Source organism: Saccostrea echinata, unplaced genomic scaffold, assembly GCF_033153115.1.
Source record: "Saccostrea echinata isolate AGI-Se365-2 ecotype Australia unplaced genomic scaffold, CSIRO_AGI_Sech_v1 ptg000012l, whole genome shotgun sequence".
In the NCBI taxonomy this organism is placed as follows: Eukaryota; Metazoa; Mollusca; class Bivalvia; order Ostreida; family Ostreidae; genus Saccostrea; species Saccostrea echinata.
The window spans coordinates 20,212,990-20,281,570 of record NW_026889761.1 but is presented as its reverse complement, the minus strand read 5'-3'; the positions used below and the strand labels follow the sequence as shown (position 1 = coordinate 20,281,570).

Sequence of the window (68,581 nt, the reverse complement as noted above, 5' to 3'; positions counted from 1 at the left end):
GGAATAGCTAGGTGAATAAGTGATTTAAAATCTTCAAAAAACTTCACTTATTCTTGCCCAAAATTTTCAAACTTAAATTTCTCAACAAATTCTAGTACAAACAGATCAACAAAAGTGTTCTTCATAATGTTCCAGACATAAAAAAAAATATGTAAAACTGAGCTTTCAAGAATAAATAATTGATCATTGTATATAATTCAGAGAGTTCACAAAATGAATATAATATGAGCACTTAGTGATTATTTACCAAACTCCACTGTGCAAAATGAAGTGAATGTAAATTAAAAATGATGACAACTCTCACATCTCGTAAACGTGTGTATTCTTTTTTGGAGCTTTCTCAAATAAAACTAAAAGGTTCATAAAAAATCAATCTAAGAATGTAATTTAATGAGGTAAAATATTATTGAATTTTCTGAACTATATTCAGGGTTATTCAAATAATTATCTGAGAACTCCAAAATTCATTTACAAGTATTTGTCGTCGGTTGTCTTAATATGCTCCATATGCTGAAACTGAACCTGTATGTTCCTGATGTCTGCAGAACCGTAGAAAAATTTGCAGCATACTTTGTCCATTTCCTTTATAAGCTGCTTCATACGTTCGATTGTAGCTAGCGGGCCTTCTAACACAACATTTGGAAACTTTATGGATTTGCCATAAATGTCTTGTAACTGTTTAACTGGTAGCTCATTGCACAGTTCTTTCAGAACACCCCTCCACATATCCACAACAAATCTTGGATCCTATGAAAGTACCTTTTATTTTTCAGACAAAAAGTTTTTAAATTTTCCTTGAGAGCGCCCCACCCCACCCCAAAAACCAGAACCCTTGACCCTGGAGCAACAGATTTCATAATTTTAGAAGAAACATACTTGTTCAGCATACTTGTGCACTACATTCATCTACTTTATACCAAGGAGCAAAGAAGATTTTCAATTAATACATTTTTACAATATAATTAATAGAGCCTCACTCCAATACCAGAGCCCCTGATCCACTTTCACTTTATTTGTTTGCTTTACCCAGGAGCAAAGATTAACAAGAAATTAATCATTTTCACTATATACATGTAAGCTATATCCCCCCTCCTACCACCGCCATCACCATCAGAACCCCTGCCACTTGGGCCACAATTATCACAATTTTGGAAGAAACATTCTTGCTTATCATATAAATGATAATATTTATCTACTTAATATCCAGGAGCAGAGAAGAAGATTTTCTGGTGAAAGGGGGGGGGGGTTGATTATATAGTGTAAAAATTGCTTTAATTTTTGAAAATCTTCCTCTCTGCTCTTGGGTATTCAGGAGGATCAGAAACCTGGACTGGTACTATGAAGCATACTAAAAGTATTGTCCATGCATATCTGATCAATACAGGGAATAAAAATAATGCATATTGACTTTGGCAAGGTCAGGTCAAGGTCAGTACCTTTTCCCTGGACATTAAGAATAAAAAATTACTGTTGCCAATCATGCCATGCCTACTTCTATTTCAATAAATTAAATGTTTTTCTTTTTGCATAAAGAGATATTACCACATAGGGTCTATAAGATGATACTACCAAATTGACATAAATAATTTAACTAAAATGGATATTGGTTAATCCGAATTTTCTCTATTTTTCTTAAAATTTTAAGATATTTTAGTTATATTTATATGCTTCCTATATTTAAATTTTTCTTATTTTCACATATGGTAAAGTTGTCACATAAAGATACAAAATGATATAAAAACAAAAAGTTTTGACCGTTTACTAAGAGAGAAAAAACACTTTTTACGGATTTTTGGCTCAAATCTGAACTTAGATTTGAAGCTTTTAAAAGCTAACATAATTGTAGTTTGTTTGGAAAATCATATTTATTTGATATATTTTAAAACTTTAGTCCCTTATTATTAATTTAACTTACATTTAAAAAATTTTCCAGGTCTTTGATTGTGTAAAAATTATAATTAAATTCATTGTTCTATACTTATTTTGAGAGGCAGAAAAGAAGATATTTTCATACGCCGCCATTCCGCCGAAAATATAGTCCCTGCTAGATTTCAAACTTAGTTTACCATTTCTATTTAAAGTTGTACAATTGTGATGAGGAAAGAAAAATATGATCTTTTAAATCTCTTAAATCTAAATATATAAAACATATAAGCATATATACTTTGAATATTTCATCTAGTCAGAACCCAGACAAGAATCCTTCCTTATGTTAGCAGACCAGACATTTTTGTTTTTACCGTTTGCCAAAAGAACGATTGTCAATGACATTGGTACATTAATTTGACATGATACCATACCACCTGAAGACATCTTGATGAATTTGTTCTTAAGCTTGATATTGTTCTAGCTTACCTGTAGCTACCTGAACATCTTGTTATTCCTTATCAGAACAATTATCCCAAATATCAGCATATTCTTAGACAGGTCTCACAAATAAAAGGGAACAATGTATATATGTTTTGAAGGGAATCTCAGCAAAGTGTAAATTTTACGAGTCTCTAAAGTTTAACCTGTTACAACCTTTTTTATGAATGGAATGAACATGTGGTTTCCGACCCTCATTATTCTGGAGTTCTACACCTATATCAGTATGGCTAACTATTGTTTTAATTAATGGTCCATGAGCCCCAATGTTTCCTGAGTGCAATTTAGTATCCAAATCTAGCAAAAGACCTGAAGCTTACTAATTTTACCTTTTTCATTTTCCAACTTGTTTAAGGTTTCCTCTGGAACATTTCTTTCAGAAAGTTACTTACTTTTACACTTCTTCAGTACACGATTATAACCTGCAACAAATTTGAAATGAAAGAAATTTACCTAGTTGAGACATACTGATATAGGTGTGCATGTTTACGGGTATTCATTTATTTGCCAATTCGACTACAACTGACGAGTATTGCACACATTAAAATTGCAATTACATACGACTTCTAAAAGTGTGTCTTAGCAAAAAACTCACTTTTAAAACAAATTCTTATTGACTCAATTAAACACAATGGTATTTTTCTTGTCTTCTTTAAAGGTACATGTAAGGGTGAATTCACCATGCTTCAGACACATGCTATGGATCTCACATTCTTGGGTCATCAAGTAAAATCAATTATATTTTTTTTACAAGAATGTAATTTTGAAGATAAAATATATAGCCTATAAATCGGACTGAAAGTTTTGGTTGATCTTATTGAAGGTAATCCTGACAGAAGAAATGTAATAACATATGACATTTTGAAATTATAGTACAGGACATACTTTATTTGAAACTCTGAGAGAGATACTTCATATTCATATATCGTCTACTTATTTTGGCATTTATCATATATGTCTGCTAATTCAAGTACACACTAATCTCTGATTAAAAACATATGCATATACACATGAAAATGTATTGCAATTCATGTAAGAACATTTATTGACTTCATAAGAATGAAAATGACCTAAAATTTGCTCTTAGACTATAAAATAAAATTTTAAAGAACAATGTCATATACATCCGTAAAACATAATCTTAAATGAATTTGTAAAATATATGATAAATAGAATACTACATACTAAAATTCATAACATATATCATATCAAACCTCTGTCTCCGTATCAGCCATTGAGCCTTCGGCTCTTGGGCTACTATAGACCCACCTGGGCTGATATGATATGGGTTTAAGTAAATAATATTCTCTATATATACATCACTTTTGCAAATGAAACCTTTTGAACACCTCTAACTGTGATAGCATAGTTTTCACAGTTTGCAAATGAAACCTTTTGAACACCTCTAATTGTGATAGCATAGTTTTCATTCATATCCTCTGTAAAAATTGCTGTAAATATTTTTTTTAAATTGATATGATCTAAATAGTCTGTGATTATTTAATTGAATTTGCTCAAGTAGATTTGGTCTAAATATGTTATTACTAAGTGTGTAATAAATACAATGTTTATATTATTGATTTTAGAGAATAATTTATTTCTAAGAAAAAGGTTTTGTTGATAGTCAAGGAAAAAGTATATTCATCGTCCAATTTATTACAAATTTTAAAAAGTTTTTGATCTCTTGCAATATTTTTGTGTCTACGTTTTCAATTTCTAAAGGTCAATTACTCTGAAATTTGAAATTATCTGTGTAGTTGTAATTTTTTCCTAATAAGTATTCTTCCATTTTAATTTCATTTTTGATAAATATTCTAGATCCTCTGATGTTGATTTTTTTTTTTTTTTTTTTTTTTTTTTTTTTTTTTCATTTTTTGAGAAATTGTCAAACTGACATCATAATTTGCTCTCTTTAACCTTCATTCGTCAGGCGGATAAATGAGTGTGGGAGGGGTTTCTAAAACAAGAAGCACGTTGGCAACACCGATCACCTGAGTAACTTTAGCCTTTCTCTTCATAAGATTTTTAAAAGATTGTTTTATTTCCATGAAAACTTGTGAACGCAAATTATGTCAAAAAGATTTCTGAATCCACACAATATAGGAATGCTTCATTACGACTAACAGTTATGGAGAACAAATTTTTTTTCCTATATACATGCATTATTTTAAATCTATTCCAATTAAAGTAAACTCTAAACGGAACCAAAATTAAATTTAAAAAATTGAATCCACATATTTTGGAAATGTATCTATTGCGGTTCTTAAGAAGATTTTCAAAAGAATTCTTATAACGCCGTGTAAAACTGCGATACTCTATTGTTGCACCCACTCCCCAGTGGTTTGAAAAACTTAGAATCTACATTATATTAAGAAGATTTCGCATACGTTTCATCTTTATAAGTACATTGGTGCTTGCGAAGAGTATTTTTAAAGATTTTTCTCTATATATTGCAATGTAAAACTTATGATCCCCTATTGTGGCCCCACCCTAACCTTGAGGGCCATGATTTGAACAATTTACAATCTGTACTACATCAGGATACTTTCACTTAAGTTTCATTTTTCTGATCCAACTGTTCTTGAGAAGATTTTTCAAGATATTTCCTCTGTATTTCAATGTAAGACTTTGATCCCTGTGGCCCCACTCTACCCAGGGCCATGATTTGATCAATCTACAATCTTCACTAACTTGAAAAGCTTTCCAAAAAATCGTGTTTTTTTTTCTGACTCAGTGATTCTTGAAAAAAAGATTTTTTAATGACCCAACCCTATTTTTACCATTTCCCTTTATCTCTAATTAGCTTGCCCTTTGTTTGAAAAATTCAGAATCCCCTTTACTCAAGGATGCATTGCGCCAGCTTTGGTTAAAATTGGCCCAGTGGTTCTTGAGAAGAAGTCAAAAATGTGAAGAGTTTACAGATGGGTGGACAGACAGGCAGATTGGCGCTGGCCAGTGGTTGATTAGAGCAAAAATTCAACTCAATTAAGTGAACTTAAAAGGGTAAAGTTCTCTAAAGATCTCAACTGTTTCAATATAATATTGTAAGAATTGCATGTTCATTCGCATATTAATATATATCTTTATTTTAAAATGCAAAATATATCTTTATTTTGAAAAGCAAAATATAAGTCATAGAAAGCACTGCAGGAGACACACACGCAAGTGTTGGTAAAATGGGTAGTAAAACCTGTGCTGGGTAATGTTTTTGCTTTATTTCAAAAATAGTTTAAAGTTTGACTTGAAACTTACAGATATGATTCCATACAATATAACTCAAAATATTAAAAAATGCATTTAATTCTTTTAAACTGTAATATATTTTTACAATAATTGTAATTCTTTTACTTTTGAAAGTATAGAACATTATTCCAACACAGACAATTTCATTGTTCTTAATGGTATTGGCTATAAAACATTAAAAAAGGTCTAACATGGGTTGGCTACCCATCTTTATAAACCATCAAAGAACAGTGATAATGATAAATATACAATTTGCTTTCAGCAGAAGATATATTTTTTCTTTCGAATCACTTTTGAATCTGATAAAAAAAAATACAAGAGAATTTTTGAAGCAACTACCAAAAACCTGACTGGGCAGTCGCCTGGCCTAAGTTTTACATCTCATTTCACAACCACACACACATAGAGAAGGATTTTAAATATTTAAAATCAACAAATCAAAATAGATCTACTTGGTCAAATTTTAAAAGTGTCACATATAGATATACAATGTAACGGGAAGTTCAACCCCTCCAACGATTCGTGCCGAGACCAGTTGCCCAGAGATGTATGGATGAAAATTTAATGTGCAACAGAAAGAAACATGGTTATTTAAATTGTCTTGACGTGATTAATGTACTTTTGGATTATATACTTTTTTCACCAGTCATTCCTTCAGTTTGGCTAATTTACCATTTTAGGCACTATTGCTGATATTTTTATAATTATGTTCAATCAGAATTAGAGAGTCCCACTGCAATTAATAAGTGGGTACACTAGACTAGTGCTTACTATAAGAACAAATATTTACAGAACGGTACAGAACGGAACATTTAAATAAGTAAATACAACATTTCAAAAAATAAATAAATAAAAAAAAAAAATAACGCATATCTAAAAGTCACAATTTGGAAATTAATCCTTGATTTAGGGAAATCATTGACGTTTTGGTACGAAACGTCTTGGGGCGGAAAGTCTCGGAGGGGAAGGTCCCAATTAACCATGTACAGCTACATGTATATGGAGAGTGATATCCCCTATGTTCTGCACTTAAGCATGCATGGATATTTCCTCTCAGTGTGTGCTGTAGTTAACAGAACACTTGATCTAGACTTTTTTTTAAAATCCACCCTAGGCCTAGTGTATGGAATTTCATTTAACATAACCCTAAAATGACAGGTGAGTAGCCTAATTCCGAAGTCAACGCTTTAACAGAAAGTGGCATATTTTCCTTTTAAGCATAATATATCGATAATCAAATACGAATTATTAATGTTTCTCATGAGGTTTAATGTTTTATAGGCACTTACTTTCATCCATACATGAACGCTGAGTAGACTTTTTCAGACGGTCAGAATTCAATCGTACAACAGTTGAAACAATACACATTTATTAAATCTAAATAAGTTGAAACGATTTCTGAAATTCTTTAAACTAAATTGTACAAATGAATTTCTAAATCGTACAAACGATTTTAAAGATCGTAAAAAAAAATCTAAATCGTACATGTACAAACTATTTTTTAAATCGTTCGAACGAATTTAAGAAAAAAAACATACAAACAATTTTTCAAATCATTCAAATGAATTTCGAAATCGTACGAAAGTTTTTTGAAAATTTACGAACGAATTTCTAAATCCTGCAAATGAATTCTAAATCGAATTAACGAATTTCTTAATAGTACAAACGATACGAATTTCTAGATCGGACAAGCAAATTTCTAAATCGTTCAAACGATTTATCAAATTTAACAAACGATTTAACAAGTCCTTCAAATGAACTTCTAAATCGCTCAAACGAATCCTAAATCGTACAAACGAATTTCTGAATCGTACAATCGATTTTTTTAAATCTTCAAACGATTTTCTAAATCTTTTAAACGTTTTTTTTATAAATCGATTAAACGTTTTCTTTATAAATCGATTAAACGATTTTCTAAATCTTACATCCACGTGTCATAGCAGTGCCATTAGATATGTCTGGTCTTTATTTAACTGATTGTCGAATGTGAACATTATAAATTTATTGCCCATGTGAATTTTGAAATCTTTATTACTTTATCTATATGATTATGTATTCTTTTTCTGAAGCTGAAGAATTTGTGTTATCTATATTCAACTGATTAAAAGATGATTTTTTTTTTAATTTATTCCCTCATTATTATTATTATTATTATTCATTGTAGCAATGAAGCAATGAATGATTTTTTAATTCAGTAGTTATAAGAAATGCTAAGTTGCTTTTATTAGGTCATCTGAGTCACCTAGGTCACCTATTGCTATCTGTTTTCGTCCGTCGTCGTCCATTAACATTTGAGCATTTGCAGTTTCTTCTATGGAACAAAGTTTGTGAATTTCATGGTCCCTACCCCCTGGGGCCTTAGGGGTGGGGATTAAATCATCACAATTAGTGCTATCTTTAAACTTTCTTCTTTACTCCTGGACATCACGCTGCTAAACTGTTGCCATGATTGTCATAAGCATTGAGTCCTCTAACAAAATTGTGAATTTCATGGTCAAGATTTCTGATGTTCGGGTAGGGCACTATTGATAATATAGTGAAAATGCATTAATTCTTTAAAAATCGTCTGTGCTCATGGGTATCAAAAAGACTAATTAAGTACATAGTTATGATGAGCAAGGGTGCTTCTTTCAAAATTGTGAATTTCATGGCCCCTGGGTCAGGGATTCTGGTGTTAGGACAGGGCCCTCTTGATTATACAGGGAAAATGCATCTATTATTTGAAAGTCTTCTTTTCTGCTCATAGGTATAAAAAAATCTTAATAATAGTTATGATGAGTAAAGATACCTCAGACAAAATTGTGAATTTCATGGCCTCTGGGTCAGGGATTTGGTATTACAATGGGGCTCTATTTATGACATATTGAAAATGCATTATTTTTTTAAAAATCTTCTTCTTTAGATCTGCGCCTAAGTATTATTTAACCGAACTAAGTGCATGGTTATAATGAGCAAGGGTGTCTCTTTTAAAATTGTTAAATTTCATTGCCCCTGGGTCAGGGGTTCTGGTTTTATAGCGGGGCTTTATTGATTATATAGTAAAAATGCATTAATTCCTTGAATTTTTTTTTCTCTGCTCCTGGGTATTATTTCAACAAACTAAGTGCATGATTATGAAAAGTAAGGATGCCTCTTCCAATATTGCTAATTTTATGGCCCCAGGGTCGAAGATTCTGGTGAAAGGTGAGTGTACTGATTATATTATGAAAAAAAAACAATTTCTTTGAAAATATTCTTTTCTGCTCCTGGTTATAAAACCAAAAAAATCCTAAGTGTATAGTCATGATGAACAAGAGTGCTTCTTCCAGAATTACAGGTTTCATGGCCCCTGGATCAGCTTTTCTGGTTTATGGATGGGGCTCTTTTGATAATATAGGGGAAATGTATAATCTGTCTGCGCCTTGGTGTTCAGCAGATACACAAAGTGCATAGTTATGATAAGCAAAGGTGCTTCTTACAAAATTATCAAAACTTGTGGTCCCTGGGTGAGGGGTTATGGTGTTTCTCTGGGGGGGTCTCTCTGTTGATATTATGTGAAAATGTGTTAATTCTGTGAGAATTTTCAACTTAGTTAACTTAAATCACTGTAAATAATGTATTTGAAAGGTTAATAGAATAAGAGAATTTTGCAAGAATTTTTATTATATAATACAAAAAATACTTTCTTAGTTTTAATGATCAGGTAGACTTGTAAATAATAGATAAATTTAAAAAATTGACGAAAATAATTTATCTTATTTTAATTGTTCTTCAAAGACCAATAGAGACCAATGTGAAAGGTCATGTTGTTGGGTTAAAATAGTACAGTAGCACTAATAGTTTAATAATCTTCATGGTGATAGTGATAAATGGGTAACAGATTAAATCTTAATTTACGAGTTGTAACTGAATACTAGACTACATGTATTTAGTTGACCCTGATCATCCTATTTCTCTAGCTATTGCGCAACAAAGCTTCATTTTTCTGTTTATTTAATACTCTATGGATCCACTGAATTGTTGTATAAACCAGGTGACCATTAAGACCCTTGGGCCTCTTGTATAAGATAAGTGAGATTTAAATAATTTCTGTTTCAGTGATCGTGGGATTTGCGTTTCTTTTCCTTTTTGTCGTCATCTTGGCGATCTGCTTATTGAGGTTTGTATTCATTTTTAGGTCACGTGAGTCACTCAGACGACCTGTTGCTATCTGTTTTCGTCTGTCGTCGTGTTAACACATGAACATTTTCAGCTCCTTCCGGAAGGTTAATAGCTAAAACAATCAAAATTGATGCTATCTTACAAAATATTCTTCTTTATTCATGGACATCGAACAGTTAAACTGTTGTCATGATTGAATAAGCATTGAATCCTTTATTAGAATTGTGAAAATCATGGCCCCTAGCTCAGTGGTTCTGGAGTTAGGGTGGGGTTGTAATACTCATATAGTAAAAATAAAAAAAAAAATCTTTAAAAATCTTTTTCTCTGTTCCTGGGTATTAAGCGATCAAAGTAAGTGCATTTTTATGTCAAGCAAGGATGCCTCTTCCAAAATTGTGATATTCATGGCCCCATGGTCAGGAGTTTTTGTCGGGGTGGGTAATTGATAATATATGCATTATTTCTGTGAAAATCTTCCACTCTAGTGCATGGTTATAATAAGCACAGATGCCTCTTCAAAAATTATTAAATTAGTGGCCATAGGGTCGGGGTTCTGATGATAGGGCAGGGCTCTATTCATTATATACTGAAAATGCATAAATTCTTTGAAAATCTTCTTCTCTGATCCTGGGTATTAAGCTATCAAAGTATTGCATGATTATGATGAGCAAGCGAGTCCCTTTATAAAATTGTGAAACTCATGGCCCGAGGTGAAACGTTCTGGTCGGCGTGGAGGGGTATGAGAATTTAGTGAAAATGCATTATTTCTTTGAAAATTTTCTTCTCTGCTCTTTGATATTAATTCATTGCCCCAGGGATTCTGGGGGGGGGGGGGGGGAGGGGGTTATTGAGTATATAGTGAAAATGCATAAATTCCTTGAAAATCTTTTTTGTCATGAGTAATGGAGATTTTACCAAATTTGTGAAATTCTTGACCACTGGGTCAAGAGTGGTGATGCTGTGTACTGATACTGTAGGGAAATCCTTACTCTTCTAGGAGAAGTTATTCCCTATTGCTGTTTACTAATGATCATTAATTGCTGTTAAGTAATGTAATAGATAGGTCAAAATGAATAAAGAATTTTTAATACATTATATAGAAAGTACTTTCATATTTTTAATGGTAGACTTGTAAACAATAGGTACAGTTGTATAAAAATGAAACTAAAATGCATTATCTTCATGCATAATATACTCTTCAAATAGCAAGAGAGGCCAATGTGTGATGGAATGTGTAGGGTTTACAACATGTTCTCAAGCACTATTGAAATGTTTTGACTGCATGATAACATTAACAGAAAGGGGTGTATAAATACTGGCAAGTAAATAGATTTACTTCATGATGCATTATATAGTGAGAACTTAGACTACAGTGTAACTATTTTGTCGATCCCTGCTATTCCTCTTTCTATTGCTTTTGGGTAGCATATCTTCATCTCTCAGTATATTTTGTTTTATTTCATATTTCATACATCCTTTACTGTGTAATTTTATACTCAGGTGACCAGTAAGGCCCTGAGCTTCTTGTTATATCGCAACAATTAAAGCTAAACAGTGATAGTATTTTTTCCGGTGACCTTTAGAAGAACTGAGTCTCAATGTTGTCAATTAGTGTATCTGAAAACATTTTTTCTCTATTCAAAAGACGCATTCATTTTGCTTTACATTGCTAATTGTGTAATTCGCTTACAACAATTAACTGAAATTTTCACTTTTATTTATCTTTTTGACTCGTTCATTTGTGTATTTGATTAAGATTTCTTTCCTGGATACCGGTATTTATAAATTTTATCTTTGTGGACAGAGAAAGGCTTGTAATTTCTATGAAGGACATCTATCTCAGGAGGGAAAGCATTTCGAAATATATAAGAATCTGGGAAAGAAAGAGGCCACCTCTATTCATTTCTTAGGGTATCACTTAAATAACTCTCCGACATTCTGTCAGGAATAGAGCATATTCTCTTACATGAAGAGCACTGTCTTCCATGAATTACCTCCAATCCCATTATCCCATTACCATTAGTCAAATTATAGACGTATATTGAGCTTATGTCCTTCAAAGTATCTGTAAAGTTTTTTTTTTTTTTTTTTTTTTTTTTTTTTTTTTTTTTTTTTTTTTTTTTTTTTGTCTACTGTTTATATACTTTTAGTAATTTCAATGTTTCAATTTTATAACGAATCGGTATTTGCAGTCTTGAAAACATTCACTCAGTTCTTACGTTTTATATGATAGAGCAACGTTATTAAAGAAAAGAAGGAAAGACTTAATGCGGCTTCCCAGTGTTCCAAAGACAGAGAGTCCTCAGTATGAAACCTCCTTTGTCATATCAGAGGGCCCGTACCTTGATCCCGATTATGAGGTCATAGAAGAGATGTACAAGGATTATGAACGCTTGGCCGGACCAGAAGAAGAGAGCATAACACGGAATTTTTCAGAAGAGAGAGATTCCAATACTGAAGAAGGACCATATATTGAACCAAACAATTCAGGTGGATCCTATATAGATGCAGTGCATGTTAAGAACGATGTTATTGATTACACAAATGTTCATCCATACCTGGATCTGCTGGATGATGCAGTTGGTGACATGTCTACTGCAAATGACCAGCATACATTTAATGGCAAGAATCAAGAAAATCTGGAAAGTTTAGAAAGCTTAAAAGGATTAGATGATAAAAACATATAACAAATGAACTTCTAAAGAACAAATTGAATGAAACTTCTTTGGAATAGCAACACTTTGTACGGATTTCTACTTACAAAGATCTATGATTACTGGTATAAACTGTAAAAAAAAAAATCGCAGTTATACATTTTGTATTTTAATAAAACAGTAAATATTCTTTGCGTATAGTGACTGCAAATTGTTACTATCATGAGTATCATTCATACTTGAGCTTGATGTAATGAACATAAAAGGTACATTCCCACAAACTTGCTATGAAGAAATTCAAGAATGAAATCGTTCAGGGGACGGATGGATATGTAAATTTATAATGTAACGCAAAACTGATTTATCTGGTCACTTTTCGAGTAAAATATCTCATTTCTTCCACATACATTCCGTATACGATTTACATACATGTAGTTATATACAGTGTATATCAGTTCAGAGGTCCATGTTTGCTTTGCTCATAATTCGTATTGTTTGATTGGAATTTGAGCATGATTACTGATCGTTATTGTCATATAAATTGAAACAACAAACATTTTAATCTTTCAATTTTCAAATTAGGTTAGGATTGATCCATTTATGTTTTTGCAAAAAAAAAAAATATTAACATTTAGGTAATATATTTTTCTTTTATTGACTTTCAAAGTATGGAATTCATTTTTAATTTTGATATCCTATGCATAAAACAATAAACGATATGGAAAACGTACAGATAACTTGTAGTACTAAATACAGTTTTAAAGTTTTTCTTCTTTAATCACTTTTGGTAATTCTAATGAAATGATATATGTGGAGATAACGAACAGTATTCGAGCTCAAAAGTGCATTAAACATTACAAAATAGGAGCAGAGCAAACACGGACCTCTAAGACATCAGAGGTGAGATCAGGTGCCATGGAGGAGTGAGCATCCCCTGCCGACCGGACACATCCGCCATGTGGTCCTTGTCATGATCGGGAAATAACGGAAAAAATCGTCGACAATTCAGTGTGTAAAAAATGGCCTAACAATTAGTATGAAATAGGTCAGTCAGCATTTGACTTGATAGATTGTATTTGCTGACAAGGTCATTGTATCGACCATAGAACTTACGAAATGATTACTTTAAACGAAACTGCTGATATTCTTGTTTCATCAACTTATTTGTCAATAATTTACCTCGTTTTAGGAATTGTTCATACGTAGAGCATGCTTCTGGCGTATCGCATCAACTGAGAGATATAAACCCCGTATGCAGGTGATAAGGGTATATTGTTGCATAAGTAAGGGAAGTTGACGATTGAAAAGTTAAAGTCATCACGTTTATCATAAAGCTTGGTTGTTGGATTACCATTAACGTCTTTTTCAAGTAAATTATCCAAATATGAAACAGATGTATCAGACTCTGTGGTATCTCTTATCTCAAGCTCACCGGGATATAGAATGGAAATAACTAGGGCTGTGTATTGAGCAAAAAAATTCGATACGATACGATACAATACTTTATAATGCAATATCCGATATATTGGATTTTTTAACATGTCAATCGAAAAAATCTTATAAACCATTTAATGCATAAATTTTATAAAAACTAATTGTTTTATATCCCATTTCGAAGGTCTTGTCTCACTGTCTCTACAAATTACTCTTCAAATTCAAACTTTTAATGACTATAAAACAACATGTTAAATTAAATTGTATATGTATTATGTAATATTTATCTAAGATGTGCTATCTCTTTAATCATTATACCATTATTGATCACTTTTAATTCAAAACAGTGAAAAATATAACCTTTGATGATTGAAATTCCCAACTTTTCACAGAATTATGAGAAAATCTGTCTGTCCGATACGTATTGGAAGTTATTTTTTCGATACAATACATTCTTAAATATCGATACAAATCGATATATCGATATATTGATACAGCCCTAGAAATAATTGACAATACGTCGTCGATATATCTAAATGTTTAGATAGATCCTTGGAATACAAACCGTGTTTTTTGTAGTGCATGTAGAACAGAAGAAGAGAGTTTGAAAGATGAAATATCCTTAACTTATGATAAATATTCATATTATAGTTTCTTGTGTAATCTTTAAAGCAGGTGCCTTTCTTTTAGAAAGGTTTTATGAGCTTATGGAGTCGACAATTACCTCTATTTACTAATGTAAATAAGAAACTTGCCATATTCAGGTTTCAAAAGTTGGTAAACTACTATAACCAGACAAAAACAAAAGAATAGGAGTGCATACAGTAGAGTTATGCAGAGGAATGTTGTTGATATAAAGACAATTCATGGTCCCTGCCCCCCCCCCTCCCGGGCCAATGGGGTGGGGCAAAAACCACAAAAATTAATGCAATCTGTAAAATCTTTAAAAATCTTCTTTACTCCTGGACATCAAGCAGTCAAATTGTTGGCATGATTGTAATAAGAATTTAGCCCTCTACCAAAATTGTGAAATTCATGGCCCCAGGATTAGGGGTTCTGGTGCCAGGGTGGGGCTATGCTAAATATGTAGTGAAAATGCGTTATTTCTTAGAAAATCTTCTCCTCTCCTTCTGGGTATTCAGCAAACAAAGTAAATCAATAGTTAAGATAAGGAAGTGTTCTTCATCCAAAATTGTGAATTTCATGGCCCCTGGGTCAGGGCTTCTGGTGTTAGGGCGGGGCTCTTATGATTATATAAGTGTATTAATGCTCTGAACATCTTCTCCCTTGCTCCTGAGCATTAAGCCGATGTACTAAATATATAGTTATGAGGAGGAGGGGGGCCTCTTCTAAAATTGTGAATTTCATAGCCCCTGGGTCAGTGGTTCTGGTGTTAGGGCGGGACTCTATTGATCATACCGTATAATGAAAATGCGGGACTCTATTGATCATACAGTATAATGAAAATGCATTTTGAAAAAATCTTCTTCTCTCTGCTGTATATAAAGAAGATAAGCTAGTTGCTTGGTTATGATGATCAAGGGTGTCTCTTCCAAAATTGTGAAGTTTGTGGTCCCAGGGTGAGGGGTTCTGCGGGAAGGGGGGTTCTAATGATTATATAGTGAAAGTCTAATGATTATACAGTGTATAGTGAAAGTGCATTATTCCTTTGTCAAATTTCTTCTCTGCTCCTAGGTTTTTAGCAGATAAACCAAGTATAAAGTTATGATGAGGACAGGCCCCTCTTTAAAAATTTTGAATGTCTTGCTCCGTTGGTCAGGGGTTTTGGTGTTATGGTGGGGCTTTATTGATCATATAGTGAAAATGCATAAATTCTTTAAAAATCTTCCCTCCCCCTGTATATAAAGCAGATAAACTAAATGCGTGGTTATGATGATCAAGTGTGCCTCTTCCAAAATTGTGATATTTGTGGCCCCGGTGTGTGGGGTCCTGAGAAAGCAAGTTTGGGATGGGGGGTATTGATTATATAGTGAAAGTGCATTATTTCTTTGACAATCTTCTTCGCTGCTCTTAGGTATTCTCCAGATAACCCAAGTATATAGTTATGATGAGCAAAACGGCCCTTCCAAAACTGTGAATATTTTGGTACCTGGGTCAGGGATTCTGGTATTAGGGTGGGGCTCTATTGATCATATAGTGAAAATGCATAAATTCTTTAAAAATCTTCTTCTCTCCCCTTATATAAAAAAGATAAACTAGGTGCATGGTTATGATGATCAAGGGTGCCTCTTACAAGATTGTGAAATTTGTGGCCCCAGGGTGACGGGTTCTCCGGGAAGGGAGGGGGGCTCTATTGATTATATAGTGAAAGTGCATTATTTCTTTGACAATATTCGTCTCTGTCCCTAGGTATTTAGCAGATAAACCAAATATATAGCTTTTATGAGCAAGGGCAACTCTCTCAAAATTGTGAATATCTTGGCCTCTGGGTTAGGGGTTCTGGTCTTAGGGCGGGGCTCTTTTGATTATGTAGTGAGATTGCATTAATTCTTTGAAAATCTTCTCTGCTCCTAGGTATTTAGCAGATAAACTAAGTGCATGGTAATGCTAATCAAGGATGCCTCTTCCAAAATTGTGAAATTTGTGGTCCCAGGGTCAGGGGTTCATGTGGGGGGGGGGGGGATTTACTATATATTGGAAATGCATTTTTTTTAAATCTTCTTTTCTGCCCCTGGGTTTTTAACAGAAAAACTAATTGCAAAGGGAACCTTAAAAAATGAAATTCATAACCCCGGGGTTAGGGAGTTTTGTGTAAGGATAAGTACATATAGTAGTGTTGAATATACATAGTAGAAATGCATTATTTCATTGAAAATCTTCTTCTCTGCCCATTGTTATGTAGCAAACATACTAAGTGCGTGGTAATGATGAGCAAGAGACCCTCTTCCAAAATTGTGAATATCTTGTCCCCTGGATCAGGGGCCCTGGTATTAGGATGGAGTATGCAGCGTACATAAAGTTGTAATAAGCAAGGTTGTTTTTACCAGATTTCGTAATTCTATACCCTTTGGTCAATTTATTAATTTCTACTGAAAGAAGTTATTCCCCTTTTGCTATTCACCTATCATGTTTAATCACTGTTAATAATGTAACTTAAAAGGTCAATTAAATAATAGAATTATACAAGAAATTTTATAATATTTAATACAAAAGTACGTTCATAGTTTCACGGTTCAGATAAACCTTCATATAATAGATAAATGAAAATGGGACAAAGATACCATATCTTTGTACAAAAAATAATCTTTAAAGACCACGAGGGGCCAATGCAAGGGGGATAAAATGTGTTAGCTAATGGCGCTTTCTTTTGTCCGCATGAGGATAGTGACAAATGGGGGAAAGTACAGGCAAATAAATAGATCAACTTTAGGATTTGTTACTGAGTACTAAATTAATATTTTGCTGATCCCTGATTATCCTATTATTCTTGTTTTTGGTCAACATAGCTTTATTTATCGGCTTATTTTGTTTTGATTTATTGATCGTTACATTATACTTAGGTGACCGTTAAGACCATTGTACCTCTTGTTTTATATAACTGTTTTCTGTTTCATATTTAGATATTTTACTAGAAAAAGACTTTAATGGTAACTTAACAACAAAGCTTTATGATAAACTTGATAACTTCAACTTTTCAATCGTCAACTTCCCTTACTTATGTAGCAATATACCCTTATCACCTGCATAAGGGTTTATGTCTCTCAGTTGATTCGATACGCAAGAGCATGCACTACGTATAAACAATTTCTAAAACGAGGCAACCTATTGACAAACAGGTTGATGAAACACTGATATCAACAGTCTCGTTTGAAGTCAACATCTCCCAAGTATTATGGTCGAAACAATGATCTTGTCAGCACATACAACCTATCACTGAGTCAAACTCTTACTGACGTTTTTCATATTAATTGCTAGGCCATTATTTATACACTGAAATGTTTACGGATTTTTCCTCTTTTTTTTCTTTCACGATCATGACAAGGAGCATACGGCGGGTATGACCGGTCGGCAGGGGATGCTCACTCCTCTATGATCCCACCTCTAAATTTAGAAGTCCGTGTTTTCTCTGCTCCAAATTTGTATCGTTTTATTGGACTAATGTTCGTTATCTTCATATTTCATTCTATGCGAGCTTGGTAAACGTTACAATGCTTTTGACTGAATTGGTCAATTTTCTTTTGTGAAATATAAACCCTAATGATGGACAAATGTACGCACATGAAAATCGTGTCTGCCAAACATACTTTGCAAACTAGAACTTATGATAATGGCAATCAGTATGTAATTTGTGAGTGGGATCATGCGGTGTGTCTTTATAATCACTCTTTCGGAATGAACAATGCAGTGTGTTTCTGATTATTAATTGAAATACAGATTTTTCATTTTTTATTAAAGATTACAAGAAAAACAAAACTCCTCATTTGTTTTTATAATGATGTTCTAATTCTTGCACAGGACTCGAATGCATTTCCAATACTTCTGGCCAAACCGACAATAAGTCCAATAACATTTGAAAAAATGGTAAAATGTTAAAATTAAGAGGACATATATTACACGTGTGCTTTAACTAAGTTTGATAATGAAGGATGTGAAAATGTGTGTTTTCTCGTGCTTCCGTCCTATTACTCTGATTGTGGTCAAGGACGACCCCCACCCCCACCCCAGTATTGGTCAATTTCGTGCAAAATCTGCGTTGTGATCCTGGGTCTGTATTAAAAAAGCCCAACTATTCTAGCTCTTTTAACATTTTTGATATTTAAAGAGCTCTCTTAGAATATTTTCTATAATGTTTATTTAATTTTTTCGAACTAATAAAATGAAGAACATAACTTACGAACATATATTTTGTAAAAAGTAGTCCAAGGCTCAGGCTTATGAGCCCTGACGGTCACCTTATTATCATACAACAACGTTCTTGACACAATTTCACAAGCTATCTCCTTACAATTTTGATATTTTGGTTATATATATATATATATATATATATATATATATATATATATATATATATATATATATATATATATATATATATATATATATATAAATTAAAATAAAATCCAAGATAAACAAACAAGTTCACATTTAATTATTACACTAAGCGCTTTCGCCGTGAGGCTCTTCAGAGTGTAACAAAGTTTATAAAAACAATACAACTTGGTTGTTATGACGTCGTTATTGTTATATATATATATAGCTTGATATCTATAAATGATAGACGAAAAGATGAATTTAAACTTTATAAGGTAAAGGTACATTAACTTAATCTGGAACTGAATTTTAGACTCATGTTTAGGGCTTTCACCTCATCAACCTTACTATCAATTAAAGATTGCCCGTTGGATTGTCCATTTGTATGGAAGACTTCAAAAGAAATTCGTCAAAGCTGGAGTCTGAATTCTACATCAAAAAGGTATGAATTTTGACATTTTTGTTGCTTCTCTTACTTCTCTTAATCATCATAAAATCATATCTGCTAAAATATAGTGCTGACCAGATTTCAATAAACGTAGATTTTTAAGTTCACTTTTAACGAGTAGTATTGACTCAAATGCATTTGATTGAAGCTTAAAGCTAAAATGTATCTGAAGCGGTGACTTAAGTGTTTATTTATCTGAAACTGGGTCTGAGAAGAAAGAAACAAGAGGAAAGAGAGATTAAATAAAGAATGATGTTTAATTAACAAATATTTGATGTGGGGCAATCCCTGAGACTTTCAGAATTCAGGTAATCGTTGATACTCATAACAATAGTTTCGCAGTTTCCGATTATATTCCATGATATGTTGGCCCGATGTGTACTGAGTGTATCAGCAAGCCACTTTAACTCGCACGTACACGCGATTGCGTTGTTAGAAATGTCAACAGTGAGAGGAAAGTTGTGTTTCACGCGTGTCAAGTTTTCAATGGCGTATTTTAGAGCGCATGGTACCTCCTTCAAATGCGTATTCCTCAGTTCTAATCGCTCCAAATTTCCATTACTATCAAAAGCATGATTTGAAATATAGAGGATGGGATTATTGTTTAGTTTGATTTCTTTCACTGAATGCAAAATTTTGACATCTTTCACATCGATGCTATGTATACGGTTGTCTGATAAGTCCAGAGATTTTAGTGATGTAATATCCGCCAGGGCCTGTGGGATACGGGAAATGTTAGAATTGCGCATACTCAGGTTTTCAATTTGTCTGACAGAATTAGCGGCATGATCACTGACAAAGTCCAGAGTATTCAGATCCATGCTAACAGATTTTAAGTTTTCAAATGCAGAGAGGGCTGATGGGAACGTTTTTAAGCTGTCTTGTTGCAGAGAAATATTTGTTAAATATGGCATCCTACCACGAATCAATGGAACATTCATACCATAATCTCCAACATTGATATTGTGATCGAAATTAAATGTCTGCAAATATCGCAATTGAGCAACAGCTAGAGGTACCGAAGTGAGACCAGTAGTACCTAGACTTAAGGTTAACAAAGTCCCAGAAAATCCGTAAAAAGCATCCTGGGGCATAAACTGGAATGCTGCTTTTGTTACATTAAGATTTTGAAGCATCTGAAGGTGTTTGAGAGTAACAGGCCATTGTTGTATGTCGTAACTACCAAAGGTGAATGACTTCAGGGTTGCTCCAATTTTCCTCAAAACCTCTTCAGTAAAGTTTCTATCACCAATAGAATTCTCAGAAACATCAAGGGACTCTAGTACGTCAAGGTCATGAAGAGCAGATGGAAGCACAGTAAGAAAATTGTTGGAAAGATCCAACTTCTTCAGCATAGATTTCACAGGTAGGAAAGCGTGAGGAGCAATCGCTAAAATTGTCATGTTGTGTAGAACCAATTCGTCTGTACGCAGGTTAGCAAAGGGATTCCCAGTCCTGATTGCATTTCTGAAGTTACCGTTGACAATGGAAACTTTTTTGTAATGATACATAGTGCTGAAGGATGGCACGGCCGATTGTCCTGTACAGGTCACGACATCATTTTCACAGCTACAAGTGCCGTCATATGAAATGGGTGGGGTACACGATGCTCTTCTTCCAGGAACTACGCCAGGCTCTACTGCTCTGCATATCAGAGCAAAGCAGATCTACAAAATGGGAATATTTACCCTTACACAGAGAATGATAGTCACCATCTATTATTATGTTAGAAATATTGCGGAATTGAAAATTAAAAACTTTTAAAATCTTACAATGTAACAAAAAGAATCTCATGCGGATGAATGAATCTCTGCAACCAAAATAACACCACAATATAGTTTAATATCACATTTAGTGACAGTTATTTGTGTATCAGTTCTTACTGCTTCACTCTAGAATTTCCATGTAGCAAAGAATCGTAGATATGTTGTTAGGGAAGTGCAAAGTTATGTGTAGAATCGAACTTTAAAAAGCGTGTTTTCTTGCAATACAAGTTTACTCTCTTTTTCATATTCTGCGTGTGGGGGTGTGTGTGAGAGAGAGGGTGTGTGTGTGCATGTCGTTTTGTTATCTCCGTATCATTTGTAAATCATCATAAAAAATAAGGAATAAGACCTGGAGGAAAACCGGAAGTTTTCCTGCAAGAGTTAAGTATGTAACCTTTGTGCCGTTTCAGGGAATAGAGTGAAAAAAAAGATAATTAGTTTAGTGTTGTCTTGTTGCATTATTTTTATAAAAATCTCAAACTAGATATCTTTGTCTCTTAAAATCACTAATATAATTGCTTAAATAAAAATTTTGATTAAACAAGTAAATAAATAATTAATATACATACCAATATTGACGTCAGCATCTCAACAAAATACAAAACTCATAAAAAGAAATTAAAGTCAAATGCTTGAATTTAAGAGTTTTTAAAGCAGGTCAATATAGCCCTCCTCTATCAGGAAATATTGGTTAGTGGCCTGCACTCCCAGCAGGTAACATCTGATCTACACGTCACACATCGGCTTATCTTGGACTTTAGGTGCTGTCTGTCATATTACGGAATTACCATTTTTTTTGCTCTCACAGAATTACACTTAGAATATTGTTAAATTCGAAATACTGCATTGCAATTTCTTTCAATCCATAGTAGAATTACCTATTTTATAAATAAATTATTTTTATTATTTTAAATTGAATCATTTAACTCATCTATGAAAAAAAAGTGTTTTTGTTTTTGTTTTTTTTTTTTTTTGTTTGTTTTTTTTTTTTTTTTTTTTTTTTGAATTCTAAAAATACCAAACTCTTGTATTTTTAAAGAGTTCGAGATAAATCATTGCTAAATATGACATTGTTTTATTTTTTCTGAAAATATTTCGACAGAAAAATATTTGTAGTCACTAGCGAGTATTTTGTTTGTAACTTAATTAGTTCTATTTTATTTCAAATTGTAAATTAATGTTAGGTTTGATAAAGAGAATGCACAGAATAATGCCCAAATAGACAAAACTACATTACAATTTAAAAAAGAAAGAAAACCGTTTTATAAACTAACAAATTCTATAAACCGAACTACATTGTACATGCACTTTGAAGAGAGAGAGATAGTTTGGACATGTTACAAACTGATTACGTTTCATGAAAGATTCATACTAATATTTGTCATTGAATTTATTTTAGTCTTTAATAGTGGTTTAAGAACACTTAGCTCCTCCAGGACATGCGGGTAAATCATCATTGATGTATTCCTGGATGGCTTTCTCTATCGTATCGCACCGTCCCTCGATCTTTAATGATATTGAAGGCATGGTCGTAATGGCTACATGAAGCCACTGCAGTTCGCAGGTACACTGTATTTGATTGAACTGTAAATCTACCGTAATGTTACGGCTACTTCCGGCATGGAGATGAGCCAGCATCAACCCTTTTACTGCACATGGAACTTTTGTTAGGTTTGTTGATTTCAATTCTACTCTTTCTAACATCCTGTTGTTGGAAAGTGCGTTTGGTGACATGTATAAAATGGGGTTACTGTTCAAAAGGAGTGTCTTTAAGTGGACAAGTTGACGCAGGTCTTTGGTGTCTATACTGTGGATATTGTTGATGGAAAGATCTAATGACTCTAGGGCAGCAATCCGTTGGAAAGCTTCAGGAATTCTCGTCAAGCCGGAATCACGCAGGCTCAGAGACGACGTCTGGTTTACAGAAGCTGCAGATTCGTCACTCACAAACTTCAGATTATTTCTGTCTAAAACAACATTTTTAAGTTTCTCGAACACTCCTAAAATTTGAGGAAATTCGGTAATGTTGTCCGCTTGTAAGGACACATTATATAGATATGGTAATAAACCAGAGACAATTGGAGCTTGCATGCCTTGATTACCAACTTTATGGTTGTCATCAAAACGAAGCACCTCTAAGTACCTCAAACTTGCAACAGCCAGTGGGATAGATGACAATTGGCTATGTTGTATTGTTAATTCTTTTAATGTTCCTTGGAATCCATGGAAGGCATCGAATGGCATTAATGTAAAGACTGATTCAGTAACAGTCAACTTCTGCAGCGCCTGTAGATGATTAAGTGTAGATGGCCAGGACGTGAGCTCTGGTCCACCAAAGCGTAAATCTGTCAACGTATCGCCTATCCCCCTCATTACATTTTCATCAAAACTATTAGCAGATATTGGATTTCCAGATAGATCTAAAAGTTCCAAGTGGTTCAATTCCTTTATTGCCTGCGGAACTGATGTCAGCAAATTGTTCGACAAAACAAGTTCTTTCAGCGTGTCTTTCAAGTTGTTAAACGCGAGGGGGTCAATGTTTGAGTTGTTGAGATGGTTGTTGCTCAGGATTAGTCTGTCAGTTTGTATGTGGTTGAAATCAAAGGGAGTAATGGGTAGATAACTTTCTCTAATATCCACAACCCGACAACGACGATCTTGTCGCAAGCTTGGTGTGGAAATGAGGTTATGGCATTGAATTACTTCGTTTTCACAACCACAGAGAGTGCTGTCGGGGAAATTACTACAACATGACGAATAATCGATCTGTCCGAAGGTCTCACTGTGGAGGCAACAAACAAAAAACCATCGTAACACCTGGAATTTAAAGAAAAACGCACAATGTATCTGAGTAATAATAGTGCAATTAATTGAAAAAAAAAGTTTGTTATCAAAACATCTTTATTTAAAGCAATATGAGCTGCAACTCTGTTGTCGGAAATTTTTGTTGCAATATTGTATTTAACTATTTCAATGACAGAAAAAAGAAGCTTAAGAAAATTTTATTTTTTATATTTGCGATGGAAGAACTAATTTTAATCTTTGATTGAACCATTACATTATATTCCGTAATTTATTACATTATTGTCGTCCTGTACAATATTGATTTCTTATGCAATACATTCCACTGTACAAAATTTTTTCTTCTGAAACAATTTTATACCTTATTTTAGTCTAATTGATCATAAAGATTAAAGTTACATAATAGATTGATCATAAAATCACATTTTTAACAGCAAAATAAATTTCTCAAAAATGCAGCTCATATTGCTTTAACAAAGAATAAGTACTGTAACTATTTATTCTCTAGTGTATACTGAAAAGTACCATTCTTTTGTTGAAGTTACATGTAATTAAAATAGGATGCAAATACTAACAATGTGGTTATTAAATGTTGATTATAAAGATTGCCTTGAGAAAACCTTAATATTTACATTTACTTATGTAAGGACAAAAAACCCTGAAACTGTGAATAAGCTGATGCCTGTCATGTGACGTCACACGAACATCTCTGAGACGATTAATGCATGATGTCATTATCAATATTGGTGGTAGAAATAATTCTTACAGTTTAAAATGTCAGTATAGAAAATAAGTGTTTTTCAATTTAGGGATTAATGCGATTTTTTACAATAATTAATAGTCAACTGTTTGCAATAACCCGAATAAACCCAACATATGTAACTTCTTCAATGTAACGTCCCGCCAAAAATAAAGCAAAATACTTTCAAAATAGTCTTTTTTCTAACTTTAATCATCAAAATTTTATTTTTACAAAATGTACACAGCACAATATGTAAAAAGGTATCACTGTATTTTTAAACTTCTAATGGATTCATTTAAATCATTCCATATAATTAAATTTAGATTGTAGCTTTAAAATGGTATAAATACCTACTTTCATATCTAAATGTACTGTTTACCAATTGCAGTCTTTCGATTTGGAATTTGAAACCTGAAAGATAACGATATAAGGGGAATACAGAAACAAGGTTATTTATGGGAATATAGTGCAGTTGTCTTCTAATGTACAGAATAAACCGATAAACGGTGCCAATAAATGCTATAAAATACGTATTACTCAATACTTAATTAAGGTCTGGGTCAGAGCTAAAAAATGTGAATAATTTGTCAAATGTCTTTTTTAACAAGTGATGATAAGTGAGCGTTAAATATTTACACAAATAGACACAGGAGTAATAAGACACAAAAAATTCATTTGATAATGAAATTTAAAAAAAAATGAATTAGTTATAACCGTTAGAAAGTATGTTGCTATTTTGTTTAATGCCTTTTGAATATTTTTCTTTGACTAGTAATAGTAACACTTATAGTTAACATGTATAGTTTAATATCATCAGATGCATGTGTTTCTAAGGTAAAGACCTTTTTTTAACAAATCAGCTGCTCTTTCTATACGGAAGTATAAAGATAATTATGCCGGGTGCCTTCAAGTCTGATAAGGATAGTACCGTCGTCAGGGACGGGGTATAGGGCTCCTCTAAACAAAGACAGGTGTTTCATTTTTTATACCTTGTCAACCAAACTGAAGATGGTAAGTTTTTCTCCTTGTAGAAAATGTTCACAGTTAAACAAGTACTCGGTTTGATTTTTAAAGCCAAATTCATTAGATCGAGTCAATGAAAGAGTCAATAATAAGTTTAATAGATATATGTGGAATTCATTTTTTTTATAATTTGAAATTTTTTATCGTCTTTTTATACGTTCTTGCCATTCTGTACAATTTTATTAGAATACAAGGACAAAAAGTATAGAATCTGACACGAAGAGATTAAAAACAATTTTAAAAAAAAAAAAACTAAAGTGAATTCTAAACTTTAACCTTACACAACTGATAAGACAAAGATCAAAGGAAGGAAATAATTTATACAATATTCCTTTTTGAATATATTTCTAATAGCTTGTTAATCTGAAATTTATAACTTACATAACAAAAACGGTAATATTAAAAATTAGCAATATTATGTTTTCTAACCCCCCCCCCCCCCTTTTCAACCTGAAAAGGGGAGACAATGTGGGTATTTACCCAGTCTTCTCTTTTTTGTTTTTATCTAAATGTGATGTATAGATTATAAATAATTCGATTCTATATTTCTAGATTTGGTTCGTTGTGTTCAGTATCTGCCTCTGCTTCACTAACGCCGTTTGTCCCTCCGGTTGTTCTTGTCGTGTTCGTTATGTCGACTGTGTTGCCAGAGGACATACCCACATTCCGTCTTTCTCCGCCTCCAACGTCGCTGCTGAATATGATGTGTTAGATCTGAGACGAAACAGCATAATGAGTTTGAATAATGGAAGCTTTACTAATGCGCCATTTAAGATTGTTTATCTTTCAAATAACGCGCTTAATGATAGTCACATTTCCACTGGAGCTTTCCAAGGATTAAAAGATTCTGTTACGTATCTTGATCTGAGCCATAACAGTCTTCGCCATCTTCCCACGGCTTTGAAACAGTTAAACAAAATTGAAGACTTGGATGTATCCCATAATCCTATGCGATCGTCAGGTGACTTTAAAGATGACGTTATGAAGGCAATGGGGGACACTATTATTAGTTTTACTTTTGGAAGTGATCAGTTGTTTGGCTGGCCAAGCACTTTGAACCATTTTGTTCAACTCCAACGCCTGCATGTTGATGAAATGGGAAGATTTATGAAAGTCTTGCCCCCTGAGGCTTTCCATGGCTTTGAAACAACTCTTCTTTACCTAAAAATAGAACATACGCATTTGGTAGCTGTACCCATCGGAATAAGCAAATTAAGGAATCTCGAAGAACTTCATTTTGATGACAATCCTCAAGTGACTGATAGGGGTGTATTAATACAGTCTTTTCCCTTGAGCAGTCATAAATTAAGAACAGTCACTTTGAATGCTGATGGGCTGACAAAATTTCCTCCTGTATTGAAGTATTTGAGAGGACTGGTTAGTCTGAGTTTGGATAGAAATGTTCTTGATTTTCTCAGCGATGCCTCCATCAGTGGAAATGTAACCGTGGTTAACCTTACTCTGATCGACTGTGGCTTAGATAGAATCCCTGGAGCTCTGGCAGACTTAGACTTCTTAACAACGCTTGATCTATCAAAAAACGCCATTAGGACTATTGAACAAAATGATCTACGAAATCTTCCAAACCTTCAACATTTGAAAATTCAAAACGCGTCGTTGGAATACATATCGAACACTGCTCTTGAGAATTTGCATAACTTGGTGAGTTTGAATTTTGAAAATACGAAACTAACCCAGGTTCCACAAGCAGTTAATATGCTATATCCGTGTATTGCACAACTTCATCTGGATGGTAATAAGATCGACTGCATGTGTGAAACCCTTGTGTGGTTGGCCAATAAAACAGATGAATGTAGGATAAATGGATCGCCCATGACAATTACTGGAGAGTGTGACACGATTGATTCCAAGGTCAATGACTATGTCACCAATTACATTCCCAAGTGTCCCCAGTATAAGGAGGAACACCATATTGCACCGTACAATGGACATTAAACTCTTTTTTCTATCGGTCTGTAACACAAAATTGTATCAGTTTGTTAACTATATAACTTTTATCAAGATAAAACAATAATTATATTGTGAATTGTACTCTTTGTTATAAATATGTCTGCTTTAATCAATTGTGTTGTAAGTTTCATTGCAGATGTAAAGGAAAATATCGATAAACTATAAATATATTCCTTTGTAAAAAGTTGATTCCTTCACTGTAGTCCGGGTTCATGATTTCCATATTCTTTAATCTACGATACTTTTAGATAATATTATATATTTGACTATTTAGCCCTGTTTGCTTTGATGAAAAAATATTTAAGTTTTATCTTTAAATATTTTTATGTTATACTTCAAATTTCAATTGTTTTTGGCTCCATTCTACACAAGATGGAGATGCGTTTTTATCTTAATTATGCACTGCTGCTCTTCAGAGGCATTTCAGGATTATCATGAAAAATTATTTATGTTATCATTTATAATACAAAGATGTAAGAATAAAATTTTAACATGTTGAAATGCTTCCATTAATATAGCATTTTACTACATTTGTGATTTCTGTAGCTGGGCCATGCATCTCGAATCTTTATTATTATAGTATTAGGTATATTTTTGTGATGACCAAAAGATATTTCTTGAACTCGACTCAGAATCACATTTACAATGACAGGGACACTGCAGAAAGAGATGGTGGAATCATGTCCTGGCGAAGGCTCAAGAACTGTTGTTTGGAATATCTTGAAACTTCATTATGCTGTTTCATATTCTGATTATCTACAGCTACAACTCAGCAGAATCCTTTTAATCTAACATTCTTTTATAAACTATTTTTTTAAAGAACTGAAATGTTTCTATACAACGATGAAAAAAGATATCAATTTTACGTAATTATGATAGTTTTTATATTCATGATTGGTAATCTGCTTTGAAGTACTTGCTCCCCATTTGGCACGAATAACCATCTTAATGCAATTCAGAATGTTATGAACTAAGTTTTCAAAGAATTTCTCTTTGGAATTGAGCACTGTTCTTGAATGGTTTGAGTAAGGTCTGGTCTCCTTTGTTTGATTTATTTGGGTTTGAATCAGCACTTTCGAGGACAAAAGTGTAGAAACTAGATTCTATTTCAGAAACTCTCTTGTTCTTTTTTAATTATGACCTGCTACTATATAATACAGTATTATATTTCACAATACTTTTGTGGAGAATCCTAAACAAACACACATGGTACTAGCATCCTTCAGTTTCTTCTAATGAACACAAAAGAGTTTCTCAAACGCAGTGTATTTTCTACATTAACACGGCCGGGTAACAATGCTAAATGATAATCAGTCTGGTGAAATTCATTGGAATTTTGGTGTGAAATATGAGGAATTTGGTAAAAACGGCTAAAATGACATAATTAAGATATTTCTGCAGAATGGTATTCAATTAAAAGACGTTTTGTGAAAACTTAGTTCATAACGTGCCTAATTGCACCAAGGTTGTTATTCATACCAAAAAAGGACGAAGGGGTGGGGGCATATACAAATTTAAGACTACAATGCATATTATCAATCACGAAGATAGAAGAAACTTTACGAAAATTGCCAAATTCATTTTTTTTATTTTCTTTACGGATTCGCTTAGTAGCCATATATTTATTTCCAAAATGTGCAGTTAATTATAAATTAGTTCACAAAATCATGTTAAGTTTAAAAGATTCATGAGCTGTACATTTGTGTCATGGTCTCACCTCAAGTAGGTCTCAAATTCCATCGACACTTATTAATCAGATTTTGATGTTGAATTGTCAATGACATGAAGTTGCGCATTTGTCTTAAAGCGAAGTCAAAACCTCAAAGAAGACCTAAAGGTATATAATGAATTTGACTAAATGACATATTTCATAGTCAATATCATTTGGCATTGAAGATAGTGAAATACATTTCAAGCAAAAGATATCGACTCATGGATTAAAATTGATTCAGAATTTAGAAGGAATGCAGAACAGTAAGTGAACATCTTGTCATCCTTAGAAATACAGCTAGACTGAATAGGAACTTATCAACTTAAATGTTATGGGAATGTTTGAAAAAAATTAAGATAGTGGCCATATCATTTTAAATTTAGACCTCTTTAGTTGCAAAACAATTCAGGTATGCCTGTCAAAGTATGTTTTCTTTATCACGTTTCTTAAATCTCTGTTGTTCATTGGATTTATTGGAGCGTCATCATCCACACACTGGAAGAAAGGATATGGCGCTTTATCAGGTAGAAATATACACTTAGTTATATATTTTCAATTTGGATTAAATGGCAATTTTTACGTACTTATACCCATGAGTAATAATATGAAACTCTAATGAAGCTAAATATATTTCTTTTTTATAAACGTAAATTATTTAAAATTAATTCTTAATTTAATATCTATCTTTGCAGTTTCCTGTGGTTTTATTGACAATTCTATTTGGAATATCTGGAATAACTGCGCAGTGTCCAGGTGGCCTCGCTTTGCAATGTTCATGTCGGGATAGATATGTGGACTGTAGCCTTCGGAATCTTTCGTCTGTTCCGTCATTTCCTGCAGATATTAATTTTGCCATGTCATATGACTACCTCGACCTTTCCTATAATCGAATTTTGAATATCCAGTCTTACCAATTTAGAGGTACCCATTTCAAAGAAATTTACCTTCAAGGCAACAATTTGCAGAATATTTCTTTAGGGGCCTTTGAAGATGTAGAAAACACTCTTTTGCTGCTTGATTTGAGCAACAACAAACTCAGAAATTTGCCACCATCATTAGCGGATTTACATTCATTAGAAACGTTAGATATTACCCACAATCCTTTGACACGTGGTACAGATTATACAGAGAGCGTGATGCGCGCGCTTGGAGATACCCTTACTGACCTCAAAATCGGAAGTGAAACTCTTACATCATGGCCAACTTCACTGCACCATCTACCGATACTTAACAGACTTACAGTCGCCAGTCTTAGTCGTTTTATTCGAGACATTGGTGCTGAAAGTTTTCATGGATTTGAAACCACGCTTCAATATTTAAACATTAAAAACACTTATCTGCTAGCAGTGCCTATTGCAATCAGCAAACTAAAAAATTTGAAGGAGCTACACTTTGACCAAAACCCTTACGTGACAGACAGGGGGGTTTTGATACAGGCTTTCCCGTTAAATTCCCCTTACTTGCAGACTTTGTCATTAAATAGGGATTCTCTAACAGAATTTCCCAGAGTATTGAGATACCTTCCAGCATTGAAAAATTTCAGTCTGGATGATAAAAACTTGAGATATCTTAGTGATCTGAATATCGGGGATTTAAGAACTGTAACAAATTTAACTCTTAGGAACTGTTCGCTTTTGCGTGTTCCTGCAGCACTTTCTCAAATTCGGTATTTGAAAGTCCTAGATTTATCCCTCAATGGAATTGTAACTATTGACACAAATGACATGAAGGATCTTCGATACTTAGAAGCCTTCATTATACGGAATTCATCTTTAAAATACATTTCTGAGAATGCGTTTGGCAGAGTACCAAGGTTGAAGACTTTGGATTTCAGATCTACACATCTGACGTCAGTGCCTAAGGCAATCAACACAGTCTGGCCATGTTTAGAAAAAGTACTTCTTGATGAGAACAAAGTGGATTGTATGTGCGAGACACTCGTATGGCTTAGAGAAAAGAGAGACACGTGTGTTAGTGATGCATTTCCAATGAAAATTGAAGGTCATTGTGATACAATTCATGACACGATAGAGCATTACATAGAAGAATACATCCCAAGATGTCCCGAGTATAAAGAACTGCATAACATTCCACCATATAACCGTACAGCATAGCCAGCATTTGCTTCTTTAAAATAATTCTTTTATTCGGCTTATCAGATAAAAAAAAAGGCACAATAAAGATAAGAAAAGTAGGTATATTGAACAATAGTTTAAGGTAACGTTGTTAAATTTTTTTTCACTTCTGGAAATCAAACACTAATGAAATTATTTAAATAAAATTAATGTTATCAATCCTAAATCTTGTCAACTTTAGTAAATGTCTTATGAACCTAATTTTCTTTACGCACATGACAAGGTCTCTCTGATAAGATTTAGAGTGCTGTGAACTTCCTGGTTTCTTCGATTGGTCAGTTTTCCACCAATGACAAAATTGCACTTTTTAAAGAGGTCCTTCGATAAGCTTTTTCACAAAGCCATCAGTTCGTCCTACTTACAAGAGAGCTGTCTATTGGGACTTACACTTATCTTTCAACAGAAATCGTCAAGTATTTTGACATGTTACATTATCTACCGAAGTAATAACACCGCAAATGTGATATGTAAAACCTTCAAAATACATGTCAAACTAGAGAAGCTTTGAACACTGAGCTCACAAAATGATACACCCCACCCCTGCCTCTCATATGAATTATAATGGCAAAGTCCATGTTTTGCTATGAGAGACTCGAAGTAAGTGTCGGACGAAAAAGTAAAATAGGAGGTGCACAATGGTACTATGTAAAAAAGATTCTGTGAAAGTCTCAGTAAATTTCATTCAGTGGTATGAGGAGTTGCGGATAAGAGATGGGTACTCCAAAGTGTAACGGACAGACGGACATCCCCATCATTATACATCCCCGCTTGAAAAGTAGTTTATTCAGGGTTTTTTTTAGGTATCCCAACATCAAATGCAAGTCTTTCACCAAATAATGATGACATTTGCACTTTGTTTTCATCTAAACTGAATCGTTCATTTTCTTAAAACTCTAAATTGGTATTCAACTTGATTAAAGTAGTCAATAATTTAGCACCAGATTCAATACGCAAGTTTTGAGATTGTAGCTCTCCAATGATAGAGGCGCAAAAAGTATCTATATCAGCATGGGAATGGGACAGGTTGCCGACGTACACAAACGTGCATAAATAAATGGAGGTTGGCTAGGGCTTTTAAAATGTATTTAATGTTATGGAAAGATTATACATTAATACATAATGTCAAACAGTGATGATTTTGATGATTACATTGATCTTTACTTTACGTGTTTTACAAAATTTTACTTTTAATTAGGATATTTAAAATCAAAAGAACACTCCTATTTTTTGTGAAGAGACGCTTCCTTGATTACAAACCTTTTCTAAAATGTCGATATACCTTTTGAAATTATTATAAGGGAAAAAGTCGGTTTGTCATTCAGAATGCCGACATGTAATGATCAGATGCGCGTGTATGGACCAGGACCACTATTAGCTTACATATAGACTTATATAGTAAAAACACATGTTTTATTTTGTTTGTAATATTTTTATAAAGGAGTATACAATAAAAAACGGCATGTGCTTAAACAATCTGTCCACTACACATACATAATAAGAAAGGGGGGTGTTCATAGGCATTTTTCTTCTGTATTAATAAATTTGTGAAGTCATGTTCTTTAAATAGCTATGCACGATGAAAAGAAGTGTAAACAAGCCAAATTACTACCCAATTCAATACTCATCTAAGTGCATAGTTTATCCTTTAAAACCATGTTATTGCATATCATTGTAAACTTAAATCAATAAACAACCATTCTATGTTCATTAAATTTCATTTATTTGCCATTTGTCCTTCTTGTAGTCAATGAAAGTGAGACATGTCAATTTCCTACATGCACTTTATTTAAGGTGGTTGACCTTCACCCTTTTATTGTGGATCGGGTCCTATATAGGATCCATGTCTCTTCCCTCTTCTGATGTCTTATCCCGCGGCACTGATATTTTCTTTTTATTTCCGATTTTTGGGGGGGAAGAAAAACATTTAATGCCATTATACTAAAATTCGGTTATTTTCGAGTTGATGACAGGATCCCGGTATATCGATGATGTAACGTATCCAGTATAAATAACTGTCCCACCTACCGGTTTACGCAGAAACAAAACTCCCCTCCATAACGAAAGAGCGCACCAAGGGAGATAATCTCGAAACTTGCGTATTGAACCGATTTTTTGATTTGTGCTAATTATATTCTTTTCACGAGATCTTAAATCATTCTTTAACCTTGTCCTTGCCATCCATTCCTCTTAGTTATAGTCAAAAGTCCTTGTAAGTAATACCAGAACTTGGTATTACTTGAGGTATTGATCTACATTTGTCGACAGGTTGTCGTTTTCTCTGCATGTGTGGCCTCCAAGAATCTATAAATACTAAAATTAGCAATAATTACTCAAATATTTTAGCAACAATACTCACGACTACAAGAAGAAAAAGGATTTGGTACACTTTACCAAACTATCTATTATCGACTTTTTATCCTGCATCCTGATTTTATTTTAAGTCTGAATGTTTCAGCCTACATTTATATTCTAAGGACGTCTTCACTTTGATTTCTTTTTTTTCCCTGTTGTTGTATCGCTTCCTATGGTGGCTTTTGTCTGCTCCCTACATGCAAGATAATTTTTTTTAACATGCGAGAAAAGTATGTCAACATGCAAGATAATTATGTCTACATGCATAATAATTACGTTGACATGCAAATTACTAATCTTTTTAGAGAATCTAATTTTTAATGTTGGTAAACATAAACAATAAAATGCTTTCTTTGGTTGTTAGTACGGGAATTAATGTCGCAGCTGTTGCAGAAAAAATACATAACCCGCGTAAGCGGGTTATGTAAATTTTTTTCTGCAATAGCTGTGACATTAATTCCCGTACTAACAAACAAAGAAAGTCATTTTATTGTTTATATTTATATCTGTATAAAAAACATTCAAAGTAAAATTAAACATGTTAAATATTGTATTATAGATGTGTATGTCATTGTATGTATAATTGATGGAACAGCCGTTGCTCAAGAAATCTATGCAGGTGGCTTGCTTAGTGTTGTTTACTCACTGATAAACAGCAATGGGTTTCTTAAGAAATAAAGGAAATAATATTCAAAGGATGTAAATATATACTTACTAACGCCGTTATACGACGTCATACTAGCAAGATGCAACAGAATTATGTTGACATGCGACTTTTTTATGTCAACATGCGACTTATTTATGTCAACATGCGACTTACATTTTAACATGCAAGATATTTATGTCAACATGCAAGATAATAAGTTGCATGTCAACATAGATATCTCGCATGTTGACATAATTAACTCGCATGTTAACATAATTATTTTGCATGTTGACATAAATATAAGTCGCATGTCTACATAATTATGTTGCATGTTAAGATAATTTATCTTGCATGTAAGGGGCAGAAATATGCCACTATATAGCTTCATGTGCCTCAAATCTTGGAGCACCTGGGTACAGGGAGCATGCATTCATACAGACAGCATGACTTGATTTCAATATAAGAAATATTTTCCGAGTTGAAGGATAGTTTCGTTGAAGATAATCTTATTTTTTAAATGAATATTGTTAAATACGCTACGTTTTCCCTTTCTTCGTATGTACAGTACCTATATTTACATTTACTTGCTTTGAAACAGATTCTTGAATATCTTTAGAGATTTTTGCTGATTTAGTTGCACTTCGTTAAATTTTGTTTTTAAATGTTACTTTAAACAAATCTCTGTAAGACATTACTTGTAGATTACCTATTGTCTTACAAACTGCTTTTCGCCATACTTAAATACGGAAGCCGGTTGGTGCCAGGTAGAAAAAATATTTTATCTGGCGGCCGCCAGATAACTTTCTGGCGGCCGCCAAATAATTATCTGGCGGCCGCCACATAAATAACTGGCGGCCGCCAGAAACTTATCTGGCGGCCGCCAAATAATTTTCTGGCGGCCGCCAGATAAAAAGATCTGGCGGCCGCCAGATAACTTATCTGGCGGCCGCCAGAAAGTTATTTGGCGGCCGCCAAATAATTATCTGGCGGCCGCCAGATAAGTTATCTGGCGGCCGCCAGAAAGTTATCTGGCGGCCGCCAAATATTTATCTGGCGGCCGCCAGATAATTATTTGGCGGCCGCCAGATAATTTCTGGCGGCCGCCAGATAAGTTTCTGGCGGCCGCCAGATAACTTATCTGGCGGCCGCCAGATCTTTTTATCTGGCGGCCGCCAGAAAATTATATGGCGGCCGCCAGATAAGTTTCTGGCGGCCGCCAGATAGGTTTCTGGCGGCCGCCAGATAATTATTTGGCGGCCGCCAGATAAAATATTTTTCTACCTGGCACCTACCGGCTTCCGTACTTAAATGCGTGGGGTTATCAAAAAGTTTGTGGACAGCGTCATAAAATTAAAACCGCTTAAGGCACATCAATGAATTTTTAAACTATTAATTAGTATAATCTTGCCTTTGTATTTAATAAACTTTAAATCATAAATTTTATTTTTTAATAAATTGACAACGGTTTTGTAAGCAATGGTATGTTCATGCGGTGCAACCTCTAACATAATGTATTTTCCTACCTTTTACTGAGAAAAACTCTTTAGATATGAGCATTTGTCATCCAAAAATCCTGTTAATTCATTTATGTGGTAGGACACACTCGTTTCGTAACGTGCAATTTTTACCTCAATCTGTAAGTTCTTTAAAATTTTATCGTAAAATTTATATGGAACGTCCAAACAATTTAGGGGTTGAAAATGACGTCAGAAAGGGGAAGGTTTCTTTTTCCAGCATTCTATAAAGTTTCACCCCTGGAAAAAAAAGCAGAGACCACAGAAATGGTTAAACGGACTACAGAGAAATAAAATACATCCAGAGTACTTCCTTTCTAAATGCCAAAAAATATTCAGAGAGAGGAGAGATGCATAGTTAATGCTTATTTGTAGTCAGGATGTCCAAAGTCAGTCACATTGAATTTTACGTTGATCATGTGTGGTAGATATTAAACTCCAACCAGAAGATTATGCTGGCAAAATCAAGTGAGGAGCGTCCCTTATGTATAGATTCACTTACTTTATCGTATGCATTGAAATCAGCTGTCGATGACATTGTGAAATCATATGAACAAAACCGGTTCAAATCTTTATTTAACTACAGGGAATCTCATCAAAGAAAAGTGTTTTTAAAAATAGATGAAGCCGACATTGAGAAAAAATGACATTGTCGAATGTCAAAAAAAACTAAACGGCGACAGCGCCGGGTGATCATATATTGACTTTTTTATTTAATAACAATTTGGTAAATTATCAACGTATCAAGCTAAAATTTTTAACACTTCTTAAACTTTTGTTGGTTAATGCTCTTTATAAATTTTGTAAGCACAGACTACGAAGTATTAATTTTATCACAACAGTCTAAGACATTTTGATAACCCCTCGTACTTACATATTTTTAACTACAACCTTACATTGTCCGTCTTTCATCAAAGTTTTATAACCCTTGAAGAACATGGGTGAATAAGGATTGAGAAATGCCCACGGCCTTAAATTTATAAAAATGAAATTCAGTTTGTGAACTTCGGTTTTCTTGGTACGAAGTTCAAGTAATCAATGTGTATGAAATTTTGACCAACTGTATCTTTCTGCGAAAAATTCTCTCGTCAAATATTATTCTAAGCATTATTTTGTGTGTGCTTACAATTTCATAGATGAATTATGTTTAAAATGCAAGGATGTATGCAAATCAAATACAACCGAACTTCGCAATTTTGACAATATCATATCAGCCATGAAATTCTACCTAAAAAAATTAAGGATAAAAGATTAAATTCTGTGTTTATCCTCAAAATTTCGGCTTTGTGTAGTTAGCATAAAGCTTCAATGCAGCTGTTTATCATTATTGCAAGCAAAGTCTTTTTGTGTCCATTTTATTTCCAGAAATCCGTGACTGTCTGCTACCGAATTCGCCCGTTGTCTTGCATGAATTAATGAATATGAAGTGACCCCAGATATTTCTAGGCCTATAGCAGTTTGGAGGTTCGCTTTCATGGTGGCATCCACCATGAAAATAAAATCATTTTCGCCATACTTGGCAAAAATTCCTGATTAAAAAATACTACAAATTCTAATGAACAGAACAAATAAAATGTATTCATATATTGAAATATTTACAAAGCTCGTATATGAATAGTGCATATTTTGGAGGGTAATAGATGAAAATTGACACCCCGTGAAAAAATAAGTTTAAAATGGTTTTCCAATCGTTGTTAATTTCGGCCGTTCCTTTTCAAAACATGTACTATTTATTTTATTACACTCATTATTTTGTAATGCTGAAGGTCTGATTGATACCTAAAAAAATAGGAAAGTGTCATTTAGTTCTCTTTAGAAAGGCTTTCGAACTCATCGCTTCCATTTTTCAAATTAAAGAAGAAAACTTCGAAAAAGATCGACAGACCTCTAAATTGTGTGTTTGGTACTCAGAAAGTCTTATTCTGCACTTAAAACATTTTTCTTCTGTTGGTAATTTTTAAAACTAATCTCATCATTTATTTTGTTATTCAGTCATTAATTATTTAATCATATTAACAACGCATTAATGTATTACAATTTACAATGCATAACTGTGACTTACATTTTAAATAGTACTTTCGTATTTTTATTCACTGAATTTTATAAGATAATGTTATACAAAGAAAGTAAATCACTATACATGTAGTTGATTCTAGTTTTAAAGGAATAATCTTGATGTACAGAAAAGAGGGGAAAGGTATTAATACAAGAAATATTTATTCAATAGTTTTATATCATAAACAAGAAGAGGTATCTCTGTTTGTATATTTTATATATGTGAGTTTCTATTTAAATGAAAAAGTCTAAGATAACGAACAGCAGTAAAAAAATATAAACAATACAAATAAAGAGGGCATAAAACACGGGCCCCTGGAAATTTCAGAGGTTGGATCAGGTGCATAGGAGGAGAAAGCATCCCATATTGCCTTGGCACACCCGCCTTGAGCCCATGTATTGATCAGGTAGGCGGGACATTCATTAGTCATATTCAGTATAAAAACAAAGACCGAACAGTTGGTATGAAACACGTCAGACCAAATAAGACCCAATGATAGGTTATATTTGCTAACAAAGTTATTATAACGACCATATAATTTTCTATAATGTATAATTTAGACGGTAAACGAAGTTCTTGACATCCCTATAACATGAACTTATCGGAGCATGCTCTTGAACATCGGATAAGCTGGGTAATGAAAACACCACATGCAGGTGATAGCAGGATATTACTACGTAAATAAGGAAAGTTGACGATGGAAAAGCTGAATCTCGTTTGTCATACAATTTAGTTGTTAGTTGGCCATTACCGTCAGTAAAACATAAACATCCAAATATGAAACAGATAGGGCAGACTGTGTAGTCTCTTTTATTTCAAGTTCACTAGGATATATCGAGTCGACATATGAATGGAAGTAATAATTGTTATTTGATGATACGTCGTCGATATATCTGAAGGTCGAGTTAAAGGCTACAGCAAGTGTTTTTTTTTTATTTTTATTTTCTTCTCATGTAAAAGTTTTTAAATAAATCCTGCTTCAAAGGAATATAAAAACAGGTCGGCTGATAAAGGAGCACAATTTGTGCCCATCGAAAAGCTAAACGTCTATACTATTAATAACTAAAGCACGTTTATTTTTTAGATAGGGCCATTTTTGATAGTTCGTGGCCCTTGCTCTTTGTTTTCATTTTTCAAGAATCCCAACGAGGAAAGTGCTTCAAAAGTGTTCACTTAAATTGACAATTATCACTATTTAAATGACGTGTTCAGTCGTAGGAGAGCACTCGAAGCTTATTTTAGTTTTGCTGCTTAGTTAAGATTTATATTTTTTCTCAAAATACTTGAACACCGTAATTAAGTTCTCAAGTAAACAGCACACTTTGGTCGATAACTCATAGAAATATTATTAATGCAAATATTTTGAGAGCATTTGAGTGTTGCCAATTGTTACTGTGTTCTTTTTCTGTGTCAATGTTTTTAAAAAATACTAGATGTACAGTCAGATGATCTCCATACGACTATATAAATCTCCTTTTCTATTTGACAGGTTTAGCTGGCAGAATGAAGTTTCTCAGACTTTATGTAGTTTTTCTCTTCTTTACTTACTCGGGAGCTTTGTCGTTGTTAACCGATAACGAAGACAGCAATTCTACAACATTAACAGGGAGAGAAAATTTAAATAATCTAAATGTACTATGGCAGATGATTAATCAAGAAACTGTTATTCGCTTAGCCTTGGTCAAAAATGTTCACGTTTTAATGAATGATGTTGATTCTATTAAACGAAACATTGCGTCATCAGACACCACCGTCTCCAATTTACAGCAGATGATAGAAACATTGAAAACCCAGGTGTACACTTTACAGCAGGAAAACAAAAAGCTTGCCGACGATAATAAGGAACTTCGGAAACAGACTCAGGAATTTCAAGAACATTTTACAAAAGTTGACGAAAACATAACAGTTATTTATGAACACCAACAGGTCACGGAAATAAAGAATGAAGAGAAACGTCAGGCTTTATTCAACCAAACTACTCACGTTCTGGAAGATATCAAAATTGAAGTAAGATATCTATCTGTGACGCTTTTGGATTTCAAGGAAAAGACTGAAAAGGATGATAAAATTGAAGAAGAGAACATACAAAAAATCAAAAGTCACCTGAATTCAACACTTGATTATGTAAATGCTATATTTTGGAGAACGGAAGGATTGCTCGGGAACTTTTCTGCGTCAATAAAAGACATAGAATACTCTCAGTCTGAAATCAGCAGAACTCAAATGGGTAAAATTTAAGTATCTATTTAGGCATATATCAGTAGTCGCAATTGGATTCAGATAAATATGAATTTATTATTTCAGTACATATATGCACTTGATGCAATTGCAGAAAACTTCACCAACACAGTTTTCATGTTCGAAGAACGGACAAAGAAAACAGAATATGAACAACTCAAACTGTCGTCTGCTGTATCCTCATTAGAGGTGTTCCGAATAAATGTCTCAAAATCAAACTGTGGTAAGAATTTGTGTTTTACCTCTCATATTGCTCTTGGTGTAAGTCCAAATTCAACTTTTCAAATGCTTACTCAGTCAATATTGCTTATGGTTCAGCATTCCTCTGGTCGCTCATTAATAAATAAAGTTTGTTATAGTGCTAACGATTTTTCAAAATAAATTGAAATGTAAATGATTTTAGCGTAAAGTGTCGCAAAATTGACAGAAGTCGCCTTATAATATTACAATTTTTAAAAGGAATAATACTTATTAAGCCCAGTGGTGGATGGCAGATGGTCAGTGAACATTACTGTCCTGCTCTCGTTCTCTTTATATCTAATTGATACATCTAATTGTTTGAACAATGTTTGAAAATTATTAGAAATACCTTAGTTTGCAGGAGTATAATGAATGTAAATTGTAATGCATTTCAAGCATTATTTGATTCGTAAAATCCATTCCTTTGAAAGAAATGAAACCTCATCACAAATTAAAAGAATTTGTATGTACATATACGGCACCTACATATATCTGATAAACCATGTGTAATTATAATTAATCTTTTCAGATAAGATTTCGAAGATAGCATTTTCCGCTGGAATAACATCAAACAATAATGGATGGACAGGGGATACGCTAATTTTCCCTGATGTAATCTATAACGAGGGAAGGGGCTACAACTCTAACACTGGAGTCTTTACTGCCAACACTGGGGGAACCTACGTGTTCTATATCTCTATTCAGTCTGCTTATCAAAAGTATAATTATTTTGACATAGTATTAAATGGATCTTCTAAGGTCAGGGCTCTGGCTTGGTACAATAGCGGGTTTGCCGTTAAAATTCATCAGACTGGAACAAACCTTGTCATTCTCCCTCTTCGTAGTGGTGACAGAGTGTGGGTCAAACGAGCAGCTGGAACTGGATACTATAGTGATAGTGCTCGCATTACTACATTTTCTGGATTTAGATTATTTTAGTACCTAGTATTTAGATTCATTGTCTTACATAATTCATAAATTAATTGTTTCATTGAACAAAGTTTTGAAATCATTTTAATTTTCTATATTAGTGGATTGTAGAAACTTTATATTGATTCCTTATCCGTGTTTCATTGTTGTGAATAATTATGCCTAAGAACAATAAAAAGCAATTAAAATACTGTAATCGTAATTTGAACAGTAAAAGCAAATAGGATAACATTTATGTGGTAATCCAACTTCTACCCATAGCTCTCTTTCTGAGGAGGGAATTCTTCAAAACCATATGTCAGTTTTAAATATTTTTGATATTCTCAACATTCAAAATAAATTTGAATTCCTATTCCAAAACTCCATAAAAACCCTTACAATCAAAGATACGTACCGGGTCCCAGTAAATGTTCTACCAGAGCCTCTTTCTTTATTCCTTACTAAAATATTTACAACAGAGAAGGAGAAACTTTAGTAGTTCTGTACAAAAGTATATTCAGATGTGGATACCTAAAAACTACAAGAAACCCTTAAATTTTTTTTAAAATCGAAATCACCAAATTTTAACAAAATCAATAACATCAAAACGTACGACTTTTCAGCAGTTTATACAACCATTCCCCACGATAAATCAAAGTCCGGGCTTTTTGACATCATAGAGAGCTACTTTTTCAATATAAATGAAACTCGTGAATATACTTACTTCATTTGCAAAATAATTTTGTGAAAAGCATTGTGATTGTACACACAAATACTCTGAAGTTGACATTAAAAAAGATGCTTGAGTTTCTGACTGACAATATCTATAAAGTTTTTGGGGATCAGGTCTTTCAAGAATCTGTTGGAATTCTCATGGATACTAATTGCGCCCCTTGATAGCAGACATATTTTTGTTTTAATATGAAACAGAATTTATTCAAAAACTTCTACATGAGAAGAAGAAAACAGTTGCTGTGGTTTTCAACTCGCCATTTAGATATATCGATGACGTATTATCAATTAACAATAGTTAATTCAATTCATATATCGACTCGATATATCACAGTGAGCTTGAAATAAAAGATACCATAGATTCTGACACATCTGTTTCATATTTGGATATCTTACCAGAAAAAGACTTTAATTGAAACCTAACAACAAAGCTTTATGATAATCGTGATGACTTCAACTTTTCAATCGTCATGTACGTCTCGTATACACTTATCACCTGCATATGGGGTTTTGTCTCATAGTTGATTCGATACGCAAGAGCATACTCTATGTATGAACAATTTCTAAAACGAGGCAAGCTTTTAACAGACAAGTTGATGAAACAAGGATATCAACAATCTCCATTAAAGTCATCCTTTTGCAAGTTTTGGGGTCGATATAATAACCTTGTCAGCAAATACAAACTATCATTAGGTCAAATGCTGACTAGCGTTTTTCATATTGTTAGGCTGTTATTTACACACTGTATTTCTTACGTGTTTTTCGTTTTTCTCGATCATGACAAGGAGCACACGGCGGGTGTGACCGATCGACAGGAGATGCTCACTCCTCCATATCAATTACTTTAGTTTTATTTCCAAAAACTTGGAAGAACAAAAAACATTAATATTTTTGAAGCAGCAATATTATCAAATATGACCTTTCCTATTGCCTTTGGCAATGTGTTTATGCTGTATTCATTATTAATTATTGAATAACCACAAGCGCATGCGGCCAAAAAGTTCTGGTCATTATTAAACACTTTTTCTTAATATTGAACTTGAAAATAAAGTAGACTCCATGACCTGGTATTAAATGAATTGGCTTGTGAAATTGCAATGTTCTTGAATTTTGCTGAAAACGGATGTTTTGAGTACCTTCAGCAAAGAAAAACAAAATGATAGCCCACCCTGGATCCAGAAAATAAAACATGTTTTATAGTTCCATTTTCCGTTATTTCCCTATCATGACAAGGAGCACACGGCGGGTGTGACCGGTCGGTTGGGGATGCTCACTCCTCCATGGCACCTGACCCCACCTCTGATGTTTTGGAGGTCCGTGTTTGCTCTGTTCCTATTTTGTAATGTTAAATGGACTTTTGAGCTTGAATTCTGTTCGTTATTTACATATATTTCATTCCAAAAAACTATTTCGTTATGTAATAATTATAATTTTTGCTTATTTTGGATAAGAGGTAGGCCTCCTTACAAAATAAACAGATCTATACAAAATATTTCAAAATATATCTTCCCAAAAAATAATCTTTAGTTCCTCGGGCAAAGAATTTCAAAATTCAAAGCGGCAGACAGGGTTTTTAGCTCACCTGAGCCAAACGCGTTGTTGTCGTTGTCGTCGTCGTAAACTTTTCACATTTTCATCTTCTTCTCCAAAACAACTGGCTAATTTCAATGAAACTTGGCACAGAGTATTCTTGGATAAAAGAGATTCTCAAGTTTGTTCAAATGAAGGACCACATTCTCTTCTAAGAGAGAAAATTGAGAAATAGTGAAAATTGGGTTGGGTTATTTGAAAATCTCATTCTCAAGAACCACTGGACCGGAAAAAATGAAACTTATGTGAAAGCTTTCTAACAAAGAGTAGATTTGAATTTGTTCTAATCATGAGCCTCGGGGGAAACAATCTGTAAAATTCCTCTTTTCAAGAACAGAAATGCCACAATTAATCGTTTTTATTTGGAAGCATCCTCAGGTAGTGTAGATTCAATTTTGTTCAAACCAAAAACCGAGGCCCAGTGTCACGGCAGGCGTTGGCACGATAAAGATCCCTCACTGGTCAATGGCCGTGAGTGCCGAATAAAGATCCAAATTTAAAGCCCTTCACCGGTATATGAGGACGTCTCTATATGAGTGAAAAATTCTCGAATGGGACGTAAAAAGACATACAATCAATCAATTCTTATATGTTGAGGACATCAACCAAATCAGGAATAAAATCATATATCAGAAAAAAGTAGTGGTGAATATAAAGTTTTTAATAGTTTTGAAACGTCATATATCAGAATTATATACACATACTACAATCACTATTAAACGTAAACATTCTTTTTAAAACTTATGTAAATAAAATTTGATTTGCAAAATAATATTCATTTAAGATAGACTTCATACACTGACATAGGATTTATGAAAATGGAAGAGTATCAGTTCTTCTACCAGTCCATCATAAGCTTTATTTAGTAACAAATCAAAATAATAGAATTTAAAATGAGATAAAATCCAAACTTCCTAATAAGTCTTATTTTATTTTTGTCTTCCTTCTTCAGAACTTTACATAAGTTAGATGGTATAGTCATCATAAGTAAAAAAAAAATGCGGCACACGATACAGATAACAGATATAGATACATCGGATAAAAAAAAAACTTAATTTGCTGTCAAACTAATACAGGGCATAGTACAAAAGTAGTATTATTCAGATAATAAAAAAAATCAACAACTTTTAAAATTTTCAAGCCATGTTTTACACTTAGTCGCATGCTATATAGCAGCCCCGCTTAAAATCAAGACTCTTGAGTTCCCGAGCAAATTTTCTGGAATAATGTCACATCCTGATTTCTGAGACGTACGTTTTATGTCCGGTAGATATAAATGTAAATTCTGCTCCAGACAAATTTTTCCCTAAAGATGAAGCTCCCGCGTCTAGATTGCATATGAAGAAGTTTATTTCAATTTCAATTTGTGGATTGAGTTATGTCACGCAAATAAGAGATTGAACAAAATATTAATATGAGAAAGGGTTTTTTAACTATATCTCTACCAATAATTTTGGAATAAATATAGCATGTTATGTAAAATCTCCAATTTATTGACATAATTTATTAAAGTTAAAGTTTACAAACATTCTGTTGAAATTATTTACGATTGAACATTCTAGTAAAATAGCTGTGCGAGATTCAAAATCCGGCTATGTATAAATAATATATTTGTGTTTGTGATTCTAATTGTTTTTGTATACCTTGATATTTACATCAAAATATCGCTCTGAGAGAGGCTACATTCGTGATCATTTTCAGCCATCTTACGTGCATGCTTTTTCTTTTTCTTTTTAATTTTTCTTTGGTTTTCCTCAGCCATATTTTTGTCGTCAATATCCGATCTCTCCTTTTTCACCTCTTTCATATCACATGGATTGGACTTGATGACTTTAAACAAATAATTCCCCGATGACTGCTTATATTCATAACCTACTGCATCATCAGTTTGGGACATTTCAAGCTTCTGATTGATATCTTTGTAAGGCGTAAGTGTCTCTCTGATATCTTTGTAAGCAATATCATCGTCATATTTGGAATGTTTTCGCTTTTTATTTTTCTTCTTTTGTTTGGTTTTAATGTGGTCGACGGGGTCCATATTTGTAAGATTCTGACTATCTTGATTTAGTAAGTCAGTCGATATTGATCCGTATACCCCTGTGTCAGCATCTTGTGTTTGTGATATGTTTTTTGATATCTTTTTATTTCCTTCCAAATTGTCTGATTGATGCTGTTTTCTTTTATTTCGTCTAGCATGCTTCTTTTTCTTCTTGTGTCGAGATCCAGACTCGTTTTCTATATAAAATACACCATTTTGGCGTGGAGTAACACTTGTGTACACGTCATCATTGTTGGTGTCTTTTGATAGTTCCTCTTGCCTATCACCGCCATTCAGTGTTTCTCCTTTTCTACATTTCGCCTCAGTCTCAAAACGATTTTGATTTTCATCGATTTTCTCGAGTGTGCACTTTTCTTTCTCTGGCCAATTGCTTTTCTTGATTTCAGTTTTATTCTGCGGACTAATTTTGCGGGTTTTCTGAATGAACATGAACAAAAAATCATGATAAAAAGCGACTAAATATATAGAGGATATTCAATGTTTGAAAGTTGGTTGTTGAATTAATTGTGTGGGACCGGAATTTTTTAGTGTTTTCACGATTTTAAAGCATAAGTGAATATTTTTTTTAATAAACTGTCTCACAAGTAATTAATATTCTATCTACATACAACATATTTATTTTTTTATTTCTCACAACTTCTTTAGTTTTAATTTTGCCCCATTAAAGTTAAAAGGAGAGTTGTCGTCACCAACTTAAAAATTACAGCAATTTTTCACTGTGAAAATAAACTTTAAAACTATCTTTTTTAACGGATAATTTACAGGATTTAACTATCGAAAATGGAACTCCTGAAGCGTTAACTGTGTCTCAATGCTTTCTTTCAATCACAAAGAACAGGCAAGTAAGCTTATACTTTAACAGTCCTCTTGCACCGAAATGTACTTTACCTTTTTTGAAAACCAATAACACACTATCAATATCATCAGATAAGTTGCCAAGCCAGCCGAAGCAATACCCAAGATTATGCAGACAAGATCTGTAATCAGATCTTTAAAGCTTACTAGAATTTACATAAATCATATATTATTAATAGTTTCTAGATGAAAATGATGAAAACGATAGATATTTAGACACTTCTACAAAAAATTAAAATCAGAGTAAAGAAAAATTACTTGTTATAATTGGCTCTGCTTTTGTATCGAACTTAGAAGTTGGCGTCAGCTCAGTTGTTGTTGTAAAATTACAATCGGTTACGGGAGGTTTAGCCGGACAGTCTATCCGTATAACATCTGAGTGTGTACCTGAGGATAGAACACATGTAATATGTTCGATATTTTTTCATGTCAAAATATGTATGGAAACATGGATTTAAAATTTGAAAGCATCCTAGTAAACTTTTTTTGAAAAAAGATAAATTTTTCTAGATCAAAATGGAGATAAATATCAGGATTTATAATTTTTGTCAGATTTTTTTTTTTTTTTTTTTTTTTTTTTTAAATCTAAAATTAGGTAAAAAAGTTGATCTTATTTTGTTTTTGATAGAGTATCACTGCAATGACTTAAATGTCTATTTCAAGCCAAAAACAATTTCCTTTACAAAGGCTGAAAATGTCTACATTAGCTGCAGCCTTCATAAAGAAAGTTTTTACTAAGTAAACTGTGTACATTGTGTGCTTTCTAAAAGATTGATACCTCTAAATCAAAACCAAAAATGGCCGCCATTGGAAGTCATGGAATTGAAAAAAAAATACTTTCAGATAATTGTATTCGGACGACAAATTGAATCTTTGAAAGTTAACATTGTTTACACAAGTTAAGTATGCGTATCGATGTTCGTCAATAATTGTTATTGTTTGTTTGCAGTCAGGACCATCAGTGGCCAAACGCAGGTCTAGGACTTCTATGGAAATAGTGCTGTCACAGAAAGGAGCCTCGATTGAACAAGATGACGTGGTCATGGCTGATGATATACTAGGAACCAAATTATAGTCATGTCCCTGCATATAAACACTATCACCGAGTGCTGATGAAATGCTCTTATTTGCGTTTAATATAAGAACTTTTGATACTGAAATGAAATAAAATATATTTGGACATTGCAAAGTACATAAATGTACACAAAACTAGATTTAAAGATTTCTTTAAATTATATTCCTAACAACTCTTTGTAAAGAGTTTAGATTTAAGGAAACGACAAATTTTATTCAATTATTTTTACTGAACAACGATTTTCATTCAATATTTGTTTATATGAATCCTTCATGAAACATTTATCGTAGAATAATTGAGAAAATTTGTTTTTAGAAACTCACCGTCTATGCAGTCGTATTCGAAGGCCATAAATGTTGTTTGTGGATAATATAACGTTTGGTCACAAGATAAGAGTAAAGTATCTACCCCTTGTACTTGATGAATCTGGCATGAGTTCCTTCCAATGCAGTATTTATAAAAGATGGATGAATTCGTAGGGTTACCAACATTAACATAATCTCCAATACACAAATCACCAGGATCTGGCTTACAACATTGATCAAACTGAGCCATGGTCCAGTTTAGGTCTTGTGTGTATTCCTTTGAGCAATTCAGCGAGGCCTCCTTTGTCCCTACCTTGACCCCCACAGGATATATCTGCTGTGTGTCTGAACAGTTGGCGGTCATCAGACCAGAGCCATAGCAGTTATAGTGAAGGTATTGAGACATAGCTATGAGAAAAAAAAGACTTGAAAATGAAAACAATAAAACACATAATAACTAGTAGTTTCAAATGCAGACAGAATGTACTTAACAAGGTACTTATATGGTACATTTTCCAAGGGGTATTCATGCCCTTCCCCCCTCCAAGTCCAAGAAATATCTTTGTAACCCACTCAAACTTTTTTGCTTAGGAGTAATAGTACTCTTGTGCCCCCTTCCTTTTTACAAAGTTTGAGAAATATCTTCGTGACCCATCCAACTCTTTTTGTATTAATAATACAATTTTAAATGTGTCCAGAATATGTGTGATATGAACTGACCTTGTGTTTTATTGTTTGTCGAAAATCCGACAGAAATGACAAAATACGGAGGGTTGAGATAGTGAAATTGGAAAATTCTTATTAAATAAAGTACAATGTAAATTAGACGGGATGATGTCGATTGCTATATCAATGATAACGAGATCTTTAAAGCAGTTATTTACTTAAAACCGAATAAATCACCTGGGAAATTTGAAATTTTATCAGAAATACTGAGATAAAGTTGAAACTGATTTTTTAAAGGCGTTAAACATATTTTGATAAGGCTGTATTCTATCACTCAGAAACAAATGGAGTCAATTTATTAATACATAAAGGGAAGATTTTTTAAAAATTGGGGAACCATTAACAATGCTCAACATGATTACACAATCATTGCTAAAATATTGTCTTAGGGGTTAAAAGTTGTACTGCCAAAATTATTTTATTCAGGTCAAAAAAAAGATTTATTAAGGGAAGAATTATCTTTGCTTGGAGATATTCAAACAGAGCCCATATATATGACATTTGCAATCACACAAAATCCACAGATAAAGGGTTTCTTAATTCCTAATGAAAACCAAGACCTGCATAAAACTTTCGGAGTATATCATCGATTTGGAATGAATACTCAAGCGATATGGATGGAAAAAAATGAAGAAGAAAAAAATACTTAAGTTGTCATTTCTGGAAAACTAGAAACCTGACGATCAAAGGGAAAACCTCGTTCATATGGAAAATAAATCATTTCAATTACTGTTATTGGCTTTGAGATTGAAATGAGAGGTATTCCTAAAATATAATAACCCTTATACAATCACTTAATGATATTGTCTTCTCGAATCAAATGAAAATTTCATTTAATTTTAAATACAATGAATATGACAATCATTACTTAAGAGATATTCTTTCATTCAGTCCTATAAAATATGTAGCCATTTGTTAATAATTGACAACACCAAAGTTCCACATTTTGCAAGCGTTTGTTTTTGTACCCAAAGCAACTATTCTTATTGAAGTTCCTTCTTCTCAGTGTATAGTTGACAAATGAAGACTGCTTTCTAAGTCTCTTCGGGAAAAAAAAAACCCAATTTCTATACTTATGACCTAAAACAAGTTTTTAAAGAGGATTCAAAACAAATACTTGTACAGCAATTGCATAATGCCTGAAATAAATACATTACCGATGAAATGAAATAAACTATACACAATACAGGGATATCTTTGCTTAAATAATTTTTTTTTTCAAATAGTACATTATCTGTTTCAAATAGAAGGCTAACAAGTATCCTAATCATTTTTTTACTTGTACATTATATGAATATTATTTTTGGCACACCTTAAATTACGTAACGTTAGACAGCAGGAAGTTCAATTCGTGTCAGTGAGAAATCTATCCGTTGCCAATTAATATTTAAATTTCATGATCAGCTTTTTTTTAAGTTCACTACTGGAACAATTAACAATTTATGGACTACTCCTCTTAATGCCTCTTGTTAACAAAGACATAAATATATGCAATATATCAAAACAAATATCTATTTAATTTAACGTTTTAATCGAGTTGGCACGTATTGTCCACAGTGACCAACACAATAATGCAGACATTTTTAACTTGGGTCAATTACGCGTTGAAAATTGACCCTGTTGAATATTGACCCCAAGTACAATATTTTACCCCTTGTTTGATTTGGACGTTGTTATACATGTTTTATATATATTTACTCCTCCCAAGAATATTAACTGCTGTGAAGGAGAATTTTCATTTCAGACGTACTATTCTACAACATACTAGTATTCAAGAAGTGGTGTAACTCAAATGTGATTATGTACAACATTTTTCCAAGTCAGTAACTTCAAAACGTATGATTTTTCAACACTATACGAGGGTTGTCCGGTAAAATCGTAGACTAGAGTGAAAAAAATAATGGAGACTGCTTTCTAAAATTTGCCCTACTCTGCAGTACATTTTTTATCAATGTATATATCAAATTTCAGAGTAGCATGCTTAAATAAACAAAATATGGGGTTTTATGTTATGTTTATGTTATGCCTTACGGCACATGGATGATAACGTAAAGATGTCTATAGCAACGTCACGTTTCATCTTTGCTAAAAAAAAGTTTGATTTAAAGTCCGGGAATTTTAATGACGCATAAACTTGAGTTCCCCTTCATTCCTCCATAAACAGTCGTAGGACCAATCTCACACATATATAAATCCTTATGAAAACTTGTTGGTAAGTTATTGAAGGTACTCTCACTTTCACTGAACTAAATAGGTAGTCTTTTTTCGACAGTTTGCAATGGAAGTTATTGCGAATAGATGATTGCCTTTATATTTCGATCTACCGGGTTACTCGATCAAAACGATTCCGCTTAGAAAAATGTCCATTCCACTTAAATTCTATATATTAGTGATATTTTTTATATTTTATCATCGTCTGGTTTCATTTTATAGTCTCTTTAGGCCTCATTATTCAATCAACATAAAGCTGAAAGTCATTATTCAATCAACATATTACTGAATTGCTCTCCAGTGCGCCGTAACGTAAGCAATCGTCGCCATTTTTCATCTGTTGCGTTCACCACTTTCCCATTTTAACGTCTCGGAAAACTGCCAAAAATTAAGCAAATTCCTTAAATTTCTTCAAATGACGCATACACAGTGATTTAAAACATGATAGTTTTTATTCAACCTTACTTATTTTATATTTATATTTCAAAATACTACTCGCTTTTTCCCTAACAAAACCCCAATTTTTTTGTCGTGTGCCGTAGGACCACATCCTATACATATTCATAGGACTGTAATAAAATCCTTATTTTTGCTTATTATTTACAACAAAAAATATTAATATGTACTTAGATATGATAAATAAACATTTACTGAAAATTTCAGCTCAGTGCGTGCATTATTTTTCGATAAAAACGCTATGTACAAACTTTTACCGGACAACTCTCGTATACAAACACTCATGGAATACCATCTTTACTGCAATTAATAAGATCATATCGAAAATTTTAATATTTATTTTAGGTAATGGTAAATTGTTTACATGAGGTTGCAAAATTAAGTTCCTGATTGACAACTATGTAGTCTTTGAAGACTAGGTCTTCCAACAATCTGTTGGTATTTCGATGAATACTAGTTATACGCCATTATTAGCCGACCTGTATTTTTTTTTAATTCCTATGAAGCAGAGTTTATTTTTTTAAAAAAACTTCTGCATAAGAAGAAAATACTTGCTGCGGCCTTCAACTCAACATTTATATATATCGACGACGTATTGTCATTTTACAATGGCTATTTCTATTCTTATGTCGATACGATATATCCCGTTGAGTTTGAGATAAAAGATACCACGGAGTCTGACACATCTGTTTCATATTTGGATATTTTACTTGAAAAAGACGTTAATGGTAATCTAACAATAAAGCTTTATGGTAAACGTGATGACTAACTTTTCAATCATCAACTTCCCTTACTTATGCAGCAATATACCTTCATCACCTGCATACGGGGTATATATCTCTCAGTCGATTCGATATGCAAGAGCATGTTCTACGTATGTATTATTTCTAAAAAAAAGAGGTAAATTATTGACAAACAAGTTGATGAAACAAGAATATCAGCTGTCTCGTTTAAAGTCATCATTTCGTAAGTTCTATGGTCGATACAATGACCTTGTCAGCAAATACAATTTATGATCATTGAGTCAAATGCTGACAGACGTTTTTCATACTAATTGTTAGGCCATTATTTACACACTGAATTGTCGACAGATTTTTCCGTTATTTCCCGATCATGACAAGGAGCACATGGCGGGTGTGACGGGTCGGCAGGGGATCCTCACTCCTCCATGGCACCTGATCCCACCTCTGATGTTTGGAGGTCCGTGTTTGCTCTGCTCCTATTTTGTAATGTTTAATGGACTTTTGAGCTTGAATACTGTTCGTTATCTCCTTATATTTCATATAGAAATATCGACGACAGTTTATCAATTAACAATAATTACTTCATTCATACGTGTATATAAACTCGATATATATGTAGTGAATTCGATATTAAAGACATCACAGAGTCTGCCACATCTGTTTCAATATTTTGTTGTTTTACTGACTATAGACGATAATGATCAATAAAAATTAAGCTGTATGACAAGCAAATTTATATAATCGGTATAAACCTCGTTTGCAAATATAATCTAACACTTGGTCGCATTTTGACTGATATGTTGCATACCTATTGTTATTGTTTTTATGATTTACAGAACACTACTACATCTACCTGGTCACTACGTATAAGGCACACGGCGGTTGTGACCGGTCGACAGGGCATGCTTACTCCTCATAGGCAGCTGATCCCACTTCCGGCGTTTCCAGGGTTCATGTTCATTCCCTATTAAATTTCTATAATTTTAAAGATCTTTTGAATCGATCACTTTTTGTTATCTTCATCTTTTTCATTTTGGTTGAAAATCACGAAAACCGGTCTTGTAGAGTAGGTTTTTTCTGTAAAATCTTTTCCCCCGGAAAGCTTGCTCTGACAGAAAAAAGACTCTACAGTAGGATTTCCCCTAACACCAGAATCCATACCAGATAAAATTTTCCCGGGGGGGGGGGGGGGGGTCCTGCTCTGTGTAATAATTATAGTGTTCGATATCTTCAAAAGCCAATTTTCGCAATGAAATATCATGCCTGTTCTTATATATTAGGAGGGGGGCAACCCATCTCGCAGTAGACAACCTGAACATTTTTTTAAATTATAGCCAAACAGTCTACTTGTGGATTCAACATTTAAATTTTTCAAAATGGCCACCAGTTCCATTGAAATATACGAAGTTTAAGAATTGAAAATTTTAAATCGTATTTTTCACAGTAACTAGTTGCAAAACCAATTCTAATGAAGCACTGATTAAAAGTCTTATCTTTTCATCTTTTTACTAAGAAATAATATTGACAATTTTTCAGTTATTCCCATGGGGAAAATTAGAAATTTCATTTGAAATGTATTTCAAAAAACACATACAAAATACTGATGTGTGTTTCTGGGGTTTATATATCCAAAATAGCTGCCACTGCTATGGAAATAAAAATGTGACAATTTCTTAAAATTTGAAATATTGCAAACCTTTGAGAGTGTATTTGCGCTCTGCTTTCAAATCCACTATTACACCGCTAGGGTCAAGGGGACATACTTATGCTACGGCTTGCAAGAGCAGTGTTTCTTGTATTATTTTGTTTTTGATTTTGGCAAATACTCACAAAAAAGTATGTGGAACATATCGAAAATATAACGTTTAGAATTTGCTCACACACTCATTGTAAAATGCACGGACCTCTATATAAAATGTTAGGCGGGTAGAGGGCAAATAAAATAAATCTCTAGAGGTGGCCTGATATACATTAATTTTTCAAATTCGTGAACAAATGGATATATTGCGCCGAGAGAGGCGCTGAGACATCGATCCTTACGATTTTTTGGTGGGTTGGGCATAGAGAGCGTTTCAATGGCTCTCTATCGCTGGAAATAAAAAATACTTGTATTGCCTGTGGCGATCATGTAATATTCGAAACGTTAACTATATAGAAATTGCAACTAGAACCAAAATAGTATACTAAGGGTTCTTCGCACAGTTTAAAAAAGGAATAAGATAATGTGTAGGATTTTAAGCAAATTAGAGACCTTCCTTTACAGAACGCTTCATGGTGAAAATTGTCCACTTGGAATTGAACATCTTTCATAAAAATCTAAAGAATAAAGATAAATTAAATACACAGCTCCGTAGAAAGATTTTTTAGGGAGGGTGGGGGGGGGGCAAATAGAAGTTCATAAATAAGTTAAACGAAAAAAAAGTTCTTTATAAGGGACACCGTTACCTTTGTTTCCATTGTATAGTATATATGACATGTATTGACTGACGGCATATAAAAGGGGAATCAGCCACCACATCCCCCCCCCCTCCCCGCCCGCACTCCCCTCACCGTGTTCCTACTGGCCTGTTGAAATATTTATTCAAATGAATAGAATATTTAAATGAATAAATTCATTGTGAACGTCAATTCATTTTTATATTTGTTTTTATGCTGTTTTAACTTGGACCCAGTTTGATTATCAAAATTCAGCGGTCCATGTAACATCAACTTATTAGTCTGCGATTTAGATTTTTATCATTGATATACTCACTACATATTCGCTTGCCTTTATCAAAAAATTATTTCAGCAAAATACCATTGCTTTCATGAGGCAATTATATCACTAACAGGATGCAGAAAAACTAGTATTTAACTAGATGCTTTCATAAGACAGTAATACCCGCACTTAGGTGTTTGCCTCTAAATCCACTCTCCTTCATAATTGGGTAACCAGGGAAGAATCCACAATAATTCTATAATTTAAATCAAACATAAAATGCTCAGGTGAACATGTGGCCATATACCAGATTCATTACCAGTCTGATATTTTTGTTTTGAACATATTTTATCATGTAATAAATAAATAACTGGATTGGGCAGCAGGCATAGCCTATATAAGCCCTCTTCACAGGTACAAGATTAATTAAAATATACATATTACTACATATAAATACAGGTTCATATCACGAATAAGTTATAGTTAAGTAACATAAAATTGAATGGAATTTAGGAGAAAATAAAAAAAAGATTAGAAAAAAATAAGAGTAGGAAAAAATCAAATGAATACCGTTTTATGTGGAAATGAGAGAAAAAAACTGAAAAATGGGAAATACAACAATTTATATAAAATACAATGAATGTGTATTTGATTTAAACGAGAAACAAATATTTCATAATTTCACATCATTTATGAAACCTCTTGGTTTGTGAAATATATATTTATGAACACAATTAACCAATTTCATATATTTTGCATAAAGAATATTACTATCACCAAATAACAATAGATTTAGAGATACAGGATGTTGCAGGTCTATACTAGATATACAATTAAAAAGAGTATTTCTTTGCTCGACATAACATGGACACTCTAAGAAAAAATGATATGCATTTTCAGTATGAAAACCACAGTTTTCACATTTAGAACTTTCATTTATATAATCTTTCTGTAAATGAGCATTTAAACTACTAGCATTATTTCTTAATTGACAATGAATAATATTTTGACTACGATTTCCATGATTAAAAAGCTTATTGGGAGTTCTGTAATGAGCCTTTTTAATGGCATTAATGAATGAAGATAGAGTTGGTAAATTTCTAATATGATATGGTAAATTATTCCATAGTTTTAATTGTAGATGGGAAATGACTATTCATATATGATGTGGTCCTAGTTTGAGGAATAAGAAAAGTAAGACCATCATTGTTTCTTAAGGAATATGGAGTGTGGGATGGAATACAAGGTTTTAGTAGATCTTGAAGGTATTCTGGTGCTATCCCATGCACTCTCTTGTAAAATAATTTATGTACTTTCCTTCTGTCAGATAATGTATTCCACCCCAGTTCATCATATAAAAGTGTTCTTGATGAGTTCACTCTCATTCCTGTAATAATTCTTGCTGCAGTAATTTGAACTTCTTCCAATAAAGATGATTCCCTTTCATTACACATTATCCCAAACAACATCACCATATTCTAAGACTGGTGTAATAAATGACATATATATTTTTATTGACGCGTCTCGACAAAGAGAATGATTTAACATTCGTAGAAGATTTAAACGTTTACATGCTTTTTCATACGTAATTTGTATGTAAGATTTCCAGTTGGCATCATACTGAAAATTTAGTCCTAAATGTGTGTGATTGTTAGATGGTTCAATCATTGGGTCATTTATGCCAAATTTAACATTGGGATGAGAAATATTTTTTCTGGAAAAATTTACATTCATTGTTTTCTTGGGCTTAAAGTCAACAATCCATTGTTTTGACCACTGATCCAACTTCTCTAAGTCATTTGTCAATGACTGACTATATTATTGTCAACAATAATGTAGAGTGAAGTATCATCAGCAAATAGTCGAACATTATTTCTTAAATTTGGAGAAATATCATTAATATATAATAAGAATAAGAAAGGTCCTAGAACAGATCCTTGAGGGACACCTGAACTAGTTGATCCAAGAGTTGATGCATAACCATCAAGGACCACCTTTTGTTTCCTGTTCACTAAGTAATTTTTAACCCAGATTAAAATTTGATCTGATATTCAAATTTCCCTCAATTTAAATATGATTCCTTCATGTCAGACCCTATCAAAGGCTTTAGAAATATCACAAATCTTGCATCCCGGCCTTTATCAAGATTGGATATAATAGTATAATTATAGATTTTCACCAACTGGTTAGTGGTTGAGTCACCTGTTTGAAAAGTAGACTGGAACTTATATAGTATTAGTGATATTACAGAATTTAATGATGTAAATCCTGTTAAGATAGAATTTTTGAAAGATTTTTGTAAAAAAAAAAAAAAAAAAAAAAAAAAAAAAAAAAAGGGAAGGGGGTGGGAGGGGGGGTTGTAATTTTTGGCTCATATTTGGAATTTATTGAATCTATTTTCAAAACAACAAATATGTGCATAGCATGTTTGATAAGCTTTTTAAATTTAGATGCCACAATGACCTTTTCGGGAAATGATCGAATTGTGTGATTTTTTTCAGTATATGGGTCGGAAACCCACACCCGATCAACTACATGTAACATTACGTTAAAAATCAACCCCGGCCACCCACAATTTGTCTGTTTTCCTGTCATATTTGGAATAAATAACCCAATGTTATTTAAAAAAAAATATCGTATGTAATTTTGATATAAGTTTTATACATTACACCTTTTGGGAAAATTTCTGCGTCTGGTTTTGAAATTACGTCACACTTCGAGCACTACTTTTACCGTTATCATAATTTTGTTGCACATGGTATACATACATCATTATTACCGATAGGAATTCTCACGATTCTTAATGTGTTTTTAATGAATTATATCATGAAGTTAACAGTACCTACAACAGGCGGTAAGTACGTTATGATTATATATTAAAGGTTTAGAGCTGGAGTGCAAATGGTAAGGGGCCTATAGTTTGAAAAGGGTCAAAGATCGTTGGATGCCACATGCATTGAAACAAGTCCCTGAGGCCATCCCTGCTCTCTGGAAATGGAAACATTCAAATAGCTTTCATTAAATCAAAAGCACCTAAGTCATCTCAGTTTGTATTGTGACACCAGGAAGTGTAATGAGTAATGAGTAATACAATGGGTCTACCTTCCAAACACTGAGGTGTGACTAGGACTAATGGTATAGTCCAGGAGCCTGTTCACCCCTGTTTGGATGGTATAGCCCTTTTCTATATAAAAGGCTGCAGAGGCAGTATTTACTAGTGAAAAGTAAACCAGGGAGCTGGGAGATACGAGGTGCAGTAATCCTGAATAAGGGTGAGACACCGAGTACTCTTAGAACTTGGTTGTGGAACACAGTGCAAGGTGCCCAGACAGCTCTACATTTAACCCAGTACTAGTAATTATATATAAGAAAGAACCTCAGTTTGTGTCACCGCTATAAAAAAAAAATAGAACACGGGACAACTAACCAAGTAAATCAACAATGATCATTGTAAATAATATTAATTCCAAGTGTTAAACAAGTGTTAATCATAGACTCAAGGAGAGCCAGAGGAAAATTTTATTTATACTTGTCCAAATTCAGACCCTTTTTCTTTGAAAACGAACCCTTAGGTTACACTTTACAGAAGCAATTTCAGGTTGGGGGGAGGGGGGGTACAACCATACACTTTTCAGTTGACAGTTGAGGGGGCACTACCAAAAATTCTTTGACAAGCAAAAAAAAATTATTTTTTTTTTTTAAAAAAAAAAGGCCATCAGACGTTTTTATTGAGGGAACATAAGCATATATTATCTATGTTAACTATAGTTATCTATATATCTGCAAAATTATTGGGGGCCCCGTGCCCCACGGTTCCTACGGCCATTGACACATTAAATAGTATATGAGGTCATGACCCCAGAAGTCATCCCCACTCCCGGAAACTTCAACTGATCATATATACATATATAAATGTCTTGAAAATGGTTGAAAAACTTCTCCCCTTAAGCATACATGATATTGTTCCTTGTGTCATTATGAATTAAATGGTATATTTAGGATATGACCCTCTGGAAGTCATCCATGAAACTGGAAATGATCACAATAGGGACCTGTGTCAATGATTATCTGACATTTCATTCTTGACCCCCTGGGGTCAATCCACCCTCCTAGAATTAGAAATGAAAATCATACAGACCCGCCATTAAACTTTGTTTACATGTACAATTTTGTATATTCACAATTTGATTATGTAAGAACAAGGTATTGGTTTGTAGATATGAATGACCCGGGGCTGGGATTCAAGGGGGAAAGGGGGAGAAGGAATTATGTCTGCATGGCCAAAATAATAAATGTTGAAAACAACTACAGTTTGTGAATATTAACCCCATTTCCCACTTGTCATCTTCATTTACTGACTGCGCAACATACACGTTTATTAGTCCCCTACCGGTGAAACCGGAGGGGACTAAAGGTTTCCTCTGAGTCTGTCCGTCCGTCTGTCTGTCTGTCTGTCCGTCTGTCTAGCTGTCCCTCTCTCTGTCTGTCACTCTGTCCCACTTGGTTTTCCGCACTTTTTTCTAAACGCTTGCAGATATTGAGCTGATTTTTGGTATGTGAGTGTATCTTGATGAGTTACAGATCAAGTTTGCATTTATTTCCGCTTCAATGATTTTTGACGGAATTACGACCTTTTCAATTTTTCAGGGTTTTCCGCAATTTTTTTCTGAACGCTTGCAGATTTTGAGCTGATTTTTGGTGAGTGACTTTACCTTCATGAGGTATGGATCAAGTTTGCAATTCGTTCCGCTTCATTGATTTTTGACGGAATTATGGCATTTTCAATTTTAACGGGAACCAGATTACACTTGCCGGTGGGGGACTAGTATTGCTAAAGCAATACTGACAGAATGCTTGTTAATTCAATAGAGTATGGACTTTAATTTGGTCATATGCCTATAGCTCTCCCTTGAATCAGGAATGGTGATACAAATATTTTTAAAATAGTTTTTGATTAAACAGTATTGCACAATCTGTTAAAATTGATTAAGCTCTGTAGTTGAATAAGCTATACCAGTATAGCTTGATTTTGCTATTCAAAACACCTTAATTAAGCTATTTAATCATACTTTTTCCCAAAAATGTGCAGTTTTATTAACGATTGGATAAAAGTCATATTATGTTGACATGGTATACATTCTAAATTTTCAGCTTTGAACGGTTCTGAAAACATCAAATGAAAAAAAAATTGCTTTTTAAATAATGTACGTATCTTCTTCCGAGCATTCGCGATCACAAGTTTAAGTTTTGCATAAGGTTATATACCTTGGGTAATCTCTCTCTCTCTCTCTCTCTCTCTCTCTCTCTCTCTCTCTCTCTCTGACATCTAGGCCCAAAAATTGAAATGAAATTATAAATTAGGTTTTTTAAATCGATTGAATTTTACACCAATATACTCATACTGCAGCTAGAATAATTATATCTCTTCCAGAAATATTAAAAAAAGAGTTTACTCACTATCTTCTCTTTGATCTACACATCTAATTACAAAAGGACACAGCCAAAAGTCTTTTCTCATGGTTTGTTACAATTTTCACATGGAACTTCTATTTTTCAAGTTCACGCAAGTTCCTTAAATCTATTAGAATTAAAACCATGACAGTCCTCATGATTTGAGTACGCAGATATAAACTAATTTATTGAAAAGAACTCACTGTGAACAATCACCTGACTTGTAAAGTCAATATATATAAGGTATAGTAAACATACCCCCAGGGTATAATTATCATACATAGGCATGTACAAAATTGAACAGTCAGGATTAAGGATATCCGATCCTCAGATAGGAACGATAACTCTTAAATCTATTATTTAATTTAAAAAGTCTCAAAATGAAGCCTGAAATTGAAATATTTTCTTGCAACAATTTTCATTTTATGCATCTCAATATGAACTATAAGTTCGCTGCAGTCTTAGACATAACATTATAAAAAGTTGACATTGTACCCCACAAAAGTACAAAAATAAATTCATTTTATGAGAAATCAAATTTTCTCTAATCTAGTATTAGATTCCAATGCTTATTAGCATGTTATGAAATTAGAAGTGATCTGGGATGTCTTGCAATGATAACACAAACTTTTAACACTATGTACTTTTAACAATTGAAGTAAATAGAAGAACTAAAATACTGTATAAGTGTGCAAAACATGCAATTTTCTCCAAATGCCTGGATACCTAAAATTTTGAATCCAAAAATAAATTTGTTGATCAGTTTTCAATTAGAAAATCCATAGCTGATGCTTTTATTCGCATTTACTGAAAATATATATTGAGATTTGATCATTTTCCCTATATAATATGATTAACTTTATGATTAACTTTACCGATGAACTTTGAAGAAATACCATGGGTAAATACACGTTACTCTGTGAAATCCAAGACATTTTTGTGAGCATTTTCAATTATTGAAAAGCTGATTTTCAGAACCTGAGGATCAGACTACCTTAAATCATCATCATCCATTTAATTTATACGTAACAAGAAACACAATAGAGGTGTGATGAAATATTTAGAAACACAAAGAGTTTTATTTCTTATGTAAAATATTCTTTCTTTTGTAAAACAATTGTTCACAAATGAAGGGTCAAACCTTATTTTAAGGGGAGATAAGAATGATGGTATTTCAAAAATCTTCTTTTCAAGAACCACTGGACCAGAAAAGTTTATGTGAAACTTCATTACTTAGTGTAGATTCAACTGTATCCAAATCATGACCTTCAGGGGTAGGGTGGGGCCACAATAGGGGATCAAAGTTTTGTGGAGAGAACTTATATAGACAGTGCCTGCTGTCCAATCCAGTTATGTTTAATCATAATAAAATATTGTTTAAATAAATAAAGTTTTGCGAATACGGGAATGCGTGTGCAGTAAAGCACTTTCATAACTGTCTGAGACGGACGATTTTGTTTCGTTATAAGTGTAATTGCTCATATCCAGTAAGTTTACAATATATTTTAAAGTCATGGGGAATGAAAATTGCTTTGCTGTAAGCGTCAATTCATGATAAGCATGTTGGCTATAAGCATGCTTTACTGTATAAGAAAACAATCTTCAAAAATCTTCTTCTCAAGAACCACTGTGCAAGAAAAGTTTATCTTTATGTGGAAGTTTCATTACATAATGTAGAAACAAATTTGTTCTTCTTTCAAAACTCTACTACTTCTACAGTTTTGATGCGACAAGTAGACTATACTAGTCTACATATTGTTTTTGTCAGTTTTCTTCTTCAATCAAATTTTGTCCTAGCCATAACTCGACAACCCTTTGACATTAAGATGTCAAACTTAGAACATAGATAGGGGTATGGAGGTTGGGTTGAGGACATTAAACATTTCTGACCTTGACCTTTTCATAAGGTCAATGTCAAACTTTACATCAAAATATATAACCTGAGAACCCTTTAACATTAGGATTTCAACATAGAAAGAAGACATTTACATCAAAATTTTTACCTTGACTCCTTTCTTCATTCAAGTTCATAAGTGAGAAAAACACCTCCAAACCATAACTTAAGAACCCTTTGACATTAAAACTTCAATCTTGGAACATGGAGAGTTGGTACGGAGAAAGGGCGCATGCCAACAAAATGTTTTTTTTTACTATGACCCATTTATAAAGTCAAGGTTAATCTTTTACATGAAAATATATTTCAGGACATAATCTGAGAACCCTTTGACATTATGAATTCAAATTTGGAACATGGATACAAGATGACAGAAGATTTGCTGCATCATATTTTTTTACCATGACCCTTTCTTCATTCAAGGTCAAATTAAGAAAAGACAACCGGACAGTAACTCATGAAATCTTTGACATTAAGGAGGGATTCTTCTCTTAAGAATACTTATTTCTTATATTTAAAAATCAATGAAATTTTCACAGAATCAAGAAGACAATATCACTAAGTGATGGTATCAGTTAGATTAAATTTGACCGTTTTATATTAGAGGCAAGGTCAGGTCAAGGTCAGTACCTTTTCCCTGGACATTAAGAATAAAAAATACTGTCGCCAATCATGCGATGCCTACTTCTATTTCAATAAATTAAATGTTTTTCTTTTTGCATAAAGAGATATAACCATATAGGGTCTATAAGATGATATTATCAAATTGACATAAATAATTTAACTAAAATGGATATTGGCTAATCCGAATTTTCTCTATTTTTCTTAAAATTTTAAGATATTTTAGTTATTTTTATATGCTTCCTATATTTAAATTTTTCTTATTTTCACATATGGTAAAGTTGTCACATAAAAATACAAAATGATATAAAAATAAAAAGTTTTGTCCGTTTACTAAGAGAGAAAAAACACTTTTTACGGATTTTTGGATCAAATCTGAACTTAGATTGGAAGCTTTTAAAAGCTAACATAATTGTAGTTTGTTTGGAAAATCGTATTTATTTGATATATTTTAAAACTTTAGTTCCTTATTATTAATTTAACTTACATTTTAAAATTTTCTCCAAGTCTTTGATTGTGTAAAAATTATAACAATTCATTTTTCTATAATTATTTTGAGAGGCAGAAAAGAAGATATTTTCATACGCCGCCATTCCGCCAAAAATATAGTCCCTGCTAAATTTCAAACTCAGTTTACCATTTCTATTTAAAGTTGTACAATTGTGATGAGGAAAGAAAAATATGATCTTTTAAATCTCTTACATCTAAATATATAAAACATATAAGCAAATATACTTTGAATATTTCATCTAGTCAGAAACCAGACAAGAATCCCTCCTTAAGACTTTAACGTCATTTTTCGACCCCTATTTGACCCCAGGGTGAAAATGAAAATTCCAAAACAGGACACCACCAACCATCTCCCAAAAGATAATTAGGCTAATGTGTAAAATGTAAGAGGAGTTCAGGGAGCCAGGGGCTTTTTACATTTAAAAAAAAAAATTCGACCCCTTTTTCACCCCCAGGGTGAAAATGAAAATTCCCAAACCTTGTAGCACATCTACAGGACACCACCAACCATCGCCCAAAAATTATGAGGCTACTGTGTAAAATGTAAGAGGAGTTCAGGGAACCAGGGGCTTTTTGCATAAAAAGCTAAGGCTACTGTGTAAAAAGGAAGAGGGGTTTGAGGAAGAAGAAAGTGTGACGGACGGACGGACAGACGCACGGACGAACATGAGTAACAACAATATACCCGAACTTTCTTTAGAAAGTGCGGGTATAATTACATTCTCTACAAATATTCAACAAAAATTATATTTCCAAGACGTTTTTTTTATAAAATGATTTGTTTTTATTCATAGTCATATGCATCTATGTATTCTAAGGAATATAAAATCATTGCGCTGATTGGTTTACTTCGCACATACTAGTATATTAGATTGATCAAGAATTCACGTGAGAAAAGGGGATTTAAATTTGTTTTAATCAATTATTTTGGACTTATATGGTCAAGGATTACAGAAACTCAAAGATCTTCAGCAAAGATTTATTTGTTGAAATAATTATATGACGCAAAGCTTACAAGACGAATTTTGTTGTCGTCAGTTCTTTCTATCAAACGTTGTATTGATAAACACAAACTATTGAATTGACAAACTATCTGATATGAATGATCCATATCAGTAAATCACACATTTTTTATATTCGAATTGTTTTGTCTTGATATGTATTTCTAAATATCGTTCGTTGTAAGGTTATGATCGTCGTTCGTTTCATCTATTTCACGTCCATGTTTCTTCTTTTTCTTTTTGATTTTTCTATGGTTTTCTTCATCTATAATTTCATCATCAAGATCCAATCCTTTTTTCTTCTTCCTCTTCTTCTTCTTCGTCTTCTTCATATCACGTGAGTTGGCCTCGATGCTCTCAACAAAGTCATCTCTCAAGGTTAGTTTATGTTCATAACCTACTGCATCATCGGTTTGGGAAATTTCAATATTCTCTTCAAAATCTTTGGCAATTTCAAAGTCTTCGTCATGTTTGAATTGTTTTCGCTTTTTCTTTTTCTTCTTTTGTTTGTTTTGACTGTGATCAGCAGGATTAATTAAATCAATCGATGTGTCTTCGTCATGTTTGAATTGTTTTCGCTTTTTCTTTTTCTTCTTTTGTTTGTTTTGACTGTGATCAGCAGGATTAATTAAATCAATCGATGTTGATTCGGATACACCTTTGACTGCAACTTCGTTTTGTGGTGTCCTTTCTTTTTCGTCAATGTTTTCTGATGAATGCTTTCTTTCTTTCTTTTGCTTAGCAAGTTTCTTCTTTTTCTTTTTCTTCTTGTATTTAGATTCATTTTCTATATAACATGTATCAATTTCACGTGCAGAAAGCAAATTTATAAATCCTTCACTCGTGTAATCAATTTGGTTGTCTTTTGACAGCTTTTTATCGCTGTCATTTATAGTATTTGTTTCTCTACCTTTCGATTCAGACTCAAAATTATTTTTATTTTCATCTTTTTTCTCATGTAGGATTTTTTCTTTTTCTGTGCCATTTTGGATTTTGTTTTCAGTTGTATTCTTTGGGTTAATTTTGCCTTGTTTCTGTATGAACATAATACACATGGTTAATAGTATTTACCTATATAATCCTATAGTAAATGTACCTGTATTTTGAGATGGTCCCTACAAAATAACCAGATGGTAGATTTTCACTAAACTTTGCATGTATACTGAAGTCAATGTAAGGTACATATGGTGTGAAATTAAAGAGTTTCTCTTTAGTAGTTTTCACACAATAAAACCCTAGTCGGCTCCCTTAAGAAAATATAGTATCTTACTAACTTAGCCTTAAAAAACTGCAAAGAACAAATCAGTAAACAAAAACATGAAACAGTTTTCTTGTGTGTTCGATCTGATTTGTATTTTACCTTCTTTTTACAACAGTAACACGCTACCACTGTAAATATCATCAGTCCAGCCAAGACTATTCCCACTACTATGTAGATAAATTCTGTTTTTGAAAAAAATAGGACTAAATAGAATTATCATGGATTGCCAATATCATTAAAAATTGTGCATATGAATTTTATGATCTACTTAATGTAGGTATACTACCACTGAACCGATACAAATTATTTCTTAATCATATTTTTAACAGAATTATCATGAATCGCCAATATCATTAATAATTGTGAAAATGAGTTTTATGTTTAATTTAATGTAGATATAATTCCACTGAACCAATATAAATTATTTTTTTAACCTATTTTTACATGTCATATGTATACATGTACCTTCATTTGCTGTTTTTTCTGGAGGAGATGTAGGATTAGCAGCTACTCCAATGATGGTAGTGTTAAGTTGGGAACTGTTTTTATCGGGGCTTGAATTTGTTGTAAGTGATTCTATACTTGTTGTATCTGATACGGTAGTACTTGTATCTAACTCGGTGGTTGTCATTTCAACCTCATAAGTTGTCGTATCTAACTCAGTGGTCGTATGTATTTCTGTAGTTGTTGTCGGCTCTGTTGTTGTTGTAAAATTACAATCTGTTACAGGGAGTTTTGCCGGACAGTCTATCCGTATAACATCTGAGCGTGTACCTGGATGGTAATGCAAATTAAGATGTCCATGTTTCTTTTGTTTCATTTCAAAATATAATTCAATTCTAAAAGAATAAATTCTGTTGCATATATTATATAAAGCAGGGAAGTTGTATTTCTAAAACAAATTCTGAAATATATATTATGATTTCCTTGGTCTGTTACTCAAATCTATATTTGTCCAAGTCGTATTGAATTTTAAAAAGCAGAATCATACTTAATAAGTTATAAGGTCTGTGTTGTTACTCTGTAGTAAATTTTCTTTATATAGGGTCACGATGATGAGATTTCAGTTACATCTTCAAAGAAATTAAAAAAAAAAAAAAAAAAAATTTAAAAAAATTTAAAAAAAAAAAAAACCTCTAACTTTAATGAGGAAAGTTTCTATCAGTATATTTTGTAAATAATATGCTTTCCTAAACAAAATTACCTCTAAATCCTAACCAAAAATGACCACCATTGGACGTCATCGAATTTGAAAAAGTAACGTTCAGATAGTTATGCTCAGATCCCACAGTGAACCGGGTAAAATTTATATTGTTTACACAAGTAAAATTTGTGATACGATATCCATAAAGTATTGTGACTGTTTGTTTACAGTCAGAACCATCACTGGCCAAACGCAGGTCTAGGACTTCTATGGAAATAGTGCTGTCACAGGAAGGAGTCTCTATTGAACATGATGACGTGGTAATGGTTGATGATATGCTAGGAACCAAATAGTCATGTCCCTGCAAATGAACACTACCACCGGGTTCTGATGAAACACCCTTATTGGCGTTTATTGTGAGAATTTTTGATTCTAAAAAAAACAAAATTAGCTTTAAAAAGATTTTGGCATATTGCATTTTATGTAAATCTTCAAATGTACATAAAACATTTTGTAAAGTTAATTAAGGATTGATTTCTTTCAAACTTTTCAAAAATATTTAACGAGTATACATTCTGAGGCATATTTATTTCAAATTACTGGTTAATCATTCTTATAAAATAGAATATGGGGTTCATTGATAAAAATATTAGCATAGGATTTTTTTTTATAATATCTCTGAAGATACCCACCATCAATACAGTCATATTCCATTGCCATAAACGTTGTTTGTGCATAATATAACGTTTGGTCACAATTCAAGTATAAGGTATCCACTCTTTGTACTTGAAGAATTCGGCATGAACTCCTTCCAATGCAGTATTCATAAAATATAAATGTATTTAGTGGATTTCCAACATTTACGTAATCTCCAACGCACAAATCTCCAGGATCTGGCTTACAACATCTGTCAAACTCAATCATGGTCCAGTTAAGCTCTGGAGTATATTCTTTTGAGCAATTTAACGTTGCCTCCTTTGTCCCGACCTTGACCCCCACAGGATATATCTGTTGTGTGTCTGAACAGTTGGCGTCCATCAAACCAGATCCATAGCAGTCATAATGTAGATACTGTGAGGTAACTGTGATAGGGAAAGACATAGGAAATGAGCACAGAAAAAACCTTATATTAAAATTCGATTTAGTCAGAATGGTTTTGCACCATAATTAACTCTTTCAATTCAGAAATGATGAGCCATTTCTGTAATGCATATACATTCCATTGACTGCTTACTCAACATCTTTAGGGAAAATTGCCTCTTTAATTTGAATACTTTCTATATTTACTCAAGCACAATCAATATTTATTTAGTGTTCATTTATTAAATCGACAAGGGGTCTTTCATTTTTGCACATCATATCTATATTATTATCTGATCAGCAATAATACATGTATATCTTTTTGAAATGTTAAACATTGATACAAGGTCTGTTTTCTATCTTTAACAAACATGAATAAAATATTGCGAATTAAATAACCAAGTATTTTGTCTTTCATTCAGTGTTAAGAAATATTTCCCCATTGATATCACTTAAACACCATAGATTCTACTTTCAAAATGAATTTCTCAAAAAGCCACTTTAGCCATTTTGAACTGAAAGGAACTTTTCTTATTGATGATAACTTTTTCTGTTTGTATAGTTTCCAAGTGAAGATCCGACAAACACTGATTAAGTTTTAGTCTCTTTGGAAGGAAAAATGACTACAATCTTTAATTAAGGTGATCAAATGTCAAACTAAATTTCACATTTTACAAGGGGATTCCAACACAGCAGAAATTCTTTATGGTAACTTAGAAAAACCTAAAGTGAAGAAAATACATTTTAAACGAAAGTAAAATAAAATACATAAAATGACATACATAA

At 33.0% G+C, this 68,581-nt stretch overlaps 6 protein-coding genes across 6 annotated transcripts; 3 read left to right on the top strand and 3 right to left on the bottom strand.

Moving 5' to 3' along the window:
• Positions 1-19,538: 19,538 nt before the first annotated feature.
• On the bottom strand, positions 19,539-21,289 carry LOC133185113 (leucine-rich repeat-containing protein 40-like). Its single transcript, XM_061320170.1, has 2 exons — positions 21,278-21,289; positions 19,539-20,945 (listed from the first exon to the last, which is right to left on the bottom strand). Exons 1-2 carry the CDS (start codon positions 21,287-21,289, stop codon positions 19,539-19,541), a joined length of 1,419 nt encoding a protein of 472 aa, XP_061176154.1.
• Positions 21,290-22,457: 1,168 nt separating this feature from the next.
• Positions 22,458-24,948, bottom strand: LOC133185112 (probable serine/threonine-protein kinase DDB_G0278509). Its single transcript, XM_061320169.1, has 2 exons — positions 24,943-24,948; positions 22,458-23,861 (listed from the first exon to the last, which is right to left on the bottom strand). Exons 1-2 carry the CDS (start codon positions 24,946-24,948, stop codon positions 22,458-22,460), a joined length of 1,410 nt encoding a protein of 469 aa, XP_061176153.1.
• A 533-nt stretch (positions 24,949-25,481) lies between these two features.
• On the top strand, positions 25,482-27,586 carry LOC133185110 (leucine-rich repeat and death domain-containing protein 1-like). The gene is made up of 2 exons (XM_061320168.1): positions 25,482-25,532; positions 26,164-27,586. The coding sequence occupies exons 1-2, from the start codon at positions 25,482-25,484 to the stop codon at positions 27,565-27,567; spliced, it is 1,455 nt and encodes a 484-aa protein (XP_061176152.1). The 3' UTR covers positions 27,568-27,586.
• A 2,458-nt stretch (positions 27,587-30,044) lies between these two features.
• LOC133186088 (leucine-rich repeat protein SHOC-2-like) lies at positions 30,045-31,434 on the top strand. Its single transcript, XM_061321369.1, has one exon. The coding sequence runs from the start codon at positions 30,148-30,150 to the stop codon at positions 31,405-31,407; it is 1,260 nt and encodes a 419-aa protein (XP_061177353.1). The 5' UTR covers positions 30,045-30,147; the 3' UTR covers positions 31,408-31,434.
• An 8,077-nt stretch (positions 31,435-39,511) lies between these two features.
• Positions 39,512-41,723, top strand: LOC133186087 (uncharacterized). The gene is made up of 3 exons (XM_061321368.1): positions 39,512-40,223; positions 40,329-40,457; positions 41,004-41,723. The coding sequence occupies exons 1-3, from the start codon at positions 39,641-39,643 to the stop codon at positions 41,411-41,413; spliced, it is 1,122 nt and encodes a 373-aa protein (XP_061177352.1). The 5' UTR covers positions 39,512-39,640; the 3' UTR covers positions 41,414-41,723.
• Positions 41,724-64,474: 22,751 nt separating this feature from the next.
• On the bottom strand, positions 64,475-67,816 carry LOC133185109 (uncharacterized). The gene is made up of 4 exons (XM_061320167.1): positions 67,408-67,816; positions 66,776-67,147; positions 66,037-66,345; positions 64,475-64,752 (listed from the first exon to the last, which is right to left on the bottom strand). Exons 1-4 carry the CDS (start codon positions 67,814-67,816, stop codon positions 64,475-64,477), a joined length of 1,368 nt encoding a protein of 455 aa, XP_061176151.1.
• Between the last annotated feature and the right edge of the window lie 765 nt (positions 67,817-68,581).

What these genes read in the sequence shown, in the direction of transcription:
- LOC133186088 (XM_061321369.1), top strand. Translation starts at nt 30,148, where the DNA reads ATGTCATATGACTACCTCGACCTTTCCTATAATCGAATTTTGAATATC.
- LOC133185109 (XM_061320167.1), bottom strand. Translation starts at nt 67,816, where the DNA reads ATGTCTTTCCCTATCACAGTTACCTCACAGTATCTACATTATGACTGC. An exon ending in GGAATATGACTGTATTGATG is followed by an intron (nt 67,148 to 67,407) that starts GTGGGTATCTTC and finishes TGTTTTTTTTAG; the next exon opens with AATCAAAAATTCTCACAATA. An exon ending in AGAAAAAACAGCAAATGAAG is followed by an intron (nt 64,753 to 66,036) that starts GTACATGTATAC and finishes AAATTGCCAAAG; the next exon opens with ATTTTGAAGAGAATATTGAA.
- LOC133185110 (XM_061320168.1), top strand. Translation starts at nt 25,482, where the DNA reads ATGCCGGGTGCCTTCAAGTCTGATAAGGATAGTACCGTCGTCAGGGAC. An exon ending in GTACCGTCGTCAGGGACGGG is followed by an intron (nt 25,533 to 26,163) that starts GTATAGGGCTCC and finishes CTATATTTCTAG; the next exon opens with ATTTGGTTCGTTGTGTTCAG.
- LOC133186087 (XM_061321368.1), top strand. Translation starts at nt 39,641, where the DNA reads ATGATTAATCAAGAAACTGTTATTCGCTTAGCCTTGGTCAAAAATGTT. An exon ending in AATCAGCAGAACTCAAATGG is followed by an intron (nt 40,224 to 40,328) that starts GTAAAATTTAAG and finishes ATGCAATTGCAG; the next exon opens with AAAACTTCACCAACACAGTT. An exon ending in TGTCTCAAAATCAAACTGTG is followed by an intron (nt 40,458 to 41,003) that starts GTAAGAATTTGT and finishes TAATCTTTTCAG; the next exon opens with ATAAGATTTCGAAGATAGCA.